Raw genomic sequence first — 72,089 nt, 5'->3', positions numbered from 1 at the left:
ACCACACCCAACACCAGGGACATATCTCATACCTAACACCAGGGACATATGTCATACAAAACACAATGGACTTATACCTAACACCAGGAACATATCTCATACCTAACAATAAGAACTCTCATAATCTCACATTATCAAATATTTGCATATCGCAAACCTAACACCAGGGACATTTTTCAAACCTAACACCAGGGTTATATACTAAAAAATTGCAGGGACATATATCAAACCTAACACCAAATTTTGCAAACCTATGTTTGCAGGAACATATCTCAAACCCAACACTGTGAATGTAAACATCCAACACCAGTGAACTGTTTTTTCTTCAACACAAGGGACATATATCATACCCAACACCAAGAACATATATATACCCAACACCAGGTTCACATATATATACCTTAAAACACGCAATAAAACAACATTTTTCTTTTTGATATTTACTATTGTTCAACACAAGCATAATATACCATAAACACATTTAGCATCTTTGAACACAATGTTGTTAGAATTATATTAATACTAAAAAGTTCACTGTTGTTAAAGTTTGTTGTGTGAATCAGTCTATTTTCTTACAATCTCTTTTAAATGTTTAAATGCCTTGTTTGTGTATGCTGACCTTGCTGTTGTTAAATCGCTATTAATTATCATCCTTCAAGGTTTGTGTAACAAAATCACTTTCAATCACACGTGGACGACGGTGGAAAGGCTGAGTCCAGGGTTGGTGATGTTGATATTTATACAATTTTGTAAATACGACCCTGCAAACAACGACTCCAATCGACTATGCGTGTTTGTGGATGAAGCGGTTGACGAGGACATATGTTTTTTGCGAGGGAAAAAACTATGAATTACACCCGCGCGCGAGGCTTTATTACACAGGCGCCTGTGTAATAAACGTCTATCATGACCATGTTTATTACCCTGGACAGGCCTATCTGACACAGGTGGAAATGAGAGAAATATGGCTGTGGCGTACGTGACAGATTATAATACGTTATAATACTTTGTTGCTAATATTAGAAAGGGGGATTCCCGCTCCACGTCATTGTAGGTCATAAATAGGTCACAGACGATGAAAATTCCCACTGCGATCTGCACCTTAGATACATATGTTCTGCACGCTAAGAGCGATGATCCTGTAACATCTTCTTTCAGAACAGAACACAAATCGACTGTTCAGGTAATTCCTTTATGCATTCGGAGACGTATCTAAGTCATTTATATATGGACAATGTCTAAAATATAGCTATAAATAGAACTGCTGTAGTGCTGAACTAAACTACTTTTCCTGACATATATTTGAAAATATTGATTTGTAGAATTCTTGATAGACTTCAAAATTAATTGCATGTACATTATACCTGTCAATAGTCTGACAGTAGCAGTGTAGTGTTGTTTTGAATGCATGCATTATGTAAATTAGCATAATACAACGGCCCGTGTACAGTACAACACTGCTACAGTAGACCAGAAACGTTTACTGTTCTGTCGAACATCATGAGTCATCTCATTTACGCAGTTTATATATCTAAGGTGTAATGAAATGTTGTTAATCAATGCAGAGGCTTATATATCACATGTGTTATATATGTCTCTGATCAATGTTTATCTAAACTGTTGCTCTCTGCTTGTATCTAAAGATCCAAACATACAATATGGTTAATATTTTACCATATTATGACTGCGTATGATCCCACAGTAAATTGATTTTCTGGAGTTTAAACAACGAATGATGATTTAGATTAACATCTAAATAAGGAATTATATACAGGGGTTTGTAAAAAATATTTTAAACCACTAGGCACAGGACTGGTGCCAGTGGTTGGATGAAAAATTTACTCGTCCTTATTGGAAATTTACTCGTACAAATTCAGCCATGAAATGGCGACTTAATCAGCGAGGATGTGACATGTGACTTTTTTCTATTTTTATTTGAAGTTTTAGTGGAAAAAAAAACAATGCAGTGATGGCTGCTTTGCGTCAGACATTGTGCTCGACTTTGGTCTAGCCGTAGTGTTTGTTTACATCCGGCTGCTAAGGTGCTGTATTGAACGAGAGCACCTGACATCAGACAGCGGGAAAATGACTAAGGTATTCCGAATGCTATATTCGACGTCATGGGAGTTCTGGTGTAATCGAAAGTTGGAAAGCAGACTGGAATATTTTGTTTTCAAAGTACCGTAAACACGTTTCTTTGTTTGAAATTTCTTTACATTTTTATTGAAATTTCAGTTGTAACATCAATATCATTCGAAAAAAGTACTCGTATTATACGTCCCTGGACTGACAAAGATAAATCTGGTTGTTCGAGACAATTTTCACTCGTCCGTGACGACGGGACGAGTCTTTTCCGGACCCCTGATATAGCCTTGTGAACGACAAAAATAGTTATACAATGTACATCTTAATTAACCAAGGTGTGTTACATGTGGTAATTACCTACTTGTATTATTGCTATGTTGTGTTAATCTTCTTTTAAATCACAAATTTAGATATATCCAGGGACATATATTATATTATACGTCCCTGATATATCTCAAGTCTGTGAGTAAATTTAGCGATACATTTTCTCAATCAAACATGATTCAGACAAAGAAAGTTATGTATCTGATTTGAAATGATAAACATGCATTTTGCTCATGAAAGTATTCTATAGTTGTAGTGGAGGCTTCTCTGGTCTTAGCTAATTTTCCTTCAGCCATGAAGTCATCATATGCAGTATATATATATAGTTACTATGAACTGGCTGGCTGGCTGACCAGAGCCATTTTTTCCACTTTTAGGAACAGAAATTGTAGTGAGAATCATAAAAATGAATTGCAATAGTCAAACTAAACATTGTTAAAGAGTTCAAGTGGCACAGATTTAGCGGTTACTTTCTTCAATATAGGGTGAGAGAGTTGTTAATATAGCGCCAACATATGTTTTGTTTTAAAATTGTTTTTCTACTTAGCTTATAAGAGAGTTACATCAGCTGAATACCTATAAGGGCAAAGACACTCACACCTACTTGTATCATCTTACACACTTCATCAGTAATTATAATACTGTCTTCGTTAAGAATTGTGTAATAGAATGTACATATTATTAACTTTAAAGATATGTTTTGTATACACAATGCTGTAAATTATTTGTTTCTTGATTCTGTTGTCTATTGGGCCGTTAAGGCCAAAACAAAGTAATATTATGTAAAGAAATATTCTGAATTGACAAGTGATCTATATTTGTGCTATAGAGAGAGAGATAGAGAGAGAGAGAGAGAGCCTGTAAGGGTTATCTCCCTTCCACCATGAGAACCTGAAAGGGTATCTCCCTTCCACCATGAGAACCTGTAAGGGGTATCTCCCTTCCACCACGAGAACCTGTAAGGGGTATCTCCATTCCACCATGAGAACCTGTAAGGGTTATCTCCCTTCCACCATGAGAACCTATAAGGGGTATCTCCCTTCCACCATTAGAACCTGTAAGGGTTATCTCCCTTCCACCATGAGAACCTGTAAGGGGTCTCTCCCTTCCACCATTAGGGGAATTCAATGTGATGTAATATTTGGTTTTTGAGTGGACTTTGATTGTTGAGGGGTAGCAGTAAGGTATTGAGTGTAGTTTTCAAGGGTTTTGGTGGTATTTGTGTAAGTCATTCTGCCGGTTAAAACTATATTATGGCCATAGTAACACATACCACAGGAGAAATTTTCAATAAGAATATAAATAAGTGTAAACGTTACTATATACATATTCATATAGTAACATGCTTCTGCTATCTGTGGACACTCTTCTTTTATGGTATTAAGTATTGAATGTTCAATCCAAATAAAGAAACAAACTAGATTTGTGTAAAATAGATAGAAAGCATTTGATCCTTGACAAATCTATTCTTTGACAAAATACATTTGTTTTTATACTGGGTATGCTTATAGCAAAACACATTAAAAGAATTAACTCTGAAATGACAATTTTATGGGAAAAGTGATTATTTCTTGAAGCTGTATAAAAGAATGTCTGAATTATGCTAATATCTATGCATAAATGCTAACATATATGTATGATATCATAGTCACAATCTATCTTCCTTTTAAACATGTAAACACCTCAGTAAGTCCCCACAATATCATCTGTTTTTGAATGCAATGTGTTATCTTTAGCCAAATTGCCTTGCATCAATGATTCATGGTCAGTTGATCTGTCCATTAAAAAAAATTTATTATCACTATGTATCTGAGAATCACTGGATGGATCTTTTTAAAGTTTCATATGTGGGTTTCTCTTAGTCCGAACTTGTACATTGTCCCATTTTCAGACTGATTCGGAAAAAACAACATGGCCGACAGGTGGCCATCTTGAATTTTGATGGTGAAAGTTTGTTATTGCTATTTCTGAAGAAGTGCTTGTTGGATCTTTTTCAAATTTCAAATGTAGGTTTCTCTTGATCCATAGTTTTGCAGAATATTGTAGCTTTTCAGACTGATCTGAAAATCAACATAGCGGACAGGTGGCCTTCTTGGATTTTGACAGTATATAATTGCTATTTTAGGAGAAGTACGAAATGGATCTTTTTCAAATTTGATACATAGGTTCCCATAGGTCTAGTTGTGCATTGTTCCATTTGCAGACTGATTTAGAAAACAACATGGCCAATATGTGGTCATAGTTGATTTTGATAACAATAGTTTGGCATTACTATTACTGGAGAAATACTTGATGAATCATTCTCAAATTTCTTATGTTGGTTTCCCCCAGTCTCTAGTTGTATATTGTTCCATTCCTGAGCTGATCTGAAGAAGAATATTGCCAACAGCTAGCCATCTTAATTTTTGACAATAATAGTTTTTTGTCACTATTTCTTGAGAAGTACTGGATGGACATTTTCAAGTTGCATATGTGGGGACAATAGGATCCCTAGTTGTGCATTGTAACATTTTTGGACTTGATTCGAAATACAAAATGGCTGACGGGTGCCATCTTGAATTTTGACTGTAGTAATTTCTTTTCACTATTTCTGTAGAATGTTCAACGAATCATTCTTAAACTTTATATTTAGGTTTATCTTGGTCCATAGTAATGTGCGTTGGGATTGATAAAAAAACCAAAATGGTCGACAGGTGCCATATTTCATTTGACTGTTGAAGATTATTGTTGCTTTTTCTTGATAGGAATTCTCAAATTTCATATAATTAAGAGCAAATAACAGGAAAGGAGAGAAAAGAAGGGTAAAGATTTAACATTTAAAGAACAAATGAACAAACAATGGTGGGCACCAAGACACCAAGACCTCCCTAAGACATTGTTTAAAAACACTCTAGGATATAAGACCTGTGAATGTTATGACTTATGCTATAGTGTATGAAAAATAGAATTAAATTAGAACAGTTGTAGTTAATTTCAGTCATTTTGCTGGCAGAAAATTACCTAAAATTTTGGTTCAATTTTGCATGTTAACTGAAAGGAATGAAAATTCACTGAGCAACGTGTACAGTTTTGTTAAAATATTACCAAATTAGTCACATTGTTGGTAGTAACTGTGATTTAACTCTGACGGAAGTTTTTTAATGTGTTGATTTTGAATAACAGTATAATACAACAACACAATTTTTAATAGAGGCATTGTGCACAAACATTTGTATTTTTTAATGAAATCATACATTTTCTTTTATCAGGGTCTTAAATATGACTGAAGATGAAGATAATGACAGTCACAGTGGTACAGGTGAGTGCACTATCATATCTGAATTCTATTTGCTTATTTATTTTCAGCCCTACATCTGCGGTCTGTTGTCCGTTGTTTGTTTTTGCTATTTTTTTTTAGAATCACTGGATAGATCTCTCTCAAGTTTCATATGTAGGTTCCCCTTGGCCCTAGTTGTGCCCGTTTGATTTTGAGACTGAACAGAAAATCAAAATGGCTGACAGGCAGCCATATTGGATATTTTCCACTAGGATTGTTATTACTATTGTTTGAAAATTTGAAAAGTACTCTATGGATCTCTCTCAAATTTGAGTTGTGCCCATCCAATTTTGAAACTGATCAGAGAAACCAAATGGCCATCTTAGATTTTGACTTCGCAAATTTGTTATTGCTATTTCTTCAGGAGTACTAGATGCATTAAGAGCAAAAACAGAAAAGAGAAGAAAAATGAAAGGAAAAGAACAAATAAAGATCAAACAATGGTGAGCACCAAGGTCCCTCTTGGATCTGTTGTTTATTATAAAAATTCACTCAAGTTTAACAGTACAAAGTCTGATCCACATTTGCTGTACATTGGTCAGATAAATAATGAAAGAAATATATTTTTTAGTTCATCTTGGGACAATTCCATTAGACAACTAATGAAAAAAATCACTTCAGATTTCCTTTTATTGCAATTCACTGCTACATGATTCTGTAATGAAATATAGAAAAACTCTGTGCTCTTAAATTTTGTAAGGTACGATATCACGGAAATTATACATTACTTTGACTGTATTTCTTGCCTCTTTACACTTCTTACCATTGCTACACAACTGATTATACATGTAGTTAATAACTTCCACTACTATGTAATTTTAAACTGTGACATGTGGTAAGACAAACAAAATGCAAACAAACAAACATCTGTGTTTCTGGTTTAAAAAATGTCAGAGTCTAAAGGTAAGGATTATTTTGGATTTAATATTTAATCTTTTTTTTGTTCTCCTCAAAAGTTTTTTGGGGAGCATTTAGCTGCCATGTGCATCTGTATGTCTTTTCGTGTCTGGAGCATAACTCTGCCCACAGTTTAAACAAGGATCTTGAAACTTGGTGTATATATTGGTCTTACGAAGGGCTGTACATTTTACCAAATTCTGCTCCCTTGACCTCTACATTACAGAGTTACTGCATAACATTGCTTGCATTTAAGCTAGGATAATAAAACTTGATGTATGCGCTAATCATACAAAGACAATATGCAGTCTACCATTGTTAATTATGTGTTACATTTATAACAATGAAAAAAAAAACAGAGCCATTGTAGGCACCATTATGTTCTGTACTATATGGAGTCAGCATGAAAAGAATATTCAATTACTGAATCTATTCAAATTTTTAACAAATTGGCATCCCTAGTTTTTACGTCAACCATAAACAAACAAAACTGAACAAATGTCCTTAACGACCCCAATATTCCAAGGAGGATGTTGAGAGAATATCGATGCTGGTCTGTATCAATACATGCCAAGCATCAAAGTGAATTTACTTCAGGGTACTGTTACTTGTAGGAATTGCTAGCAAACAAAACATGAGCAAATTTATTAAAGAGATTTAATTGAGAGCGTTTCTTTTGCCAAAACATTGAGAAATGATTAGGATCAGTAGGAAACGTTAAAGACAAACATATTTTTTTGGCCTCATCCATGTTTGATGAGGGATGTTTTATTAAATGTTATGAATTCGTTGAAATGTGTGATCTTTTGCAGGAGAGACACACATGCAGAACAGCCCTGGCAATGAGAGTGACGTGTCATCATGGTCGGGTCGTCCTGGGAAACCATCACCAGGGATATCGGACTCTAGCTTGAGTGTTGGGGGCACAGCCTTTAAACCTGAGGTATGTCATCAGGATGTCCAGGAGTTCGCTAGACTTGAATTTGAGAAAACAATATTTGACAACATTTCCGAAACTTCTGTACCAGTGTTCAAGTCTTCAGATTGTTTTCAGAACTCTGAAATAACCAGGGCTAAAGAGAGCCAACAAAGTTCTGAGGAACCATGTGTGACTTGTGGAATTTCCGAAAATTCTTTTGATGAGGAAAAATCTTTGACCACCATTACAGACAGCTCATCCTATGATGACGAGAGTAGTTTGGCATCAAGTCAATTGAACGGGATGTCAGGAGAATCAGATGTATGTGAGAATCCACACACAGGGTCACAGCTTGCTCATTACCCTAGTAGTCCTAGCCAATATCCTATGTACAAGTTTTCCATGTTCCCTATAGTTGCTGACACAAAGGGTTATCCTGTTGCAGATGCCCCAACATCATCACCAGAACCAAAGCCCAGTGCCACACTTGAATCAAAAACAGATGTAAAGTCCTGTGAGAGTGAAAGTTTTCTTCACAGTCCTGAGTCATCCTTTCCTGAAATGGTGGACCAAAATCATGAGCAACATTTGGAAAATATTGCTCTAGTGGATCATGTGAACCCTCAAGTGCAGGCTCCTGTTATTCATCTTGGCAGACCTAAAGCTCCACTTGCTTTTCAGACCCATGCAAGTTACACAGGGAGACCAAATGATGATCTAATATCAGGAATTCAAGCACCTCTGTTATCATATGCTCTAAAGTATGTGGTATCACCAAAGCAGATCAAAATATTCAACATAAAATATCATGAAAAGAGGTTACCCCAGTTGGTTAGACATTTTGTTGAACTAATAGGACAAAGCGCTAATGGTCTGACATGTCTCATTAATGACGTCGAAACTTGTACCACTTGTCAGGCCTGTTGCCTGTTACAGAGCAATCATCAACCGCTTAGTCTTATCATCAGGCATCCAAGTTGTATTGTTTACAACGAGCCAAACCATGATATGACTTTTCAAGATGCTATTCTGATGGTTATTTCGGCGGATGCTGGACTTGTTCGATTGAGGCCAAATTGTCCTGCGATGTGGGAACATTGGACACACTTTACTATGGAAAATGGTGATCTTCATTCTTGTTTTATCAAAGCTTTTACTCAGAAAAATGAAATAGAAGATCCTGCATGTGTATTCACAGATATTCAACAAGGTATCACTTGTCAGCAATGGCCAACAGAGATCAAAAAGAAATTCATAGAAAGGAAGAGAAAAAGTAATTGGCTTGATCAAAGCAAACTGGAAGAGATCACCAATTGTGAATGCCTTGTTTTGCCATACAAAAATGGATCAAGGTGTGGTATTGATTGGGAAGTGGTATTTCCTAAATCCGAAAAATGTTTAGCTGACATGTTAACCAATGAACAGCAGCATTGGTTTTTCATCTTTCAGCTTGCCATGCAGCACCAACTTTTAAACATTCCAAATGCTGGGGTAAACATTGAGGCTGAATTACAGGTATTAAGGCACCTTGACCATGTTCTGTTCCATGCTTGCGATGAGATTAAAGACTACATGTGGAATGCATCTCCAGGTTATTGTTTTCTGGTACTTTTGAAGAAATTGAACCATTTCCTGGCTGTAAAACATTTGCCTCATTATATTGTGAGGAACAGAAATCTACTGTGCCAGCTGTCTGACAACGGTTTTATTAGTTTAGGAACAGCAATCCAAGAAATACTGAAAAATCCATTACAGGTATTTCAAACACTGGCTGAAAAGCATAGATTTACGCATGCATGGGTTTCAAATGAACTGAGTCTTTGTAACCGATTTACTGGAGGATATGTTTCAAACATGAACGCTGAGCGGGTTTTATTCCCCCTGGTCCTGAGAATGTCAAAAGAATTTATGCGAAAAGCATGTCCACAGATGGCTTTTGAATGTCTAGAAGATGTTATGAAAGAGGTAGATACCCTCAGAATTGAGGGTAACAACCTATATACCACTGATGTTAGTGGATTCTTTTCAATGATAGCCAGATCAGAAAAGGGTTATAGATTCCTTTGTAGGCTTTTTGTTTACCTGAAACTGTCCCAGCATATTGATTTATCAAGTGAGTTGCCAGACATTTTCACGAACCTTCAGAATGCAGTTGGTATGTCCTATCCACTTCCCAAGGAAATCCAGGATTTACCATTTCCAACATTTACAGAGGAAAATGTTAATGAAAAAATACTTTTGCTTGAACAGCTTGCCTTTCAAATTGCCTGTCAGTCACAAAACCCACAAGCCGGCATTGAACTTTTAAAGTGTATCAATGATATTGCAGCCCGTGCAATTGAGAGTCTGAAAGCAAATGAGATGCTAGAACATTCCACTGAATGTGGCCATCAAATCGCTTCTTATGCTGTTGTACAACGTTCATGTGGTCTAGTCACCAATGAGGCAGATATAATATATGAAAGAAATGTGGCAAGTATGAACATGCATCCTCCTGGCATAGTAACTGGTGATGCTTTGTCCGTCAACCAAAATGACACACGTCCTGTAATGAATGGAGAAACCTGCAAAGTTGTGAGGTCACTCAAGGAGAGTCAATTCAGATGCCTTTGGAACTTGTTCAGGTGTTATGAAATGTTACAGTGCCCTATGGCGTTCAGAATACACCTTGATGAACTTGAACGTGTTTGTGAACAACTTGGTGATCCCACTTTGTTCAAGGCTTGTGGCAAAATTTTACGCTGCCTTGGTTACAATGACCGAGGGCGACAGGCCGACACCAAAGCAGAAATTAGAGCCAATGTGAAATTTGGTGTATGGCGAGAAGGTTGGATGTCCAAGCCTGAAGATGACGATTCTAACTAAGGTATTTGATATTGAGGAAAATGAAGCAGACCAACTAAGCGTCCATGTTATCACTCAGAGTGACTTTCTGGTACGTCACACAGAAGATTCTGCTTGTAGTCAATGTACATAGCTTTAAGGAGCCATATTATTACCCAGAGTGACTTTCTGGTACGTCGCACAGAAGATGCTGCCTTGTAGTCAATGTACATAGCTTTAAGGAGCCATATTATTACCCAGAGTGACTTTCTAGTACATCGCACAGAAGATACTGCCTTGTAGTCAATGTACATAGCTTTAAGGAGCCATATTATTACCCAGAGTGACTTTCTGGTACGTCGCACAGAAGATGCTGTCTTGTAGTCAATGTACATAGCTTTAAGGAGCCATATTATTACCCAGAGTGACTTTCTGGTACATCGCACAGAAGATGCTGCCTTGTAGTCAATGTATATAGCTTTAAGGAGCCATATTATTACCCAGAGTGACTTTCTGGTACGTCACACAGAAGATACTGCCTTGTAGTCAATGTACATAGCTTTAAGGAGCCATATCATCATCTACTAGTGACAAACTGGTATGTCGCACAGAAGATGCTGCCTTGTAGTCAATGTATATAGCTTTAAGGAGCCATATTATTACCCAGAGTGACTTTCTGGTACGTCGCACAGAAGATACTGCCTTGTAGTCAATGTACATAGCTTTAAGGAGCCATATTATCATCTACTAGTGACTTTCTGGTATGTCGCACAGAAGATGCTGCCTTGTAGTCAATGTACATAGCTTTAAGGAGCGATATTATCAGTCAGAGTGACTTTCTGGTGCGTCGCACAGAAGATACTGCCTTGTAGTCAATGTACATAGCTTTAAGGAGCCATATTATTACCCAGAGTGACTTTCTGGTACATCACACAGAAGATACTGCCTTGTAGTCAATGTACATAGCTTTAAGGAGCCATATTATCATCTACTAGTGACTTTCTGGTATGTCGCACAGAAGATGCTGCCTTGTAGTCAATGTATATAGCTTTAAGGAGCCATATTATTACCCAGAGTGACTTTCTGGTACGTCGCACAGAAGATACTGCCTTGTAGTCAATGTATATAGCTTTAAGGAGCCATATTACCCAGAGTGACTTTCTGGTACGTCGCACAGAAGATACTGCCTTGTAGTCAATGTACATAGCTTTAAGGAGCCATATTATTACCCAGAGTGACTTTCTGGTACGTCGCACAGAAGATACTGCCTTGTAGTCAATGTACATAGCTTTAAGGAGCCATATTATCATCTACTAGTGACTTTCTGGTATGTCGCACAGAAGATGCTGCCTTGTAGTCAATGTACATAGCTTTAAGGAGCGATATTATCAGTCAGAGTGACTTTCTGGTGCGTCGCACAGAAGATACTGCCTTGTAGTCAATGTACATAGCTTTAAGGAGCCATATTATTACCCAGAGTGACTTTCTGGTACGTCACACAGAAGATGCTGTCTTGTAGTCAATGTACATAGCTTTAAGGAGCCATATTATTACCCAGAGTGACTTTCTGGTACGTCGCACAGAAGATACTGTCTTGTAGTCAATGTACATAGCTTTAAGGAGCCATATTATTACCCAGAGTGACTTTCTGGTACATCGCACAGAAGATGCTGCCTTGTAGTCAATGTATATAGCTTTAAGGAGCCATATTATTACCCATAGTGACTTTCTGGTACGTCACACAGAAGATACTGCCTTGTAGTCAATGTACATAGCTTTAAGGAGCCATATTATTACCCAGAGTGACTTTCTGGTACGTCACACAGAAGATACTGCCTTGTAGTCAATGTACATAGCTTTAAGGAGCCATATTATTACCCAGAGTGACTTTTTGGTACGTCGCACAGAAAATACTGCCTTGTAGTCAATGTACATAGCTTTAAGGAGCCATATTATCATCTACTAGTGACTTTCTGGTATGTCGCACAGAAGATGCTGCCTTGTAGTCAATGTACATAGCTTTAAGGAGCCATATTATTACCCAGAGTGACTTTCTGTTACATCGCACAGAAGATGCTGCCTTGTAGTCAATGTATATAGCGTTAAGGAGCCATATTATTACCCAGAGTGACTTTCTGGTGCGTCACACAGAAGATTCTGCTTGTAGTCAATGTACATAGCTTTAAGGAGCCATATTATTACCCAGAGTGGCTTTCTGGTACGTCACACAGAAGATACTGCCTTGTAGTCAATGTACATAGCTTTAAGGAGCCATATTATTACCCAGAGTGACTTTCTGGTACGTCACACAGAAGATGCTGCCTTGTAGTCAATGTACATAGCTTTAACAAGCTACTAATACTCATTTTCTATTTTCCTACTGTAATTAAGTTGTGTGTATGTATGATGTGTGGAACTCTCTTAATGCAAACTGCTGATAGAAGGAGCACTCCTATATGTATAACATTCAATTCCCATCATACTCATAGCAAGTTTTACAACATATCACAGTAATAATAACCCACTTAAATGCTTATCCTCGTTCTTACTTCATTTTCTTTGTAAGTCACAGCAGTGTTCAATCAGCAAGCATGCTAATCACAAAAGTTTTTCAGTATTTTCAATTATAGACTTAATGTTACTTGTTTGTATTCTGAGAATGTTTACTTCATATCATTTGAGATTTATTGTTACATAAAAAATGATATGAACAACGACCTTCATTTGTATTTGCGAAGTGACTTTTCTTCCAAAAGAAACTTATATTTGAAATGTGTACATTTGTGCATCAATTTCTTCTAGTAACTAGGGAATGTAGAGCATTTTCATAGGTATAGGTATCATATATGCAGACAAATACTTTTGTGACATAAACTCGAGAGCAGTAGGCAGGACATTTTAGTAAATGTGATTTTGTATTTTATTCTGAAAGTTACGTAACTTTAATGTTTGAAAATATATCGAATCTTTTAGTGAATTATTACACAAAACCTGAGTATTGTCACTTCTTTACTAGCCAGTACAAGAAGTCGCAAATCATTTAAAAGATGCTCTGTGAATTTCAAAACTGCCATGCCTTATAATTAGGTTGTAAGCAGATATCTGATTATCGAGTTGTTCATAATTTTAATTGGTAGTGAAATATACAAGTTATCAAATATGTGTTTGATGGTTAATACTGTGTTATCACGGTAATTACATTAACAGAAGTGTTTGATGGTTAATACTGTGTTATCACGGTAATTACATTAACAGAAGTGTTTGATGGTTAATACTGTGTTATCACGGTAATTACGTTATTACGGTAATTACGTTCACAGAAGTTTTTGATGGTTAATATTGTGTTATTACAGTAATTCCATTAACAGAAGTGTTTGATGGTTAATATCGTGTTATTACGGTAATTACGTTCACAGAAGTTTTTGATGGTTAATATTGTGTTATTACAGTAATTCCATTAACAGAAGTGTTTGATGGTTAATACTGTGTTATCACGGTAATTACGTTAACAGAAGTGTTTGATGGTTAATATCATGTTATTACGGTAATTACGTTCACAGAAGTTTTTGATGGTTAATATTGTGTTATTACAGTAATTCCATTAACAGAAGTGTTTGATGGTTAATACTGTGTTATTACAGTAATTACGTTCACAGAAGTTTTTGATGGTTGATATTGTGTTAATACAGTAATTACGTTAACAGAAATGTTTGACGGTTAATACTGTGTTATTAAGTAATTATGTTAACGGTTGATTATCAGTTTCATTTTTCCTTTACTAATCATAGGTAAAACTCCATTAATATATCTTAGTTAATGACTATTTATGTGAACATTATATAAGTTAGACTTTAATGACCAATAAGAGTAACGTTGGTTGAGCTTCAATTTTGAATTGATTACACGGAAGCATTTTAAACAAATTAAAAATAGATCAGTGCAACACATGAACTTTGATAAATTTGACAGTTGTAAAGGAAGTACTGAGATAGATAAAGGTTTTGTACTTGATAAATTTGACAGTTGTAAAGTAAATACTGAGATAGATAAAGGTTTTGTACTTGATAAATTTGACAGTTGTAAAGGAAGTACTGAGATAGATAAAGGTTTTGTACTTGATAAATTTGACAGTTGTAAAGTAAATACTGAGATAGATAAAGGTTTTGTACTTGATAAATTTGACAGTTGTAAAGTAAATACTGAGATAGATAAAGGTTTTGTACTTGATAAATTTGACAGTTGTAAAGTAAATACTGAGATAGATAAAGGTTTTGTACTTGATAAATTTGACAGTTGTAAAGTAAATACTGAGATAGATAAAGGTTTTATACTTGATAAATTTGACAGTTGTAAAGTAAATACTGAGATAGATAAAGGTTTTTTACTTGATAAATTTGACAGTTGTAAAGGAAGTACTGAGATAGATAAAGGTTTTGTACTTGATAAATTTGACAGTTGTAAAGGAAGTACTGAGATAGATAAAGGTTTTATACTTGATAAATTTGACAGTTGTAAAGTAAGTACTGAGATAGATAAAGGTTTTATACTTGATAAATTTGACAGTTGTAAAGTAAGTACTGAGATAGATAAAGGTTTTATACTTGATAAATTTGACAGTTGTAAAGTAAATACTGAGATAGATAAAGGTTTTGTACTTGATAAATTTGACAGTTGTAAAGTAAATACTGAGATAGATAAAGGTTTTGTACTTGATAAATTTGACAGTTGTAAAGTAGGTACTGAGATAGATAAAGGTTTTATACTTGATAAATTTGACAGTTGTAAAGTAAGTACTGAGATAGATAAAGGTTTTATACTTGATAAATTTGACAGTTGTAAAGTAAGTACTGAGATAGATAAAGGTTTTATACTTGATAAATTTGACAGTTGTAAAGTAAATACTGAGATAGATAAAGGTTTTGTACTTGATAAATTTGACAGTTGTAAAGTAAATACTGAGATAGATAAAGGTTTTATACTTGATAAATTTGACAGTTGTAAAGGAAGTACTGAGATAGATAAAGGTTTTATACTTGATAAATTTGACAGTTGTAAAGGAAGTACTGAGATAGATAAAGGTTTTGTACTTGATAAATTTGACAGTTGTAAAGTAAATACTGAGATAGATAAAGGTTTTGTACATTTATTTTTCATTTACTGAGAAAATATACTTTACATGAAATTTCAAAACAATTAAATGCAACATTTTTTTATATACTACACTTCCTGGTCAAGTATTAGGATGATTTTTGACAAGATAGATAAATACATCTTTTTAATTTTCTTATAATCAATATTGGAGATTCTAGACTAAATAGCTTCCTCTGTTGTTCAGTTGATATACATCTTGTATGTTAAAGATATAGTTTTACATTACCTACCTCATAAAAAAAATGCTTAATGCCACGTTGTTATTTACAAAACGATGACCAGTATCATAATCCAGTAAAATGCTCGTATAAATGTTATAACGAAATTATTACACAGTTACAGTGACGTGCTGTAAGTCTTTCACGTTTTTTTATCTAATCATATATTCTGTGTCTTTCCAGATTTTTCTATTGATTAATTTATGCTTTATTTAGGGATGGATTCTGAGAATATATGGCCATTTTGTTAAATAATGTCCTTAGTTTCTTCTCATAATATTCTTTTAATTTTCAGTTGTGTATTTCAGGTGTAATATCAAATTATCTATTCTGCTTATTGCAATGCTATGCCAATTTCCTTTATATGGTTACCAAAATGATTTCAAAATGGCATCCAGAAAATGAAAGAGAGTCAGGAAAATTCAATGAAAAAGGTTAGAAATACAAAGACTATACATTACAATAAGAAAACGTGAAAGACTTATGGCACCTCACTGTACCTGTACATAAATGTTATTTTCAAGCCTTTTTTATATACAGGTAACACTGTCGTGATCGTGCGAAGGATAGGACTTTTTAAGATGGCGGACCATTGTAACACCGAAAGGAAAGCTCTGCTTTCAAACTGCAATATTCATAATTTATATACTCACTATGATCATGACAAATGTTGTATCTGATTCGCAAATAGTGCTAATATTGTTGTACGTATCTATCTGGATGATGATAGACTTAAAACGTAGTGCAATCTGCATGTAAACCTCATCAATATGCCGACCTACCTTCCGGTGTTAAGTTGGTCTGCCATCTTGAAAAGTCCTATCCATGGCATGATCATGACAGTGGGTAATATTGATAAATATCTTGTACAGTTATAATGAAAATTGACACATATTCTTTATTTCTCTACAAGTAATTGAAATGGCCATTGATTAAGAAAGCTTTATTTTTACAAATGTCAATTAAATCATGAAATATGAGTTATTAAATTTCAAGAAAACAATGTATGACATATCTTCAATTCAGAAGAATTTCCAGAAGGACCAAGTCTTTCTAAAGCCATATTTTTGAACCCTGGTTAAAGTGTTCAGGTTTTGATATCTTAATTCAAGTGTAAAATAGTTACACAAATACTTTACAAGTACTGAAAGCGTAATACTTATGATAGTAAAGCAGAGTTTCATGCAATATAGATGTGTTAATTATCCAATATCGCTGTTTGTGGTGCCATATTATACAGAACATTAGTTCCCAGCAGTGTGTGAAGTGTATTTGGTTTTCATATCTAATTAATATTTGATATGTGAATATTTTTATGAATTTAGATTAAAATCATGATTTTGATGAAGTTTTATTAAAAATAAGTTAAGATAATGTAATTTGCACTCTGTGGTATCATCTGTAGTGTTGGATATGTCTGTCTTGTCAGTGTATGTGGCTTATTATTGAAGGCAATATGTTATTGTATGTGACCTTTGACCCTTAAGATGGCATTGTTTGGGTCTGTTGAGTTTTGTCATTGTTATGTGTGCACTTTATTTTTTTGTTATTCATTTCAGAGATACAAATGTGTTCATTCCATTGCTCCCCAATTCTTATTGTTTTTTTGTTTGTTTTTTTGTTTGTTTTTTATTTCAGTTTTAATCTGGAAAAAAAATTGAATTCACTTTAACTTTAAAGAATCTCGTGAAATAACATAATGGAAATTGTGCAGTAATTATTTATCTTTGAATGTTTTCTTCCATTAATGTATCAATGTTATATACCTATACTGTGGTATTGATGTGCTTCCCTTACGTTTATTATAATCTCATATAAGAACTTTTTCACTATGGAATAGTGCATCTCAGATGGAGTCTGTGGCTTAGTGAAAAGTATTTGACAAAATTGTTGATGTGAGAAAGTTGAACTATTGTAAAATTATTTTTGCTTTTTTATATTTGTTATAATGTTTGTTACAGCACTATATACATTGCACTGCTTATACATGCTTATATTTTAATGAATCAATTTTGAAATTCATGGATCAGAAATCCAAAATTTCCTATATTCATCAATGCTTAATGCTGATTTATATTGTATTGCTGATATTTACTCTATTTGGATAAGAAATCCAGTATTTGCTGTATTTATAAATGTGCCTGTTTGTGTATATTTTTATTGATGAAAGCATGTGAATTTATGCATAATAAGTCTAATATTTACAGCATTCATAAAGTTATATATGGATTATATATATTTTTGCTGTTGATATTGGGTACATTTGTGGATAAGAAGTCCAAAGTCCCATTATTGATTAATTTTTTATTGTTGTTTGATATCTTTACACCTAATCTCAGGTAAATTCGTGGATAAGAAGTCCAAATTTCCTGTACTGATTGTTCGTAGAAAAGATCTTAGTTTTGTGGTATTCATTATATCATGTATTGCTAATTCATGTGTGTTTTTAGTAATTTCTGAATATCCACGGAGTTAATTTAGGCCTACATCATCAAAATAACATTGGTCCGTCTTTCTTCTTCAAACAATTCTTGTTTTCCCTTCTTCTTCGGAAGTCTTAAATGTCAAGAGTTCCAGTTACCCTCATTAGTGCTCGTTCAATTCTAAGAATAATCAGATAACAAAATATTGATGAAGTCGTCTTCAATTTTGACAAATTCATTATTGCCATTTGAGGATTAACGTTGATCTGTCTCATATCCCTCTGTAAGTTGAGATCCTTTTACCTAAGTCACAATTTTAAAATATACTACTCTGGTTTTTTTTATTAATGCTCAATTTATTTACAGTAAATTAAATCATCATAGAAAAGTAATAGATTGATTGGTATTTAAGTCCATGTTCTTGTCCTCAAATCGCTGATAGTTGTTTGTGCCATTAAAATAAACATGTCTTGGTGATAGTACTATGCTCTCAAAATGTGTCGTTGAAGGTATTGGAATCTAGTCAAAAAGATTGTCAAGAGAAATGGGTTTGTTGTTTAGAAGACACAAAATAGGTTTTCCTGTTCTTGATGGGTATTGATTTTTGAAGACCGACGTATTGCCAAATATTGATATAATCAAATTCTGCTTCGCCTTACTGATGACTAATATGTATTTCAATCATAAGAAACGTCCACGACAATGATTTAGCCTGACTACAGAATGAGGCTTTAGTGAATAGAAATTGTGTGCGAGAAATTTACCTTTACATCATTTGATTGAAATACAAAATGTATGTTAATATATTTTCTTTTTTTTTTGTCTCAGGAAAGTGTGGAAACATTTTTAATTGTTTATGTTTGCCAACAGGTCTAGTTTGAATCTGCGCTGGTTGTAGCCTAGTATTTCACCACCATGTCCACCTCCTTGTTTAATACCACAATACCAAATATGGTTGCAGCTAGTAGACCACTTTATATACTTATGTACTTTTGTACCACATCTCTATTTGTGTTTGATACAATTACAATTCTTTTTGAAAATGATTGATTAATAAGTATAATGTTATCAGACAACCCTATGACTTTTACTTAGAGTTGTCTCCCTTAGACTAGACAAAGCAGCTACCATGACAAAGATACTACAAAATGGTTGTCATTCTGTCCTCTCGTTAAGCATGTTTCAAGTCTTTAAAGTGGTCATTCATCTTGTGTGTTCTTTGTATGAATATTGGACAAAAGGTGCACAAGTGAATGACACCTCTTTATAAATATTCAGAATTAGCACAGCAACGTTCAGTTTCGTCCTTCTAGGACTCATTAATGATGCTTAGGGTCTACTTTTGAAGCCTAGGAGGAAATAATTGAAAGAGAAAAAATAAAGATAAAAAAGAAATGTAAAAATTTAGATGGGAAGGAGAACTTACCCATATTTAACAATTTTTTTTTCAGAAAAATGTCAATTGCATATTCTGATCCGTTGCCCCTATTCAAATGAATAAAAACACGGTATGCATATATTACGGCAAACCTTGGCAACTAAAAAGTTCACTAACAGTGTCTACCACCTGCTGTCTTGTTCACAAGACACACGAGTGAATTGTAGAACTACTCTCCGATGCCATTAAAACGTTGCGTCAAAGAGTATCTACCTTAAGGAATTATCCTTCTATGCTGAAAAGTTAGAACTCAAAAATAAGAACAAGAGAATGGTTTATGGCAAATCTCTTTAAAAACTATCCCGTTATCATCTCATTTATTTACCAATATTGAAGTAGTTATTTCTATATCCAGCTAATTTATTGTTGATTCATGAATACATAATCACAAATTCAATCAAATTTCAACATAATATGTTATAACGGTTACAATTATTGGTACAATAGCATTTAAATGTAATATTTGCCATTTTCAATCATCAGAAATATTTAAAGTCGTTATCAGTTTGATTGGAAGTCATCAACTCTCGACATCGCCCATAGTTCTGCGATTCAAACAGATGATTTATTGAATGAAATAGACATTGAAATATTAGTATGAATTTGAAAAATTTCACATCATTCCTGTCCATATGAAATTTTTTTTATTGAAGGTAAATGTTATTCTGATCGATATGAGAAATATCCAAACTTATATAATACTCATGAAAATTTTCAATTGAGATTTTATTCAAAATAATTTTGAAACACATTTTGATGCATTGTATTTAGAACACATGTATTTCTCGGCTTTATTACCTAACTGTATTTAGGTATTGTAAGTTGTCTTTATCGTTCATAATTGGGGGCACTCGCTCGTAAGCTTATTTACTCGCTCGTTTTGACTTTTAAATTCCTAAGGAATTTTATCTCTCAATTTGAAAATCTCCTTTTAGCTTGTTTTATACATATCATTCATAAATTTTACTATATTGGATGTGCGTAAATGGGGTCAAGCTTCTTGACAGGGTCCTTTCATGAGTCAAGTCACTGCTCTGTAACGTTTTAGAGTCCAGAGTCTTCTCATTGGTTACCCTGGAGTCAAGTTTGTCCTTGTATTATGCCAGCTGCCCTGTGAGTCAGTGTCAGAGTCAAGCCACTTCTCTAGAACCTTCTGAGTCTCTTAGAGTCAACTACTTCTCTATACTCTTACAGAGTCTAGCCCTGTCATTCCTGGCTTCTCTGGCATCAGTGAGTCTAGTTGCTTCTCTGTTCATCAAAGTCAAGTGATTTCTCATGTTCCGGAGTCAAGCACAGTTCACTTTTACTTTGCTTCTCTGATGTCACAGAGTCAAGCTTGTCACAATCAAATGTTCAATAGTTTGCTTATGAGTGAGCAGCCCCTGTAGCCCCAAAGAGATCGTTACGCCCAAGAGATTATCTTTTTGTTGCAATAAACAGCTTAACTAGTAGTCAAGTCTTGGGTTTTTTTTTTTTTTTTTTTGGTTATAAAATCATTCATAAATGTTGAAATTACCCTGATGTCGTGATTTAAATCACTGACACAAGTTTATTTAGAACATGATTGTGTGTTTAGACACCAATTTATAAACAAAGAACTCTAAGCAATATGTTCATCAATATATCAATAAAGGTCAATGATAAAGAATTGTTGTTTGTCTTATTCTGTTCTCTCAATAGGTAATCATTATGACTTTGGTTTACGGAAAGTTACAAAGATATCTTGCATTAATAATATTAATGAAGAGCAAAATACAAGATGTGTGAACAAAGTGCATCAGAACGCGATAGTCTCGCTCAGTCTTGCCAATTTCTGTATCAACTTGGTATATTTTGGGTTTGTCAGAGTTTGCAATCAATGATAATGAGTTTGTATGGATGTCAGTTTTTCAGCTGGAGACCTTTGTCAGATATTGCTATTAATTGCTATGAAAAAGTCGAAGAATTACTTGGTCCGTGCTAGTTACAAAATTTCCCACAATGAAGGGTAATGCCAGGTTTTATCCCACCTGCCCAAAGGGCCAGGGGAGTTATAGGGATATCGTGGTGTTCGTCTGTCATCCATCGTTTGTCCAACTTTTTCTACAAAGCAGGTGAAATTCCCATCCGATAACCATATATGACACTGTTGAACATAGAGAAACAATTGTGGTTTAAAACATGGCCTTGGGTCTGGCCCCAACCAAAGAGAATTAGTTTCAGTGTTATATTGGTGGAACAATTGAGGTCCATACCCCTAAACCTTACATAACAATGATGTACATCAAGAGATAAACACATACATGATGCAAGAACTGGCTCCTGGTTGTGGCTCCATCCGTCTGGACTTAAGTCTGGGTTATATCTTCGGAATGGTTGAGATCACCACCCCATAACCATATATAACATTGCTAGGCAATAAGAGATAAGCTTAATCATGATGTCAAAACTGACTGGGTTATATCTTTGACAGAGTGGAGATCCCAGCCCTTAAAAAATATATCTTTTAGGACATACATGATGTAAGAACTGACCCTCAGGTATGTTCCCACCACTCTGGACTTTTCGGTTGTATTTCTGAAACAATTGAAATGCCCACCCTATTACAATACTGTATATAGAATTATTTGACATCAAAAGATGAACACATTCATGATATGAGAATTGACCATAGGGTGTAGAATACCTCGTGGAGCTTTATTTTCTGGGTCATATTTTGATACAGTTGAGATCCCAACCTGATAACAATGAAACCGGTAATGTTCATCAAAAGAGAAAGACAGTCTTGATATAAGAATTTACCCATTGGTCTTGCCTTACCAAAGAGGTTAAGTGACTGAGCTGTAATTTGGAAACATTTGAAATACCCAACCTATAGGTATATGCACCAGTGCTGGGCTTCAAGATCCAGGTGAATGATACAATCTCTTTGAGCCTCTTGCTATTTTAATGTGTTTATTGTCAAACCTTCAACAAGGGATTAGACTAAGGACATATTTCAGCTTGATGTTGCATTTTCATACAAACAGATACATAATAAAAAAAGAAAAAGGACTATATTTTTAAATCACATGTCGTTTATATAACAATGAAACCAAAACTTTTATGTCAAAACCGTTTTAAAAAGTATACACGTTTTAAAACATCTCTTCATTAACTAAAATGGTAATCAGAGAATACACCCTTTCCATCAACAAATTGTCGAATTCTACGATTATACAAATGATGGACATTCTTGCACTGATGTATATAATTTATATACCTACACTGATGTTTATAATTTATATACCTACACTGATGTCTATAATTTATATACCTACACTGATGTTGATGAAGAAATATGGTATAGAGAACTCCATGAGCTATCTACTGCATTCGAGTGATTGCAGTGGATGGTATTAATGGAGTGAGCCTAATCGTCTGATAACATTACTTCCCTACACTCTCAATCTCCTTATTTTTAATACATACCTATCAAACGTCTTTTTTATTGGACCAATTAGAGCTCGGATATACAAGCCTAATTATTGACAGGTAATCAGTTACAGTTTGATGTCATTACTAAACTAAAAATAGATACATGTGCAGAATATCTGCATTACTTAAATACAGAATATCATGAACAACAGTCAATCAATATTCGTTGGAATCTATATCGTCTTAACGGATTTTACAGTTTAAGCCATTTTCATTGTACGATAAACTGTTTATCGAATCGGCGTGCCCGGCCCGGACGTCCTGGAGCGTTTGTTTAAATCAGTTTCTGTATCTGATCATTTCTGTCATGAAATCTGTTCAGTCCTATTGTCTTACGGTCAGTTGGAACATCATTAAAGCTAATACTCTGTGCATGTAATCAATATCTTTATCAAAACCTACTTCAGCGGCAGTAGTCTAATGTGTCCTCCATACAGCTAAACATTTCTTTTTAATTTCTTTTCCTCCATGCTACAGTTTTAATGATAAAGAGTATTCCTCTTTGTAATAAATCACCTTGCTGGTACAGCATTTGAATTCCATATCGCCTCATACAGACACACTTTACAATCTAGATTAAAAATGATCGACTATGTTTTGGCAAGTATCTGAATTACTTCACCCAGAAACACTTGTCTTTTAAATGTTTAAATGTCCTTTTGAAATGAAGAAGATGAGATTAAAAAAATAAAAATCTTCTAAATAATTCACATCTCCACAAAGTATGACATACTGTCAATCCTGAAATACGTCGTTTTAATACGAATGATAAAATCGATAAGCGCGAAACATTGTAGCCGCAGTTATACAATTCGATGACGTATGACCAGAACGTTTTTGATCGGAATACTGTCACGTGAATTTGATATTGAATGATAATTGATCCGATTTCTCCACATCAACATATTGATTTTACTCATGACATCCATGACTACATAGTGATACTGATAAGAGTATGGGATAAAGTTCAGATTTAGATAAAACGAGGCCTTTTGTCAATTCATATCCAGTTGTTATCTACTTTTTCCAATAACCAGCTTCCTCGCATGTTGATGTATCGTTCGTGTGCTCATATTGTCCAATCAAATACTCCCTTATATATAGATATCGTAATTATTGTCCAATCAAATACTCCCTTATATAGATATCGTAAACTGTATTACGCAGTTCTGATAATCTCGCGTGTCATCGCACCCATATCCCTTATCTGATCTAATCATTGCGTAGTCCGTGTCCATTATCAGGTTGTCCTGGGCTGACATCATATACATAGCATTGTTGTTTTCTTCATCCAGCCACTGACCTGCAGTTGTATGGTCACTTGATCCATGCCATGCATATCGCAGACCCTGCAAGATAAATCCATCATAACGCTTAAGATTACATTAATAATTGGTAACATATGTTGATGACTTATCTTATTAGCACTTATTCACTGTTTAATGTTTTTCAGAGATTGAAGGTTGAGAGTTACCTTTCTTTGTCACACATGTAAAGTATTAGGAAGATAATAGATCAGGTATTGTCCAATGAATATTTGAAGTTGTACTGCGTCAATTGTGATTTGTGAATCGGATAAGAAAAGCCGTAATATTTTTTTGTTTAACTATTTAACTGACATCGAAAAATTAGATTTTCAAATCTCAAACATGTGTTCAGCTTTCTATGACCAAATAGATTTAGTTTGCAAGAAAGAAATTTCATCACAAACACAAAACTAATACCAGTATTGTTGACTAACTCTAAATGTCATTAAATTGATTACGCTGACTGGTTTGTTTCATCGTTCCGTCATTCTAAACCATTAATAATTCTCAACCTTTTGTCCTTTCACCATTTAAAGATATTAGCCATTTGACAAGTATCGATCAGTATGGAATGGTGCCTGGGAATCTCATAAAGCGCAGTATCTACGCTTATCGACTACCTTTGCCTGATTGTTATAATGGAAACTTTATACTGGAAACGTTTAACAAACCGAACATGATCAATTCTCCACTACCAGACATATTATAATTGATTGTTTTGGCTCACACAGACCGTTGAACTTTTATCTAATGTGCCATTTTAAAAAACGTGTATCTGATACCAATCCTGTATAACATATTCACAATGTGTTTTACATCCAGCTACTTTGGTATGGTGATGTAAGTGTTGTGAGTGCTTTTTCGTTAGTATTGCTTGGCAGCCCTTAATGACACGAATGACGAAAAGGATATATCTTTAAAAGTCCAAATTTGAACTACTTATGAACAAAGAAATCAAACGAACACTTTTAAAGTCTTGATACTTCTTGCAAGGAATGCGTCCTGACCCATTTTCAAGACAATATGCCTATTTATGCGTGTTTTCTAAAAACCAATGTAAAGGCTTTAATTTTTTCTAAAATTTGAAAATCGAAGTTCTGATCACTGGAAATGTAAATATCTGGTTACCAAGCAACGGAACTTAATGGTTTAACAATACCAGAACGAGACTTAAGAAGCATTAGATCTCGTCCATTTGTGGCCAAAAGACGAAAATTAAGAAGTTTGAAATCTTGTCCATTCTTGGCAAAAAGACGCGAATTGAGAATGTTTTAAATTTGTATGCGTTCGGGAAGAAAATACGATAGTAAAGAAGTTTTTAAAATATGAATCTTGTACGTTCGGGGCAAATATACAATTTTGCAGGTTTGTGATTATACACAGTTACTTTCCCGAACACCTTACAAACTATTTTCAGTGATATCACCCTGTCGCCACAGACATCATGGTTACTACCGAAAAGTATTGAATGTGTCTCTGTGATTGGATTACATCTTTTGATACTATGAGTTTGAATTACCTTGTTTCTTCATATGTTGTTCAGTCTCTAGTTGTTTTGCGGACCTATCAATGGAGAGAATCCGAGAACTGTTTTAAGCGCATGCGTCATTGACATTATTCCAGTTGTAAGGAGCGTTATACAACTTCCGGTTAATGCTTCACAATTGTAACCATTAACTATACCGTTACTGGGAAATAAACAACATATTCCAATAATCAGTGTTGTAATTTTCAGGGTGAAATAAGTAACATGCATCAAAAGAATTCAAAAGTCTGCGAACATTTCCCTGTAATTTCGAAAACTTTGTGGATTCAGATCATTAGATTGGCTGATATAGAAATGCCAGAAGCTCTGATTTTGTATCTACCTTGAAAATGAGTTGAATTTGGTCTCCAGTAAGCATCGGAAATGTCAAAGGAGAGTGTTGTTGGGTGAACAGGTGTCATTGGTGTCGTCATATATGTTAGACAAACACCACCCTTACATCTGAACAACGAAGCCTTCAATCGGAGACTGATTTTATTACTTCCATTGATGTCACCGTGTTCTGGGGAAACCGTTTTTCCAGTTTTATCATTGCAGCGTTCTTTTCAAGAAGAAGTATTTGCCAAGCCTAGCACTTGTAATAACGGTGCTGTAAAATTTACACAAAAAGCAATCTTACAAACGTAGTTTCAAGGAAATAGATTCAATACTTAATCAGATAGGCAAACTGGTCTTTATGTTGTTCTATTTTCAAGTGTTCCCTCAGCAAAGTATAAGGATGAGTATTGTTCAAAATAGCACATTAGTAAAACGACAATAAGACATAAGTAAAAAAAAAACTATTACAGAAAGAAAGAAAGCAATACAAATTACTTTCACAAAGAGAGAGAGATATCATTGGAGAAAAACGCAAGAAAATAACGACCCAGAGTCATAACCCTAACTCAAATTCAATCAATTTCGGCAAAAGATAAAGAAGGTTTATTTACAATTCCTGAAAAGATATTTTTTGTTATAATATCGATGCTTAAGAACTAATGAGTGTAAACGAACAATTATTTTTTAAAGCTCGCATTTTAACATGTACCAGAACTTTTCTCATCGTAAGGTCCCTTGTTTCTCAGTTTCATATATACAGTAACCAAAGAGGTAGGAACTTGTATAACGTTTTAACAAGTATTACACTATATAATCAGGATTAACCTACCATCTACCAGCATCAGGAAGAATACCATCGATAACATTTTCGATAATCTTCAAAGAACACACGCCTTGCTTTAAAAACGCTACAATGAATACAGTACGCCGTGATTTTATAGACCTGATAATCCAGAAAGATTAATTATTTAAGGTATACCGACGGTCCGGACTGATCATCCTAACAGAATGAAAACATGACGTGCAAAGATATTTTCAACTGTATGTGTTGTCTATTCAATCGATATCTAGTGGTGATTCTGGAGTTATCAAGGTAGCAATTGACGACACTTATGTTGATCATTCAAGAGTGATCACAAAAAGGTTGTTTACTGAGGATTTAAGGTAATATGAACATATTGGCATGTCAGTGTAGTTATTGAGGATATTTTCGCCATCTTAAAAAGCCAGTTAAACTCACCCTCTGTTGTATTTGCAGTAAATGACGTGATAATTATAGCGCCATGTTATGTCCAGGAGTTAGACATCTTATCAAACAGAGCTCATACAACAGTTTGAAAAGGCGTGGATCCTTTGTTTTAAATCAAAATTAGACAATTATAATAAAAGACTATCGTTGTACCGATGAAAAGACATTCTAACTCACTTAGCGAAGTGTGTTAACGAAATTTCGAAGACCATATATCTTTAATATTCAAATGTGTTCATAGCTATCTCGCCTGTATTTATCTACCAACACAAATTAACTTCCCAGTCTCTTCTCTTTGAGAGATCCAGCAGCTCGAAAGTATGCTATCCGTGTACTAGCCGTATAGGTGTGGAAAATACAACGATATCAAAAAGTGCGAACGGATTTTTCCGAATTAATGTCAGGAATCTGCTAGTGTAGATATATACAACCTCACCATAAACCCTGTGATGTTTTAAGTCATACGATAAGCAATGGATGAAGAATTTTACCTACAAAAGTACAATTTAGCGGTCACAAGAGTAGGTCTTCTTACATAACAGGAATCGTTGACGGTGAAGCTCTAATCACCACAAATTAAGATGAACACACATAAAATTTATAAATAACCTTGCATCTAGTGTTGGTAATATACGACGCAACTGCTACTAAATTCAAATACGTGAGAATAAAGTATGATATTACCTAAAAGCGTTATAAATGATTGTTTTGACTTGGTGTTAATGTTTTCTTTTTTTCCCTTCATTTTTGCAATAGTCTAGAGTGTGAGTAATTCTATTTCAGAAGGAAGTCTGTACAATGCTCAAGGGAAATACATTGAGGACGAAATAATGTGAATGTTTCTTTTCCGGTCTTATCGTGCATGAGGATTGTGATAAGATATCTCATCAGGCGACTTGTATACCTCTTCTGCAATACCTAATTATCTAGATCTTCATAAAGTTTGTACGACAAGCATTGTGATTTCCATTTCCTTATTCGAATATGGTAAATTTCCCATTTCTAGATAGTTCCTACTTCATCGACATAAGGTGTTCAGACCGCTAATGTTTTCAAGGGATATCATAATTTACATGTAAGATATCGATATATCATGGCTTTGGAAAGATGTAGGTTGATGAAGACTATTGACAAATGTTGTGCTCGCATTTCATTGGGAAATTTCTCTGTGCGGTATGGAAGATGCTAATAAGCATGTCTGTTGATTACAACATAAACCCGGTTCTCATTTTGAAAGCCTGACATTGCTTGCTTGGACTGGCCTAGTTTTACCTGGCGGGAAGATTGAAATGTTATTCGGCGTATCAATTATCCAACGATGGTCATGTAGATCGTTCCAATAATTTTTTTACCTCGATTCCTAGGATCCTTGATTCAAATTACGCTTTACTGCAGATGTCAGTATTCTTCTGTATTATCCGCTTCTCAGACATGATGTGGTTTTCCCTTTTGAAATACACTTTTGCATGACAATTTATCTACATTACCTACATTTATCAGGATTAACCGTTCTGATCAATTCTCAGTTAAAGATTGATATACCAATGTACTATGTGTAAATATAATTCAGAACAATGTTGCGTGGCTGGGGATATTTTGTACTAACACCCATGTTTGATAGATAACAATGTAGAGCTTTAAAAGGCGTTTGAAAATTGTAGTTTTTGACCATTAACATAACACCAGTGTTCCTGACACACGGCTTGTATACGAGAAGCACTTAAGACATTATCATGCATTTCTCGTTGCTACCGAACTTACAATGCAATTTTAAAAAAATATTTGTTTTATGAATTCTTGATCGTGTCATATCTTTTATAATTTTTCATTTGTAGTCTTTAAAGATTGCAATAGATACAACCTCCATGCTTTCATAAAATCGTCCATTATTGAAAATCACGAAATTAATTGATTTACGCGGTGCGTCCACCTCTAAATCTATATTTACATTTTAGCATTTATTTTGGATTTAACCAATGTTGATTTTCAAATGCCATCTCTTAGATTTCAACACACTTGTGGCCCCTACTATTTCTGACGAAAAGTCTTCACACATTATTTTCTGGCACTGTTGCCAATTCTATACAAATAAAGATGCTGCGCATCTCTGTTATTTGTATAATTCATTCATTGCTACTGTCGCGTGTCTCTTAAATCAAATTTCTCGTTATTGATCCAAAATCGTTGAAATTCACACACATTAATTTCTCTTTGCTTTAATCTACTTTCAAATTGACTTCCCGATGAACCTTATTCAATTTCTCATCATTATTTTGCAAGTTGCCTTGCACTCAGCTATTCAAGAAATATTAATTACACACGAGCTTCTGTATGCAAGAGAGACAACCCCAACAACTCTAAGATGCAGTGGATTTTGTGTATATATGGTGATGTTTTCGTGGTCTTTAATGAACTCTCGTGTTAACATTCCCGAGAAATGACTTTCTCTCTGTTGTAATTGTATATTATCTTCATATCAAGACAACACACCATGTATTTAAAATGACAACCCTCTGCCTAACCTGATTAGCATTAGAAGTATTTGGCTGTTCCAGTTTTTCATAACCCTTTTTAAAACGTGTATCAAGATATATTTTGATTAATGTTTGTAAATCCATCTATGAAGAAACAAATACACCCATTATCTGTATATAAAGAGCTTCTTTTAATAGTACAACATACACATAATAATCATTATACATTTAAAACAGTTTTACTAAGAAATCAACAGTCTTCAGACGTATTAAAAATAAGCTGAGCATTAGCAATACAGACAAACATGCATACATAACTTACATTCACTTGTCTTCCTTTGGTTTCAATATGGTGTTGAACTTTGAATTTCTTCGACCGATCGCCAATTATTGCAGCACTTAAGCATCTCTTTGGCACTGATATTTAAACAAAGACACATACACACTTAAATATATCCTGTCATGCATGCAAAATAAACACACATACACAAATCCAGATAAAAAAAATCGATAAAGGTGAGATATTACTTAATATATTCTTAACTCCATTTCAATTACATCTTTGATGAATGTTGCATTTCTCATATTCGTTACACCTCTTACAACACTTCCACACCTCATCATCGTTACACCTCTTACAACACTTTTAAACCTCTTACAATCCCTCACAGAGGATACTACCACGATGTAGCTAATACCTTCAAACGCTTTAACCTTTAACTTAACATATATCACACACGCTAAATATACAACTGACGTGAGCACCAATTACATGTTCTGTCTGGTATTCATGAGAAATCGGTATTTGAACAGTTGAGTTACATATATCTGGCACATTTTATATAGAACTGTGGCAATTCATGGTGTGTATGTGTGTTCAGGTGTAATGCTAGTTCGTTCATCTTCATTGTGAGTTTACCTACATAGACGTTATTAATAGATATATTGTAGCCTGAGGGAAATGCACCTTATGTCACTGTAATACAAAATGATCCTACAGCAATGCACATGTGTAACCTCAAAGGCAATTAACGCATCTACAACTGATTGATAAATAAAGACTTGTATTATTTCGTGACTGACTGGCCAGTTCAGTCGGTCCAACAGTGTAATTCATTACTTTTCATCTCCATCTTTGACCGACGGAATGACGTTGTCTACGTTTAATAAACCAATCCATTTATACAGCCTTGTGTTTCCAGAGATATATCTACGCTGTGAATGAAAATCAATATGTCTGTGAACAGTGGGGCATTGGTTGTGATTTTAGAACGAAATAAACCATATCCAAAGGGGCACTGTGTATCGTGCTAGTTCTATTTCACACAGGTGTTGACAGACGGAATGTAAGCTCTTACGGAAGTGACAACTAAAAATGAGGCCATGAGGCTCTCCTACCGGTGGCTGATGTATTTTTTTCTTAAATAAAACTAGTCATGCTACGCGTTATGGAAATAACATTTTTTTGCAAAGATAATATATATATATATAAACCATTCTTTTAAAATAGGATATCATATATGTAAACCATTCTTTTAAAATAGGATATCGTATAAGTTTCATTTCATACCTATGAAACGAGTTCTACCAATGTTTCATTTAAGCGAACCCGTGAAAAATGTAACGAGTTTCATAAAATCCGTATGAAATCCAAACTGGTTCCTTTTTATCACATGACATTTCCTCCAAACTTTTCAGAAAACATTTTCCTCATGTCCATCAAAAATCTGTTTGACCTCAGATCAATCGTATCTATTGAAATGTCATGTAAATGACGTCATTTCCTTACTATTTTATGACATTTAATTCAATAAACTCACGTACAGAGATAAAACGTTGAAATCTGACAGTGGAGGTTTTGTTGATTTCCACAACAATCACATGATACAATGGAATCATTATAATGGTTACACGGAGTATACAAAATAAAGGTGGTGTAAATCTGTCACAGCTGATATTTGCTTTCCCTATAGCGATGTAGAAACTGATTATGTTTACGTCGGTGAAAACGTTTCCAGCAGGTACAAGTGTTACCAAACAGGAAAGGCAAGAACATCACATGTGATTCCGGTAAAAAGTATCAGTCCTCATAACATGTTTATTCTTTTTGTATATAATTTAGGGACATATAAACATGTAAAAGCCACATCATACCAATGATGTTTTGTTTTGTAAACTGTGTTACAGCTATCATAAAAACGTTTCGTTCTGTGGACGTGAATTGGCATTGTACGTTGGTGGTGGTATGGCATGCCCTGTATAGTCATCGTCATCGTCATCATCGTCGTCGTCTCGGTAACGGCGACGTGGACGACGACAACAGCATGTATTTCTCCCGAACACACACAAACTTAAAAATGATCCAACAAAAGAAGCTGCAGCAATCACCAAAAACACCAAAGTCGTGATTCCAATTAAAGTGGGTAAGAATTCACTTGTTGTCTGCTCTATGATCTTTTGAGCAGCGAATATGATATCGTCTGTGTTCAGTGAGATCCTCACGACCGCGTCATTAGACATCACGTGGTTTCTGCAGGAAAGATAAGAAAAACATATTAGGAAATAACATCTATTTAAGTTTACAATTTCAAACACTTCACAATCATATTTTTCTTAAGAATGTATAAGTCTCTCCGGGGAAAGGTCCAGCTAATCCATGCCTTGAAAATGTAAGGACCTGTCATTGTTTCAAATAGTGGAATCAAAATGAATCGTCATCTGTCGATGATGATCGCGCTAGATATTTGGTACACCATCTTAATACATAGTATACTCGAAAAGGCGAAGGGAATATTCACAAACTCATTTGATAAGTAAACACAAAAATTTAACCAGTCAGATTCAGCAACGTTTTTCAAAATCCCAGCTTTCTCAGTCATCAATTCTAGTGGCGAATTAACATTATTTCATTACGTGACTATAGTCAGCATGTCGCAATATGTTATTCACCTTGTGTTGATAGAAAAGCTCCTCTGTTGGATGTTAGTAGAAGTTAATGATATATAAAACGTCAAATGTGATCATTAGCTCTGTGTCGATTTGCCAATTCTGAAAAGCGATATTCGTGTTTTCCATTTATTGACCCACTTTGACGTTATGGAATTCTAGTAGGCTTTGTCGTGACATTTCTATGTCCGTCCCGTAGCTGCAAATTATTCTTTTGATGTTTTCATCAACATTGACTTCCTCCTGTGACAACTGTAATTAATGATACATTATTACAGCTTATTTTTTTATTCAAACAATTTTACTTTTAAACGTATCATACAAAACTGGTCACAAAAAACATTAAGATATTTACAAATATAAATAATCATTATTTCGATATAACTTGACACACTCCACTGTTAATGTCTCTTCTAGGCTGACTACTGCCAGCGTTGTCACAGATAATTGTGGTATTATGCCCGCGTCTGGGTATAATTATGTTTTTGTTTCCATGGCTACACCGGAATCGCCCATCCTCGTGGATGCCTTGAGACTATAAACGGTAGGGATTCTCTTCCTAAAACTATACACACGTATGTGTGTGTGACAACGCTACTAAATATAGCTAGAACATTGAATAAAATTCTCTCCTGGTCTTGGGCTGAACCACTAAATATGGGTAACAATATACTGAAATTTAATATTCTCGATTCCAAAACGTTTATTAACGAAATTATCCACGTGGACAATCCATAGTAATACTTTGTTGCTTTTGTACAATCATTCATAGATATAAATCAACATATCATGGCTTAAAATAGATAAAGATTTCATAATACAGCTTTATACCTGTGCTAGATCCTTTAGCATAAATTATGAGAAGGAAAACTAGAAAAGCATAATCGTAGCAAACTGAAGTTAGGAATCAGGCAATACAATAATAACCAGGTCACAGATAAAGAGGGGATATTGACAACGTAGTCGCTTTGTTATGTCTTATAACTTTGATTAACAACATGTTTCCAATGGTGATCTATTTGAACTGATGTAATCACGCAGTCCAATTACGTTTCGAGTTACTTTAAAAACTGAAATGTCTTGCCACTCACGTATTTTCTGTATTTTTGGAATCCTTGGTTTGTAACGAGTCAGGTTCATCTGTGTGAACGATGACAGAAGGCCATCATTACATAGATAAGTTTACCTATGTTACAACACAGAACGACACCTCTAGTCTCGTCAATATCCCCGACGTGTAATACATGTTTGTAATGTGTATGAATAACTTCGTGCTTCAATGAAAGAATGTTTACTCTAACTACATATTTGTTAAATCCAGAGGTAGGTAGAGCTAACATTCGGAAAGTAAATATTAATCAAAAACCTTTAGATTTGACTTACACGGAAGCTTGTGTCATACATGGAGGTCACGACGTCGCCATTTTAAAACACTGATTATTTTAAAGTCGGATACGCCTACTTTGACTTGAAGATAAATCAGTGGGTGGCAAAAACCACGTACATATACAGCTAAGTGATGTTAAAAGATATGTCGAGCTTATTTACATCACAAGATACACTTTGTTGGGGGAGAGGGTTTCTTATTTAGTGTGTAAGGATTATAAGACAACACCTTCACTCTCAACAGTTTGGTTATGATTCATATATATTTATGAATAATCCCAAAAAACAAAATCACCATTTGCGTTCAACGTAGAACTTATTTCTCAAAGATCAACTGATAAAAATCAAATAACGCAATCGGAAAAATATTAGATGACGACATTTTTGTCATCTGTACGGTTTAACAACACTATTGAAAGGTGTCTTACGTCTTATTCCTAGTAGATAAATAAACACAGTCCAGTTTTATCAGGACAAGAAATTTTACAGTGGATATATTATCAGGAACAAATTACGATAACGGTAGTCGTGTTTTATCTATTTTCCTAAATCCACGTCCATCCCAGTATGCTAAATATGTGTTTATTATCTCGTGTCGAATTAAATGTGTCAAAAATGCCAAGTAAGTTTGGTTAATATCACAATTTTAATCTTAAAAACAAAGCACGTGTTAGTATTAGGGTACTCCGTTCGGAATAGCATCCCACGGCTGGATCTCATGGAGATCATGACTAGATTTGTCAAAAGAAATACCTGGATACACTATCGGACTGAGCAATCTGGGCATCAACATTCACACCACCCAATCACAAATGATATTGAATTTTGGAGACGCCTGACCATATGGGATTGGATTACAAGTAACATGAACTTCTTAAGGATGTACCAGGGTTTATCACGAGTAGTTCAGTTAATTGTTACTCACAGGTAGGAATGGCTACAGGAAGTGTGAACATGTATACCTATACAGACACGGTGTTGAAATGAGTAATCATCTACAAGGAAAATGACGTCAGAGACAACAATAACAGACCCAAAGCCATTACAAGTTACCACCTTAGTAAGCAAACACTTCAACAAAGTGATATCATATAGTTTTATAATAAATGTATGGTTCCCGAATACCACCCTGAATGATGTGTCATTGAATGCCTTTGTTTACTTTCAACATATTTATTATCATCCAACGGCGACAGTGAATGATGACAAAATTTAACAACTTAATAACTTTCTCTCCGCAATATATAATTTTGCATAACACATAACGTCCCGACAGCAAAGAATATGAGAGATAAACTGGCATCTACAAAATTCTTATTTAAGGTCACTTACACCTGTAATACTGCTTACGTGCTTACCATGTTAAAGACTGATTCAATTGGGTCTAAGCTCACAGCACTAGGACATTTTAGAAATAGGACCGGGTCCTTTCTACTAACGAGTGAAGATCCTCTGTCGTCTTCACAGCCATGCCCTTTAGAGTAGGAGGCAAACTAGGGAGAGTTGCCAGGCAGATATCGTTGTGGACAGATATTTCGGAAGTTCAGTTATGTGGTAGGGAGGCATAAGTCAAAGTAACGTTACGTCTCGGATTTACTGCGATTAAATCCGTGATGGTTAAATAAGACCCTGGATTGGAGATATCGGCCCTGACATCATTTCAGAGCAAAAGTAACTCAGCAGTATCTAAAGCAAGTGACATTTCAAGGAACAGATAGGTATCAGAAATGTTCATACGACACAACATACACTTAAATGACCAAGTAGAACGCTTTCCCGCAAAGCCGGAAACACATGCTCAGCCCGAGAATGCGCAGTTGTTGAGGTGGAGAAATTTCAGTGTGATGACACTATTAAACTGACATAGCTTTCTTCTTATCAATTTTAAACCAGAACTCAGAACAATTATAACAATATACTAGAATTGCAATTGCGTGCAATCGCGGAAATAGTCCAAACCCGCCAGCTTGGCAGTCCCAAAAACCCTTGAAAATACGTAAGGTGCTCTCGTGCCGAATGTATGATATGTGTGCAAAGTTAAGTGAGAATCCAGAGGGTAGTTTCTGAGGTTAGTCGCGTATAAAAATGGCGGAATAAAAGCAAGAATTAAAAGTAAGAAAGACAACGATGACAATAAGTCCCCAAGAATCCGTTCGTGTGACTTAATAACCAAACAAAGCCGGGTCCAATATCTGTGAACTATATAGGTCATTAAATATATGCTGCATAGAAGTTCAAAACATTGAACATGGGGAATCATGTATGAATTATTAAAACTAAATTATTAATTTATTATAACAACAAATTATAAATTATTATAACAACGAAGGTCTCTTAGGCATATCCGTGATTTTCTGATAAAAATAGTATAAAGTTAATCATGAGGTATAATCATAAATTGGCGAACAAATTCAAACATGAAAACTGAAGACAAATTCAGAAGTTGCCATTGAAATAACGAAAGAGCTTTTCCTAAACAGCTTAACCAATACATGAACTAAAACAATGCAGCAATGCTTGCTCTACTAAACAATAGGTAAACGACAGCTGATATCAGATCAAAAATGATGTAGCCGAACAAATGGTGGGACTTTTATCCAATCTGATGTTACTTAGTTATGAAAACATTTTTACCTTGTGTTCATGTCCAAAAGTTGACAATCGTAACTTAAAGGATAACAGTATAGATGGACTTAGACCATATGCAATGCAATGGTTATCAGTAATTTAAAGGCAAATGTATTAGTAGAAATTCCTGTTTTCCTTTAGCAAAAAAAAATATTTTGAACATTTCTTTTCCACATCTCACTCTCATTAATCCAACCAACTTAACGAGTGTATGGTTCTGCTAACTTCACAAATATATATCACATGAATGGTTCTGCAGACTTTTAACCAAAGCATCTTCCGTTAAAAAAAACTATGTAATCCAAGATACGATTTGTTGTCAATCCTACGAAAAGCCGACATTTATAGGATTATCTGTATCTGCTTCAATTTGATACTTTGTATTCTCATCAGAAGAAGGAGAAAGATGAAGGAATTTATTTGGTATATTGTAACTTTTTGAAATAACAGCAGATGTTAGAAAAGGAAGTCTTTCATCTATCACTATAGCAATAGACAACACGTGTTAACAAAACCTTACAACTTAATGTGACACAGCCAGAACAACAAAGATTCTGACAATCTGAGCTAACAAATACACTGTAGGTGATTCACTTATTCTGATCGAGAGACACACACGCTCTACAGGTGAATTCTTCACCAAGATTGAAAAAGAACACCAGAGTACACTATGTAAGATTAACAGGGATACTATTACAAAAACATCATTAAGAGGCCTGCATGTTTCAGACGCCTTAAAATTTTACGTCGATTGAGCATCCCAATGGTGACAATTAAACCACAAGGCGGAACAATTTACATGAGAAAACACGTCGATATCAGCTACTAGCAGTTGTGTCCGAACGATATCACGAAAGCGACAACAATGTACTCAGGAATGTAGAAAGTTTTGATAGGTAACCACACAGACATGACGTTCACGAATGGATATCAGTACTGTTACATATATCAGTATTCATAACAAACCATTGGTTCAAAGAACGTTTATTCTTACAAAATGGAGTAGCCAATTAAGTATTTATATAGAGTTGAAATGGTCGATAAGTATGTTAGGACATAATGGCAATCTCCCTCATCACTATCAGCTGGAGACACACATACACACAGGTGTTTTGGTAAACATGGCCTATCCTTTACACATACAGCTGACTCCATTAGAAACATCACTGACAAGATGTAATACATGGAGGTAGCAAACACACTCCACATGGTGTTATATACACATATACAATTTACTTTACACTGAAGTGGAGTATTCATATCAGATTCTGCCTCTGGCACTAGTTCTGTAAGTATTGAATGCCATGGCTTTTAAAAACAATACTTTCCCTGATGGCAAAAATCATTTTACACAACATTTTTTCCTCAAATAGGCACCTTACTTCATATAAAAACTCGTTAATTAAATTGACACTGAAATGATAGATCACACAATACACGTATGATTCTGTTATGATAGTATCTTAATCGTTCATACTTTAACACAGATATCTACGTCCCTGTTTAATATAATGTAATATGGGCCAACAGAGGCAGAGGATAACGCTCACATGTACTGAAAAGCCATTGTTATACATATTACGATATCCCTACAAATTCACAATTTACTTATAATCTTATAACAGAGTTTGATACACAGTTCAATACTCACATGGCCCAGTGGTAGCGTGGCAGTCTCCAACATGAAGAAATAGACACCTTTTGTGCTCGCTAGTGTAGACAGGTATACAATGCTATATATAACTTTTATCTACATGTGTGAATAATAACGACAGCGAGTATGAAGTATGAAATGACATGAAGGCAAGAGACTATCCGTATCTTCATGAATCCACATGTCCCTTAACGTTAGTTGATGTTAAAATCCTGGTATAGAAGTTATCTATATTGATTTAAACATATCAAGAGACGTGTCATACATTCAATATGTGATATACAGCACGAGAGTAACAATCCCCTGTATGGGGCCCCTCGCCTCAAATATTATTTTTACGGCTAGTGACGACGACAATCAGTGCATATTAGTGGGTTTACCTATCAGTGTATTTTATTAGGGGGTTTATATTTGATGTGATACATACTTATATTCCAATTGATCGAATCCATTTAAATCGCCCAACCCAAGCTATTCGGATGAACGAACCACACATATGGTATGATTTTGTGAATGTCACGCGACGCATAACCAGTGTGACTTCACTACACTTTTATCGACGCGGAAAATCTCTGTGTATTAGTAACGCTAAACTCGTGTACGGAGTGACTAGCTCGTTTAGAGGTGTTTAAAAATCCATTGTTTTTAATCACAAAGAGTTATCTGTTCCTTATTGCATTGATGATGGCGCGGTAGTCTTCTGGATAAATTAGTACGAGAGAACTAATGCAATTTACGGGTCTGAGTTTAGGTGAATGTACTAAAACCTCGCAAAACTATCCAACCCGTATCGAAAGCAAATACTTTGTTTAGCGAGTAACCAGCCTTAGTTGTGCCATTCAAGACCACAAAACAGTTACGATATCAGTTGTCCATAAGTAAATAAAAATACGATATCGAATATATATATATATATTTATCATAACAGCACAAGAAAATACATCAGTTTAACATTAAAATCCAACTGAAATTGTATAAACATAAAGATAACGGCTCTATCAACCCTATCTATCGTATATCAGTTTACTTTACAGACATTAAACAACATATTACTTTAATATTTCGACAAATTTAACAAAGAACAAAAGTTATTCAGCTCAGCTTTTAGACATTATATACAATTAAAAATAATCATCTGTGCTGTTCTTGAATAATGAGTCGACATCAAAATCCAAACATAACAATCGCACCTGTGATTTTTGACATGTTTAACGTGTATTATACAAATTTAGGTAATGCTACAGTTACTGGTAATTTCTCCACTTAAATAACACTTTGAGCTGTAATGTTTATCGCAATTAGCTTTAGAAATGTATCAACATTTCAATAATTTAAATCCTATCAATTAAAATCCTGGTGAAATCATGTCAGGGCGTGTGAGGATTGTTGTAGGATTGCAACAGATTTATATCTATTTTTTATGTCGAGATTTCTCACGGACTGCATTCTCAGAATACCATACAATATTTTTTCTACGATTTTTTTTTTACAAAAGTCGAAAACCATTTAATATAAGTATGAGGAATATGTGTTGAAGAAGTCCGGTCTTTTTTTCGTAATTTCCATTTTTCCCACAGTATGTTGCAGTATTGAGTGCAATAATACACACCCATAATCATCAGCGTGACCCTCGTCAACAAGGATGTGTAATCATACAAAATAAAGACGAAAGCATATTTTTCATTCGTGACTTAGTTTTCATCACGACACGGTTTACCAATGTATAAATTTCACTTAATAACATGATTAAAATTAAATAAATCAAAATCAAATGAGAATAAAAACACGGTTTAGTTCCCACTTTAGAAAAAGTTATGAAGTGAATTTCGTTATTTCCCTCCTTGTTTAAATCACATTTCAAACGGATTGGAAATCACCTCTCAGCTCTAGTTACTCCTGATATGTAACTTGAGACTATTTAAAAATAACATTTCATTATCATTTAATCTTTTGTCAATGTACAAGTAAATAAATCAAATCATATATATGGAATACAAAATAAATCCTGTTACATTAAGAACCATTTGATTTTGGTCCAATTTGTTTCTTCTCGCCCTCCTCAACACATTGAGGTATCCATGTTATCACTACGTAGTTCTCTATCTTGGAGGACGACTGCATTCATGCTACATGACGGAATTAAAGTGTACACACGTTTCAAGTGTATATGTATACACAAGACAGGTTAAGTCCTGCGGTGGTGAGTTCGGGGTACAGACCACTGCTCTCAGTGGCTTCGTTGTTTGTCTACTGGTGGTTATAAGGGTTAATATGAAGTGAAGAGTACACGCCAAAGCGCTCAGCGTGATTTACAAGACTTACCTGTCTCTGTTTTTCTTCAACCTTTTAACTTCTGGATGTCCTTCTAGAGTGTGTATTCTTCTCGTTACATTGTACAACAGTCCGTATGAATAACAGCACGGAGACTAAAGCTCCGATTGAGAGCGATAGGTGTACACAGGTGATTACAACAGGTAGTACGGATTATCCGGTGATAAAGGTTACCGCAGAAAAGGTTCAGGGCAGCCAAGTAAATTAACGCCATGTGAAAGTGAGTGAAAATGTCACACGGATAATATGACATTATTTCAATTGCATTAAACTGTTAAAAACTAGCAAATGTTAACTGGTTGGTGAATCTTACAATATTTAATTAACAGACACTATAATGAATTATGTCAAACAAGGAGTCATGGGTCAAGGTATATTTATATTTACCATATAGTTAATGTTTATGCGTCTCTAATCGTTGATGTTTCTTTTGAGAAAAGTTGTATAAGGTGCTGTCCGAAGTGATAAAGTTTGTTCTATTTTTGACCGTTTTTCTATGGTAACGGAGACAATGACAAAAATGTCAGTTTAATATGTAAACAGTCTATTTTGTATTTCTTAGTGCCTAGTGCCTAGTATAGGGACGGAACCCAATTCAGTCTCAACACATTGTGATAGACTAACACTATGACAGATTCCTTATCATTGAATACTTTTTTGTATAATATTAAACAGAAAGACATGACGTAAAAAATAATAGTGTTATGTTTGGGAATTAGATTTATAACCAATCAATAGGTAGCAGTAAACAGTTAATTTGCATTTTTCCTGAAATTATTTGTCATGTTTGAGATATACAGGTATAGCAGATTGGTTATGAAAAATACATCATTACATGTATATATATTTATAAACTGTAAATTACATTAACAGTAGAGAGATGAAATTTGTGTAAAAAAAAAAATTCCTCTGATTTCTGACATTTGATTGTCATGGTTACCTACTGAAAAAATGCTAAAAATGCAAAAATACTGCTAATTCCAATCCAACACTACAACTTTCTAGGAGAAATTTAATTCTAATCACCTATCTTACAATCAACAACACTGTCATGGTAACAAAGTACTTACATTTCAGCAAATTCCAACTCGGAAATTCTTCATAACATGACCACATGTAAACACTATGAAAATTTCACTTCCTGTAAAGCTAGTTTTTGGTGCGTAGACACAGATTCGAGACTGCCCAAATAGTAATCTCCAACACAAAGCTAAAATATTATCCTGAAAAAAATGAAACCCCACATTGTCCACTTTAACATGACAGGACCAATTTTAGCAAGGATTTTTTTTTTCATTTTTAATTAAAACCTTTATAATGGGGTAATCTAATGAGCAAAAAAATCACCCATGGCCACACCGAGAAACTGTGTACTGCACAATTAGTTTTTTTAATTTCATTAAAATCCCTCTGAGTGTCTAGAAAATGATCACACGAACAAAACAATATATCGCTTTACTGTGTATCTTGAATAGCTATCGAGTAATATGGATTTTCCCGCATGGTGTGTTTTGACCAATTCTGCTCTCAAATTAGGAAGAAAGGGAGGTAATTTGAAAAATTAAAACCTCAATAAGTCTTAAATTTACTTGAATAAAGTTGCAATTGAAACTGAATCAAGTAGTTTGTGCTTCTGTGAATTTAGATAACTGAAAAGCAGATTGATACTACATATATAAAGTCTTATGTTATGACGTCATGGTAACAGCTGATGTCATCAGTACTATGACGTCATCAATTGCTAATGATGGCTTCACCAATGCACTGTGATGTCATAGTGAAGGCTAGAAATCCAACAAAAACTTCAAATTAGCATCTGACACATTTCTCGAAAGTAATTAACAGTGATATGACATAAGATATTCTTAAATGTCATGTGTATGACATCACAAACACCTATGCTTACTGCCCCCCACCCTTCTTCAAGTGTAATATTAGAAACCCTATTACATTGCAATATTGTTCGAAAAATAGTCTTTTTTACAGCAGTAACTATGGAAATGTAATTTTATGACAATATTAACATGATTGTATGCCCAATCTATGAGAAATACACACACATTATTGAGTAAAAATCATCAAAACAGAGAATTTATCCAAAATTCAAAAACTCATACTTTCCTTCTTAGTTACCATGGATACCACACCTTAAACTATTGGAATTGCCCTATAATGCAGTCTAAATACATTCTAAGGTTGTTACTGACTTATTTCATACCTGTTACCTACTGTAGAACAGTTTTCAAACTGATACCAAGCCTTTTGAAAACAGCTGAAATTCTCACCCACAAGAGCACCCAAATTACCTCCCTTTATGCACCCCTGATGAAATTAAAATAAAATCATTATGAACAAGTTTCAGTGTGTTTTTTTATGTATTTATAGCAATTATGGAAAGGATTAAACTTAATTAAACATAGTAAAGCACATTTTAAATAGATTAATTTTTTTTAATGTGCTATAAGGTAGCAGTAAACAGTTAATTTGCATTTTTCCTGAAATTATTTGTCATGTTTGAGATATACAGGTATAGCAGATTGGTTATGAAAAATACATCATTACATGTATATATATTTATAAACTGTATAACAATTACATTAACAGTAGAGAGATGAAATTTGTGTAAAAAAAAAAATTCCTCTGATTTCTGACATTTGATTGTCATGGTTACCTACTGAAAAAATGCTAAAAATGCAAAAATACTGCTAATTCCAATCCAACACTACAACTTTCTAGGAGAAATTTAATTCTAATCACCTATCTTACAATCAACAACACTGTCGTGGTAACAAAGTACTTACATTTCAGCAAATTCCAACTCGGAAATTCTTCATAACATGACCACATGTAAACACTATGAAAAATTCACTTCCTGTAAAGCTAGTTTTTGGTGCGTAGACACAGATTCGAGACTGCCCAAATAGTAATCTCCAACACAAAGCTAAAATATTATCCTGAAAAAAATGAAACCCCACATTGTCCACTTTAACATGACAGGACCAATTTTAGCAAGGATTTTTTTTTTCATTTTTAATTAAAACCTTTATAATGGGGTAATCTAATGAGCAAAAAAATCACCCATGGCCACACCGAGAAACTGTGTACTGCTACCTTATACATCACAATTAGTTTTTTTAATTTCATTAAAATCCCTCTGAGTGTCTAGAAAATGATCACACGAACAAAACAATATATCGCTTTACTGTGTATCTTGAATAGCTATCGAGTAATATGGATTTTCCCGCATGGTGTGTTTTGACCAATTCTGCTCTCAAATTAGGAAGAAAGGGAGGTAATTTGAAAAATTAAAACCTCAATAAGTCTTAAATTTACTTGAATAAAGTTGCAATTGAAACTGAATCAAGTAGTTTGTGCTTCTGTGAATTTAGATAACTGAAAAGCAGATTGATACTACATATATAAAGTCTTATGTTATGACGTCATGGTAACAGCTGATGTCATCAGTACTATGACGTCATCAATTGCTAATGATGGCTTCACCAATGCACTGTGATGTCATAGTGAAGGCTAGAAATCCAACAAAAACTTCAAATTAGCATCTGACACATTTCTCGAAAGTAATTAACAGTGATATGACATAAGATATTCTTAAATGTCATGTGTATGACATCACAAACACCTATGCTTACTGCCCCCCACCCTTCTTCAAGTGTAATATTAGAAACCCTATTACATTGCAATATTGTTCGAAAAATAGTCTTTTTTACAGCAGTAACTATGGAAATGTAATTTTATGACAATATTAACATGATTGTATGCCCAATCTATGAGAAATACACACACATTATTGAGTAAAAATCATCAAAACAGAGAATTTATCCAAAATTCAAAAACTCATACTTTCCTTCTTAGTTACCATGGATACCACACCTTAAACTATTGGAATTGCCCTATAATGCAGTCTAAATACATTCTAAGGTTGTTACTGACTTATTTCATACCTGTTACCTACTGTAGAACAGTTTTCAAACTGATACCAAGCCTTTTGAAAACAGCTGAAATTCTCACCCACAAGAGCACCCAAATTACCTCCCTTTATGCACCCCTGATGAAATTAAAATAAAATCATTATGAACAAGTTTCAGTGTGTTTTTTTATGTATTTATAGCAATTATGGAAAGGATTAAACTTAATTAAACATAGTAAAGCACATTTTAAATAGATTAATTTTTTTTAATGTGCTATAAGGTAGCAGTAAACAGTTAATTTGCATTTTTCCTGAAATTATTTGTCATGTTTGAGATATACAGGTATAGCAGATTGGTTATGAAAAATACATCATTACATGTATATATATTTATAAACTGTATAACAATTACATTAACAGTAGAGAGATGAAATTTGTGTAAAAAAAAAATTCCTCTGATTTCTGACATTTGATTGTCATGGTTACCTACTGAAAAAATGCTAAAAATGCAAAAATACTGCTAATTCCAATCCAACACTACAACTTTCTAGGAGAAATTTAATTCTAATCACCTATCTTACAATCAACAACACTGTCGTGGTAACAAAGTACTTACATTTCAGCAAATTCCAACTCGGAAATTCTTCATAACATGACCACATGTAAACACTATGAAAATTTCACTTCCTGTAAAGCTAGTTTTTGGTGCGTAGACACAGATTCGAGACTGCCCAAATAGTAATCTCCAACACAAAGCTAAAATATTATCCTGAAAAAAATGAAACCCCACATTGTCCACTTTAACATGACAGGACCAATTTTAGCAAGGATTTTTTTTTTCATTTTTAATTAAAACCTTTATAATGGGGTAATCTAATGAGCAAAAAAATCACCCATGGCCACACCGAGAAACTGTGTACTGCTACCTTATACATCACAATTAGTTTTTTTAATTTCATTAAAATCCCTCTGAGTGTCTAGAAAATGATCACACGAACAAAACAATATATCGCTTTACTGTGTATCTTGAATAGCTATCGAGTAATATGGATTTTCCCGCATGGTGTGTTTTGACCAATTCTGCTCTCAAATTAGGAAGAAAGGGAGGTAATTTGAAAAATTAAAACCTCAATAAGTCTTAAATTTACTTGAATAAAGTTGCAATTGAAACTGAATCAAGTAGTTTGTGCTTCTGTGAATTTAGATAACTGAAAAGCAGATTGATACTACATATATAAAGTCTTATGTTATGACGTCATGGTAACAGCTGATGTCATCAGTACTATGACGTCATCAATTGCTAATGATGGCTTCACCAATGCACTGTGATGTCATAGTGAAGGCTAGAAATCCAACAAAAACTTCAAATTAGCATCTGACACATTTCTCGAAAGTAATTAACAGTGATATGACATAAGATATTCTTAAATGTCATGTGTATGACATCACAAACACCTATGCTTACTGCCCCCCACCCTTCTTCAAGTGTAATATTAGAAACCCTATTACATTGCAATATTGTTCGAAAAATAGTCTTTTTTACAGCAGTAACTATGGAAATGTAATTTTATGACAATATTAACATGATTGTATGCCCAATCTATGAGAAATACACACACATTATTGAGTAAAAATCATCAAAACAGAGAATTTATCCAAAATTCAAAAACTCATACTTTCCTTCTTAGTTACCATGGATACCACACCTTAAACTATTGGAATTGCCCTATAATGCAGTCTAAATACATTCTAAGGTTGTTACTGACTTATTTCATACCTGTTACCTACTGTAGAACAGTTTTCAAACTGATACCAAGCCTTTTGAAAACAGCTGAAATTCTCACCCACAAGAGCACCCAAATTACCTCCCTTTATGCACCCCTGATGAAATTAAAATAAAATCATTATGAACAAGTTTCAGTGTGTTTTTTTATGTATTTATAGCAATTATGGAAAGGATTAAACTTAATTAAACATAGTAAAGCACATTTTAAATAGATTAATTTTTTTTAATGTGCTATAAGGTAGCAGTAAACAGTTAATTTGCATTTTTCCTGAAATTATTTGTCATGTTTGAGATATACAGGTATAGCAGATTGGTTATGAAAAATACATCATTACATGTATATATATTTATAAACTGTATAACAATTACATTAACAGTAGAGAGATGAAATTTGTGTAAAAAAAAAAATTCCTCTGATTTCTGACATTTGATTGTCATGGTTACCTACTGAAAAAATGCTAAAAATGCAAAAATACTGCTAATTCCAATCCAACACTACAACTTTCTAGGAGAAATTTAATTCTAATCACCTATCTTACAATCAACAACACTGTCGTGGTAACAAAGTACTTACATTTCAGCAAATTCCAACTCGGAAATTCTTCATAACATGACCACATGTAAACACTATGAAAATTTCACTTCCTAAGCTAGTTTTTGGTGCGTAGACACAGATTCGAGACTGCCCAAATAGTAATCTCCAACACAAAGCTAAAATATTATCCTGAAAAAAATGAAACCCCACATTGTCCACTTTAACATGACAGGACCAATTTTAGCAAGGATTTTTTTTTTCATTTTTAATTAAAACCTTTATAATGGGGTAATCTAATGAGCAAAAAAATCACCCATGGCCACACCGAGAAACTGTGTACTGCTACCTTATACATCACAATTAGTTTTTTTAATTTCATTAAAATCCCTCTGAGTGTCTAGAAAATGATCACACGAACAAAACAATATATCGCTTTACTGTGTATCTTGAATAGCTATCGAGTAATATGGATTTTCCCGCATGGTGTGTTTTGACCAATTCTGCTCTCAAATTAGGAAGAAAGGGAGGTAATTTGAAAAATTAAAACCTCAATAAGTCTTAAATTTACTTGAATAAAGTTGCAATTGAAACTGAATCAAGTAGTTTGTGCTTCTGTGAATTTAGATAACTGAAAAGCAGATTGATACTACATATATAAAGTCTTATGTTATGACGTCATGGTAACAGCTGATGTCATCAGTACTATGACGTCATCAATTGCTAATGATGGCTTCACCAATGCACTGTGATGTCATAGTGAAGGCTAGAAATCCAACAAAAACTTCAAATTAGCATCTGACACATTTCTCGAAAGTAATTAACAGTGATATGACATAAGATATTCTTAAATGTCATGTGTATGACATCACAAACACCTATGCTTACTGCCCCCCACCCTTCTTCAAGTGTAATATTAGAAACCCTATTACATTGCAATATTGTTCGAAAAATAGTCTTTTTTACAGCAGTAACTATGGAAATGTAATTTTATGACAATAAACTATTGGAATTGCCCTATAATGCAGTCTAAATACATTCTAAGGTTGTTAAATTTCATACCCACAGAAAAGTTTTCAAACTGATACCAAGCCTTTAAAACATGACAGGTGTGTTTTTTTATGTATTTATAGCCAATTTTAGCAAGGATTTTTTTTTATATATTTATAAACATTTTTAATTAAAACAAAAATACTGTACAACTTATATGGTATTACATTTCAGCAAATTCCAACTCGGAAATTCTTCATAACTGACCACATTAAACACTATGAAAATTTCACTTCCTGTAAAGCTAATATTATCCTGAAAAAAATTGACAGGACCAATTTTAGCAAGGATTTTTTTTTTCATTTTTAATTAAAACCTTTATAATGGGGTAATCTAATGAGCAAAAAAATCACCCATGGCCACACCGAGAAACTGTGTACTGCTACCATAGTATACTCTCAGATACATATATATTCACTTTATACGCATGTCTGAGCGCAGATGACTAGACAAAATCTCTCCAAATATTAAAATATTTTCAAGTATTTGTTTTTTAGTATGATGATTTGCTTTCAATTTCATTTTCTCGTTTATAGAAAAATAAAAATTCTGACATCTCCACCCCACTGATCTGTTGACTCGGCTCGGTATATAAATTAATCATTACTTACCCCACACTGTTTTCCGACAGGCGCACTTACATTTGACGACCTAAGACAATGTCACTTTTCATTTACAATAAGTACACTTGAATGATCCATAATTCTGTTGATATTTGCATTGCTATGTTTGAGTTAAAAAGGAATATTTACCTTGTGGCCATCAGGGAGTTGATATAGAACGGTAATCAGTTATCGGTAATATGGATTTCTATGGCGCAGTACGAAGTTTACCGATATGACGATAGCAGGTTTTACATATGAATTAGGCAATACATACGGTATATGCCGAACATACTTACATAACGATATTCAATAGAGACAACAATGCACATTTTTTTACAAACCATGAAATCAATGGTGAAGCCCCTGGACGATATGGAACACAGGAATGGTGTATTGTGTTCATTTAATACGTATATTGATCGATGTTGTCAACTATCAATAAGTAATATCAATTATTTAATTAGATTGTATTTAATCGATAAAAGTATAATAGACCTAGGCGATGATAGATATATTATCAAATATGTAGTACATTTGTTCATGTGATACGTTGCTTTCATTATGTACATGTTTCTGAAAAAAGGATTCGTTTTAATCTGGTAAGAAGGCATTGATATTATCGATTGAAAATCTACACCCGAATGTCCCTTCTGTGTGGCTTGTTAATAATTAATTAACATTAGAGAAACCAAAATTGTCTGTCGTTCATATGTATTTATTGTTTACTACGAGGCCTCCCAACAAGTTCTCATATAACATCTATTATAAGTAAGTACCTTTAACAGTAACCTCATCAGTCGTAGATATATAAAACAATAGGTCACCATAGCAATATTGACATAGTAACACACTGAATAATTAGTTAATGAATAACAAGTATCCCTGTGGTAGATAGGAGCTGTATCTGCTGTTCTACACGAATTGTGATATCCTATCTGTTGCAAGTATAATGTGAACAAGAGGAGTACCATTCTGCCGTGTCCAGGTTTATGACAGTTCAGTGTGACGACACTATAAAAAACATCTGGGATGCGGCCCCTTAATCTGTTAAAGCTGTCCTCGAAAGGTCTCAGCTGTTGCGAGGACATAAAACTCCCCAAAATAATAAGCGACACAAATATATCAAACATTGTACAAAGAAAACAAACGGATAACACATTCCAATACAAGTTTAGAATTACATACAGTATAGGCAAGTTGCGAATTAATCTACACTAAACATCTATCATAGGCTGTCGTCCATATGAAATAACACTGTGCCGTTTGAGCTATATACAGACGGAAGTTGTCATTTGAAATCATCGAAAAGGACGTGAAAATGAACTTATGAAAACGTAAATTTTCAAATCGTTAATCAATAGTTACTAGTATTATGGTTCATGGTCAGTGATATATTTTGTGACGTTTCAGTGCACCTTGCACTTTGTGATTTCCATCAGTAAATTATCAGTTAAAGATATGTACAGTCAGATTTTAAGATATAGATGATCTGTTGATGTATACATTTTTGTAGCAGGGAATAAAATAGCAAACCGCTTGACTGTGCCTATATACTGTCTGTTATTTGACATTTGTCTGATGAAGATAACATTATACATGTCTTCGTCGTGAAAATGTCACGCATAAATTTTACTGGCAGTGCCTTATGAGCTCGCATACATAATACTGACGGGAACATACTAGCGTGTTGTGTGAGAACAAAGTGTACCATATCAGGTATGATATACATTGTTTTCCCTACTACAATAGAAGCTTTACTATCAGTTGACAATACATCGCCTCTCCCTCGTCCCACGTTAAGTATCTGCATGTGACAGGTTGACAAACGGCTGGTGTGATGAGTCAGTTACACTGCCACGATTACCTTATCAACAAGTGGAAACAAGCCTGCGTTATCCCTGTTGCCACAAATATATCACCAATACAAAATATACCAGAATTTCAAATATGTGTTTACATTTTTACAGCAAGTAAACTAGATACAATAGACTGTGCACTTGAACACTGGCATAAAGATTTATCTAAAGACTATGGCGTTACGTGCGATGCGGGTATTTCTCAGCTAAAGCAATTACTGCTTGACAGTATTCCCGACCCGCATCAAGGCATAGACCTAACTCGTATCACGTGGCTTTACTATGGTAAATTTCGCAGTGTGACGTATAATTTGAGATCTTATCATTTCTCACAACACAAGCATAAACTACTCTCATCTACATCAATGCATTGTCTTGTCAGGCTATGAACAGCGATCGTTGAACTGAGAGCTGACTTTCATTTCCTTAGCGAAATCAGTGCACCAATCAAAATGGTCCTTGTTACTCAAAAAAAAAAAAAAAAAAACTTAATTTTGCAGAAAAAAATTGTGCTTATTTTCGAAGTAGTATTTTTCTTTAAAAGGTAGATTATACAATTGTGAAGAAACGTGCTGGTTTAGATAAGTGCCCCTCCTCGAAAACAAATTACAAATGTAATTGGACATTGTTCTTGCTGTTCATCACTCGTCTAACACTAGAGATTAGAGATGGCCACCACTGGTTCTGATAGACTAGAACAAGAAAAGATTGCAATGGGCAATATCGACCAATTTTTCATATATGAAATGATATGATAATACATTTTACCAGCTCTACAGATGTACACTTAAAGAATTTTCTTACTGTCGTGATTGTTAACAGACGTTTACGGTAAAATTAGATCAAACTCACCGTTTCTCTACTCTCCCAAATTTCCATGGCACACTCTTCGTTTCGTTGATGTAGCCTCGCTTTTGATACAAGTCGTCATTCTTCTAAATGAAAAGATTGAGGTCGCGCTATTTTTGGGAAAATAAGCTCCTAGTCAAGCTGGACACGCGCGATCAAATACGGTTAAGAAAACAGGAATAATCAATTATGTGAGAAAATTGGATGTACACCTATATCGTATTAGCTTTACGGTGTCTGATACGTAGAGATGTACATCTATCATAAGTTAGATTGTCACTTACTGACCCTCTCTAGAGCCATAGAGGGTCAGTAAATTTTATAGGGGGCGAGGGCGGAAGGAAGGAGAACTGATGGGGTCATTACAAAACTACTAGTCTGGAGGCATTAAGCCATGGAATTAATAGGTATTTAAAGATTCGCCCATGTAACAAAAACTTATAATCAAAGATAGTGCATTTAGAATGTCAAATTCGAGTTTTAAGGCTGTCATATCGGAGGAAAAACAGTTAGGGAAAGGCAGCGTCGCGATACAGGGATTGTTAATGTGTATGAAAAGGGTCCTCGATGCGATAAATTCGTTAGATAGTTACTTACTGACCCTCTATAGAGCCATAGAGGACCAGTAAGTGACTATTTAACTTAAAATAGTGGGTCACCATGTGACGTCTCTCGACCAATGATTTTAGGACATTCTAGTCCGAGGTAAGATAAATCGTATTAGCTTTCCGGGGTCTGATACAGAGAGATGTACACGTGTACTAGTTTCTGGTTACCCTTTTGAAAAAATTTGGTTTGCAATACATACATCAGAGAGATTTTGGAACACCTACGAGGGCGGATCCCTTTGATATCAAATAAATATGTAATGAATTAACAAACCTTTTATGCACATGTCAAGATTATTGTCATCGTAACTAGATGAGGTATAAGTAGAAACTTTCTTCCACCTGTACATATATAATGATAAATTTAGCTAATATCAGTAATATCAAATATTGTTTGAAATTGTAGAATTGTTTGATAAGTGACCTTTGATTACTTATATATTGACCTTCAACGTAACTGAGTAATACCGATAGCTTATTTGACCTGTGACCTTTGGTGACATATATACCTGTATTGACCTTTCCTCGGGGCACGTCTGGCTATGCCTGTGAGCTGGGGGCTACTTGTTGTGATAACGAGTATGAAACGACATCGGGTGCCATATCAGTCAGACCAACAAAAAAAAATCCAGCGTATTTGATTGTGGAAGAAACTCCTTGTAACATATAGTGGTTATGTCATTGAACAACATACTGGAGGTCCATCGCACGTGATCTAAATCAGTAATGTTTAAACAATGACATAATCTTTATAGAAAAATGTGACTTTTAGACACACACACCATACACACGCTCTCTCATACCCCCCTACACACCCCTACACACCTGTTCATTTGAATCCCTATGACATTTCCGTTATATATTACAGAGAAGTTCGAGCATGCTTGCATATGAAATCTCCACATAGGAAATCATGCTAATGTTGTAGTTTATATGAAACACATGAGGCTTGCTATTTCTATTCCCAATAAGAGTATTGTGTATTTGAGAAAAGGTTTAAAATCATGTAATATATAAATAGGATGGTTTCTGTCACAAGGCTATGACAGAGGAAAGCAACTTCTAAGATATAATATGAAGAATGGGTGCGTTTTAAGAATGTTTATAATTATAGGATATACGCTAAAAGAGGAACAAAATAAACAATTGAAGTCAATATTGTGCTGTTCATATTTCTCGATAAAGGTTGTGATGATGCTGTGGAATATAATTGTTTCCTGGTAGAAACATGCATACCTAAGTTTTCCATAGTCGTCTTCTAGTCTTACCTACTGCTGTGATAGTGTTATCCATGTGACGTCATTTCCATACCTATTCGCGCTCATTTTCAGTCCAAAAACAACACAGCTGAATACGAGAAGAACAGATATTCGAAAACTTTCTCAAATCTAAGTTTAATAAATCGTACTTAGTGTCCGGAATGTCATAAGGTCGTAACAGGTAAATAAAATAGACTTGGATGTATATATTACATAGTGCGACACATTGCGGGAAGGGAGACAACTCGTACAAAATAAACTACATTGTAACGTGTGTATGACTCTTTGAGGAGCCTATTGCTTTTATAAATTCACCGCAGTCATTATACATGTCCGCGCTTCATAAAAATATCAACTTCTGAATTTGGCCGGAATGTACCGTCCTTTCAAGAAGGCTTAGTTCAAATTTACCAAATACTTCCATCTTGACCTTATGTCCTTTTCACTTGCGAAGGATAATGACCCAGTATAAGGGAGAAAATATTGGGTTGTAACCCTACGAAAGAGAAAATGGGCCTTGTACTTGACTTCCAAAAGATGATAAAGTTTGACATATAACGAAAAAACACCAAAACGTGAATCTGAAGCGATATACGTTATTGTTTTACATTCCTTACTTTAATATTATTTGTAAGTAAACTTCAGTATTACTATCTTCGTGTATTAACTACATGTAGAGTCAATAATTATATAGTCCTAAACACTTAAGCATTGACGTCATTTTTTTTAGTTTCATAGGGGTATGAAAAAAATTGTTTACAAACTGTATGAAAAAAAAGAAAAATCAATTATTGTCAAATAAAGTTTGACGTTATCTTGTATACAGGCTGCAACAAACAAAATATGAGATGGCTTAATATAAGATTTATAATCTTGTTGCCATTTTCAATTTTATAATTTGTGTATGTGTATGTTGTAAATGAAAATCTGAAAATAAAATATTGTTTAAACCAATAAAAAAAATAATGTTCAATGTCTTCACAATCATTTCCACAGACACGTAATGGATCATTTTTAATATTAGCTCTGTAAAAATCGTATGTCAAACAACTACATGAATAACATAACTTTGAATTTTAAAATATTGAATATTCTTTTTCCAGCTAAATAGAAGTTGAGTAAAGAATCGGTATTTTGTTGAAAAAAAAACCGCAAAACTATCGACGAAAGGTTGCTCTCTGACATTATTTGCTTAATCGTTCAACAACTTTGTAGTAGATGGAAAAAAAGTTAGGAAGGAACTTGATAATCGGAATTTAGGAACAGTGTGGTTTTCAGCGTTTTTCACGTTGTAAATAGTTCGTTCAACTATTTTGGGAGGAAGAATATCAGTAAGGTTCAGTTATTGTGAAGTTTATACAAAAGAATAAGATTTTTAGTCTTTCTTCTTTCAGTAAGCGGTTCAAGTTCGAATCCTTTATACAAGATTTGTTACTAGGAAAAGAAGGCATGACAGTAATAGTTCTAGCTGCTTCCCACTGAACTTGTTCTAGTCTGTTAGTATCTGACAGAGAACAGCCATCCCACACTTCGCATGCATGCTCCACTACAGGCAATACAAACGCTTTATATACAAAGTTTTCCAAAGTAGCAAAAATTTTAGCTTACGTCAGATTGAATCAATTACGATTTTTAATTTCTGAAATATGTATCGACCACTTTGCATCTGCGCTAAACGTTACACCTAAGTGGCTGTGACTTTCAACACATCTCTAAATTTCTTCACCAAACGAGAGCAGTAAGGGTGGAATATATCAAGAATTCATTGTTAATAGCACATCTGTCTCTTGAGGATTAAATTTGGTAAGCCAGTCATTAAACCATTGATTTAATATATCTAAATCTCTATTGAGGTGCATTTCAATATCATCAGAAGAAGACGAAGAGTACATGCAAGAAGTATCATTAGGGACTAGACGAGAAATGCTATTCAAGTTGTCAACAACATCGTTTATGTATATTAAAAACAAAAATGGTCCAAATACACTTCCTTGTGGAACGTCAGCACTTGTATACCCTATATGTGAAAATTATTTTTTTTTAAATAACCTGTTGTTGCCAATCGGATATGTAAATATTCATTTTAACAATAACCTGTTGTTGCCTACTGGATATGTAAATATTCATTTTAACAATAACCTGTTGTTGCCTACTGGATACTAAGTGTAAACATTCATTTTTAACAATAACCTGTTGTTGCCTACTGGATATGTAAATATTCATTTTAACAATAACCTGTTGTTGCCTACTGGATATGTAAATATTCATTTTAACAATGACCTGTTGTTGCCTAATGGATATGTAGTTTTCTATCTAGTTTAATAAAACACAATTCATAACATATGCATTCATTTCTATTAATAGATCCCTGTGCAAAATCTGTCACATGCCTTCGATATATCACAAAATATAAGGCAAGCATGTTTTCTTTCTTCAAGGGACTAGCATATATTATGGTAAATTTCTATCAATTGGTAGACAATGGAATGCTGCATCATAAAACCAGACAGTTTTTCATAAAATTTCGAATTACCACAGGAAAAATGTATAAATGTACTTAAACACAACTCTTTCAACAAATTTAGATATATCATATAACTAAGTAATTGGTCTATAATTAGATCTTACACGTCCATCCCCTTTTTTAAATAACGGTACATCTAAACCTCCGGAAACGTGGACAGGCTCAACGACACAGTCAATAGACAATGACTTAGATACAGAACTTGTAGGAAATTTTATCATGTAGTGACTTAGGTTGTGGTGACCAGATGCTTTTCCTAATTTTTGTTTAATATCACATAATTCTTCACTAGTTATAACGATGGAATTAAGCACAGAATCTGTTCGAAAATTAAAAATGAGTGAAATCTTGTCACTGCCATTCCATGTATATATGGAGCAAAGGTAATTATTTAAAATATTAGCTCTACAAAAATCACTTAAATCTACATTTCCTTTAACATGATCAACTAAAGCTGAAATAATTCACGGCATGAGTGGCCCCAAACGAAAATGTGTTCTAGTATAAAACAGTCTATTTCCTTCCCCTCCCTCCAAAATCAAAAGACCTGCCACAAGGTGGCGTGTTGCCATCGACTTCTCCAATCATTATCAAGTGGGCGGAGCTAGCCTATTGGATGGGGTTTTCTTTTCATCGAGAAATGGACAGAAAAAAATCGACGAATCAGAAAGCTAAGTGTTGGTTACGTGTATATATAAACAGATTATTTCCGAATATCACGATGCATGATATATATCCACCAACTCAACTCTCTCAGGAACACGATAAATTTTCTAAAACTATTCATTGCGTACACTTAACATGAGAAAGACGAGAATGAATAAGTGTGAAAAATGCTAAAACTTTGTCCTTAACTTACATTAAATCTGGGCCCGTATTCATGAAACCATTCTCATGCTGAAGAATAGATTTTGTGCTCAAGCAAACCGTTTTTTATAATTCACCTAAATCATATAAAATAATACAAATGTCAAATTTAAACCTTGAATATAGCTTTGACTTGAAGTCCTTTCAAAATGGTTCTTAAATCGTCGGCAAAATCAGCCTTATTTATTACTTTTTAACTCAAGACATAAGGCTTGAGCACAAAATTCATGGTTGAGCATGAGAACGGTTTCATGAATACGGGCCCAGGTCTCGAAAATGTATTACAAAGCATGTGGTTTTCATGTACAATTTGGTCTTATTCCATTGGGTGATTCCATTGAATACGTCAATGTTATACTATTCACATGTCCTAGTACTAACTTTGTATCCGAAACATTTGCAATGAGCTTCACGGACACAGAGCAATCCCCACTGACCAAGGTGAAGGTCGCCGATTACAAGAAACCTAGTATCGTCATCATCCACTTCACCCGTCACAGCTTTCCAACAGACGTTGGAATAAAGGACCGTTTTACATCCAAAATAAAAAAAAGATGAAATAGCAGTGGTGTGAGTACGAAATGTTCAATTACGTGAGAAATACGTTCGATTGATTTCAGTATTGGAAGGCTGACTCGCATTCACAATAAGAAATGACGATATTAATTGATGTTACAAAAGTATATTCAAGAGCCGGATAGCTTATTTAGAGGAATTCATAAAAGTAAAACCAAAATCTGTAAGTGTAATTTGTATCTATATTCTAAAACGGGGGCCAATTTTTAGGAGCAGCGTTAATAACGGAAACGTATTTGAATAAGGCTGAAGGATGGTCGTAACTGCAGTAGATCTCTCTCTCTCTCTCTCTCTCTCTCTCTCCCCCCTCTCTCTCTCTCGCTCTCTCTCTCTCTCTCTCTCTCTCTCTCTCTCTCTCTCTCTCTCTCTCTCTCTCTCTCTCTCTCTCTCTCTCTCTCTCTCTCTCTCTCTCTCTCTCTCTCTCTCTCTCTCTCTCTCTCAGGTCCCTATAGATCTTGAATATCGAGTTTTTGTTTTGCCATTTCTCACAAGTGCTGATGTGGATGTTTCACAGGCCAAGACACTCTACACCAATTGCTCTGAATGGAATGCGATGAGCCGCCTCCCGTATGTTGCTCAGTGAGGTAGCCACTAGCTTCCACAAGGAAATCCTTTAAATGACCTCGAATAGTCGTGGGGTGATTAAACATCCAACGAACATATTTCAAAAGTAGTCCAAACATTCACCTACAATCACTATTAAAGTGTATAACTTGATTGTGTGATGTTTAAGACTTTGTTATACCAAAAACTGTCCTGGGGTTCATGAGATGTCCCGTTCAGAAGATTGTATACGCACAAACAACGTCAAACACATAACATATATTAAAGATAATATTTATTGATATATATATACACACACATACATACATAGATTACATCTTATTTGAATAAGCATGCGAGAATGAGTAGAAGTAAAGTCTGATTATGTCCATGGTAATCTATCACCACTGGTATTGTTTCCGGACAATAGAAGGACAGTCTCTTCAGACGGAAGACAGCATATCTCACAATGGACATCCGTTCATTTCCGTTGGAATCAAATCTTACATCTTCGTCGGTTTTTTCAATTGACCATCTGTCGATGTTGATGTCCGTGTATTTCACATATATACATTAAGATGACGAAGTTTTCGTCAATTATACCATCCAACGTTCCCATGTTATATTGTACAAGTAAATGAGTAAAATGTCTAGAAAGTGGAGTACGTGACTGCTTATTTTGAGGAACCGGGTTCAGCAGGCGAAGGAAGAGGTGGCAACTTCGGGTTGGCTTTAACTGGAATTGGACTCGGAGGTGGCGGTGGTGGACATGGATAAATTGGGTCATTGTCCCTGATCCAACAAGTTCCTCTCACGTCTCTAGTGCAGATGGGGAAGGTGTATAAGCTCTTTAGTCCACGTGGAGGTGGAGCAAGTTTCAGTCGGTAATACTTCTTCCCATAAGGTACTTGTGGTGGTATGCCTTCCATTTCTTCTTCGGTCATATATGGATGGATTTTTGGTTTCCTACGACGTTTCAGACATTTCAAGAATGCGAAACAGCCCATTATTGAAGTCTTTATGAAATCGTGCGTGTGTTTGTTGATGTTCAGAATATCAATTATGACGTCATACATAGATACATCATCTATTGTGACGTCACAGGCTCCGTTTTGTTCTCGTCTTGATGTGGTTTGAGATATCGACCGGTAAAAATTACAGATCCTTTTTTTTTTAAATGAAAATTTTCTTTGAGTCACAAAAGGTTTTAAGGTATATAACAAGTTTAATGTGTACCCTGATCCCTAAAAATAAAAAGGAATATATTTTTATTTCGTATCATCCAACTGAATCAACAAGGTTGAAAACCGCATCAAAATCGGCCGGCTCAATACCGAGATATTGACCTGTCTTTCTCCCTACGTGACATCGGCTCTCGTCCACTGAAAGGCCGAATAGAAGGCGTATATCCCGTTAAAGTGTAACTTTAGTGTAATTTTTTTGTAAGTAGAACAGAACCTGTGTCTGAATGATCATTTTATCGAAAATTGCTTGTAAATCGGCCATGCGGTTAGTAGCCACCGCATGGAAGGAAGAGACTGATCCCTGTCCTTAAAATTTCCAATTAATAGAAACAAAGCTCTGATATCTGAAATCACGGACTAAGAATAGGTTCCATCCATCATAAATCCGTGATGAAATAGCTTTGATTTAAAGTTTTTTCAGGAACCTAGTTACCAAGTAACCACTAATCTGGTGATGTTACTACCCAGTAACCAGTAATCTGATAGGGTTACTATCTAGTCACCACTAATCTGATGATGTTACTACCCAGTCACCACTAATCTGGTGGTGTTATTACCCAGTCAGCACTAATCTAGTGATGTTACTACCTAGTAACCAGTAACCTGGTGGTGTTACTACCTAGTAACCAGTAATCTGATAGGGTTACTATCTAGTCAACACTAATCTGATGATGTTACTACCCAGTCACCACTAATCTGGTGGTGTTATTACCCAGTCACCACTAATCTGGTGATGTTACTACCCAGTCACCACTAATCTGGTGGTGTCACTATCTAGTCACCACTAATCTGGTGGTGTTACTATCAAGTCACCACTAATCTGATGGTGTTACTATCCAGTCACCACTAATCTGGTGGTGTTACTATCCAGTCACCACTAATCTGGTGGTGTTACTATCCAGTCACCACTAATCTGGTGGTGTTACTATCAAGTCACCACTAATCTGGTGGTGTTACTATCCAGTCACCACTAATCTGGTGGTGTTACTATCCAGTCACCACTAATCTGGTGGTGTTACTATCCAGTCACCACTAATCTGGTGGTGTTACTATCCAGTCACCACTAATCTGGTGGTGTTACTATCCAGTCACCACTAATCTGGTGGTGTTACTATCCAGTCACCACTACTCTGGTGGTGCTAATGTCACATTACCACTAATTTGTTTGTATTCATATCCATGGTTTGAGTTGGTTCTATATTGTTTAGAGTTCTAAAACAGGTCAGGATTGTCTCCCTTTGTATTTGAGATATGTTTGTTAAAGCTTGTAATAGAACATAACTGAAGCTGACTTTAAAGTGCTTCAACACTGAAGTACTGCAAGCTTCTTCATTTTACTAGTTTGTAAAAGTGACCCTTACGGCTGAAAAGTAGATTTCTTGATATTTGAATTGAACTACTATAAATGCCAGCGTTCCATTATCTCTTTTCACAATATTTATCTCAAACTAAACTTGGTTTCAGCTACATAGTATCATACCTCTCCTGCAGCAAAATCACTCGAAAAATTTTTTAAAAAAATAACAAGACAATTATAATGCTCTTATACAATTTTTTATTTTAATTGATTAACAGTATAGTTAGGAAATTAAAGAGTTATATCACAGGAAAAAAACAATCACAGACCTTTAACATAGCGTAGACATGGAAACGCATCACAACTCTTAGACTAGCAATAAATTACTAGCAGGGTGCCATCTTCAGTCAACTCAGCGTGCACTCTTAAGTTTGATGACTTTTAAGTAGAAGTTAATTTAAAAGATACAGGAACTAAAAGAAACCGCAACATTTATCATAAGAATAAATATAGAATTAAAGAATGTAAAGAGTAATGTTTAATGCTCAGTGCTTCTCTTCATCATAAAATCAACATTAAAATAGAGAGTGTAAATAATTACAAATATTGATCAGTGCTTTAGATTTGGCAGAATGTAAGTGAAAAATCCTGTAACAATCTATTTATAGTAATAACATTAACAACATAATTTAATAAGGATTCAAAAAGATATTTTTGACATATGGCTTCAATTTGTGACATTTATGATAGAATACGTTTAATATGTACTGCCATATACTGATTTAAGATTAGAAAGTTTATCATTTGGATTGCCTCCCCTTGTGATCAAGTTTACACAAGTGCTTAGAGATATTAATCCTGAAAGTCTTCACATTACATATAACTCCCTATTAAACAGTCTTGTTGTATCAAAACATCAAATTTCAGTCAGATTGAATGATATAGATTTCCAAAATAATTAAAGTTGTTGATCCTATCCAGTTAATATTCATCAATCATCATGAATGTTCGTGACCCAAAAAAAAGAATCACAAAAAGATGACTTTTAACTTATTAACTCTGATTCTCTACCATAACAATTTGCTTAATCTAAAGGAAAGTAATATATTAATTTGTCACTGATGTACAGAAATATGGGCACACTGTGTAAGATATATGAGATATTGAAAGACATAATAGCATATAAATGTATATTGTAACACAAAATAAAGAATATAAACATATACAGCGTACATATTCTGATGGTGAAATGTATGGAGATTTTATTCTACTTGTTAAATTTTAAAAATATGCCCCAAGATCAGTAGTTTAACAGCTTAAACACCTGACTAGTGTACAGATATAACTAGCCAGCAAATAAAACACTATCATAATCTGAGTGGCATATTCCAATAAATGAACTGTGAACTTTTTTTCTTCTTTAAAACTGAATGAGAAATTCTTCTTCTACAGTAACATTGTTTTAATGATATCTATATACAAGATGCTAGTCTAGGGATAAATGCCTCTCCAGAATTAACATACACCATCGTACTGAATTCGTCAAATGTATATAAATATCCTCACAATTTTGATGTCTTTTGATGTTCTACTTTTGATTGAATGGGTAAGATAAACTTAAAACATCCTTATCAGGTGCAGGCCTTCACCAACCTTGATAAAATTATACACAATCATATAAACTTACCTAATAAATATGAATATAATACTGAATAGTATACATTTTTAAATTCAACAATTTCCGTTAAACAGATAAAATTTTATCTTAAGATATAAAGAAATTGGTCTTTTTCTTAAAAAAAAGACAATTATGTAACAATAGATCTATATACAGTTATAAAAATAGATGATTTGGCTTACAGAAAGAGTAACAACAACTGGTAATTAAGGTTATGATAGATATAAACTGAGGTAAGGAAACCTCAAAATATTAAGACAAATCCCATCTTCCAATATTTCCTAAAAGTAGACATTCCAAATCAATTAGCTAATTTAAGCAACGGTTAGTAGATTATTAAGTTCTATTTTGTAAACTACCAAACATAAAATTGCACAACATATATTCAATACTGTTTATCTAGCAACTCTTCAGTTTCTAGTCTTTAAAAATACTCTAAATAATTCATAGTTGAAAAATATATTTAAGATAAAAAATTGCGAAATATTTTCTGCTGTAGAGCAGCAGCTCTTAATGATAGAAAAACAGAATAATTTATCTGCTATTTCAATATTTGAATCATCAGCTTACTACACATTTTCTGTGTATTTTAGTAAATTGCTCAACTTGTAAAATTTGTATCTGATAACAGTTATATTGGAGAAAATATTATTTACCAAAGGATATCAAAGAAACCAGAATGAAATGATTTTTTCATGATAAGCAAAAACATGCTATCATAATATATAAATAATATGTAAGTTATTTTAGCCAGTTATAAATACAACATATATTGTACTTGTACTCAGCTGTTCTCATTAGATACATATCTGTATAGATGATGTTGAAAATTACAATCACAACACTTAGCTTTCTTAATTAACTTCTGATATTATCATGTACAAACCCTAATTGTTTCTAAAATCTTATATTTGTGATGAAATAAAGATGATGACACAAAGAAACAGATTCTACATATTATATAAAATTAGAAAACAACTTTTGTTTTAAAAGATAAGCACATCTCACCAGCAGATTTCAGTCACTTTATACCAGCTATTACACATTTACAATATTACAGGATATGGGATGATGAAATCTTATGCTGAAAGTGTTATGAATATTTCTTAAAATAAAGCATTATTCACATTCATATACTGTATGAAAATACAGACATTGAACAATGCCAGTAACACTGAATATTTCAATACAAAAACAGCTGATCAAAACTGTGTAATTATGCTGGCATTTCTTTCCACATCTGAAGTCCTATTCTGATAGAATGTACAACAGAACAATTATGAAGTACAACGTAAGGAAAATTATTTCCGTAAAGTAATTATAACACTAAAACGTTTTCACCTATTCCAGTAATATGTCAATATTTCCTTATTATCATCTCCTGTCATTTTCGCTTCTTCCAAGCAAAGAATGAAACAAACATAAAAAAAATTTTTGTTTGTTTGTTAAATACAATTATTTGGCCAGTTGGTTATCAATTCCAGGCAGCTGATTTTAGGAATTTAAGCCTGGTCTTGAAAAGAAAAGGTTAAAAAATTATCTGTAATGGGTTCTTTAATCAATCATAGTAACGAAACACTGTGTGAAATATACCTTATCATTTTTTACATTGAAGGACTGATACAACAACTTGTTGTTCACTAAGCCATTAATGTGAGGCGATTGCCTTCGCCCGCTGTTGTCTCAGTATTTCCTGCTTAGCCAGGAAGATCTGAGCGCGGCATGGTTTAACAACAGGTTTCTGGAATGTGTCTCTGTACACAGTGTCAAAGTCAATTTCGCCCTCCCTATTGATGGCCTTGTGTTCAGGACGGAAGTCCTTGGTTTCCACTGTGCCCTTTGGAACGAAAGAATCCTTGGTTACACTGATCCCACCAAATTTGGCGATCGGCTGGACATTGAGATTCTCATGGAAGTCTCCGTACCTGACCCGTTTTTGTGGTCCCCAGTTTTTCATCAATTCCTTGTTTGTGGTCTGCCCATCAAACTTATGGCTACTCTGGACGTAGTTTGTACTGGGGGCAGACGCTCGCCGCATGAAGTTCATGGGGATGTCGATAGGTACAAAATCTTTCTGTAAGAGAAAATTTATCATTGGCATATCAACTGAAACAATATCTCTCAGTGTATTTAATCATCGCTTTCTCTCACTCTCTCAGTGTCAATATGACAATGTTCCTTTCACCCTTTTTATAACTGTGTCTTAATAAATGTTCACTTAAAATGAAGTGAAATGTGGCTTATATAATAACACATTTGAGTTCTCCAACAATCTCCACAAAATGATTTCAAAGACATACCAGAATACAACTTAATTTTATAATGCATACTTCAAGTTTACTACATCAAGCCTCCAGTCTTTTGTGATATCCAATCTTCTCTACTCTTTGAATGTATATTTGAACTTGCGTGTAATCTGAGTATAAGTATTCCAAAATTCTTTCTGATCTGATTACTGAGTATTCTGTTATCTTGTCTAATCTACATCCTTCAGGATTCTCACATCCTGTCTTTATCATTGGCTCTGAGTATTCTAATATCCTGTCTAATTTACAGACCTGTGAGTATTCTGACTTCCTTTCTCATTTGACCCTGGAGTATTTTGATATCCTGTCTAATCTGATTCGAGTAGTTTGAGTTCTTGTCTTAAACCTGACCTGGTCAGACCTGTCTTAAACCTGACCTTGAAGTATTATGACATCCTGAATCTAAACCGATCCCTGACTATTCTGGTCAGCCCTGTCTTAAACCTGACCTGGACAGACCTGTCCTAAACCTGACCTGGTCAGACCTGTCTTAAACCTGACCTGTAAGTATTATGATATCCTAGATCTAAACCGATCCCTGACTATTCTGGTCAAACCTGTCTTAAACCTGACCTGGAAGTATTATGATATCCTAAATCTAAACCGATCCCTGACTATTCTGGTCAGACCTGTCTTAAACCTGACCTGGTCAAACCTGTCTTAAACCTGACCTGGAAGTATTATGATATCCTAGATCTAAACCAATCCCTGACCATTCTGGTCAGACCTGTATTAAACCTGACCTGGTCCGACCTGTCGAAATCTGACGTCTGAGTATGACTGCATTCTGTCTAAACTGATCCCCGAGATATACTAGGTCCATTTCTTAAAACTATGCTAATGTTTTGATATACTGATTTTTTTTTTCAGGACTTACTTGTTTAATCATTATGGATATGCTTTCATTGTTTACTACCTAAGATAAGAAATGAGCTTTGGTTTAGCAGATAGACAAGCTGTAACACAATCCTTACCTTGTGTGACGTTTCGGTAGAAAATTTCTCAGTTGGGGGACTGTATTCATCAGATTCAAACTTGCATGGTTTAACCATTGGGTTCTGGATCACATCATGGCCTTTGTAGATGGCACGCTGTTCTGTATCAAACGCTCTCCTGAACACATATTAATTGTTCCAAAATAACAACAAATCCAATTCTTATAAGCAATCGATAAAAGAAATATTCCAAACATGATAACTCAGGATTTGTATGTGCAGTCACTTTGAAAAAGATCTATGGTTTTATAAGGAGTCAGTAAAATTCAGAATCAATACTAGGAATTTACTGTGATGTATTAATATGAATGGTACTTGTGATCCCTTCATTTTACAGTCAATGTATAAACATCCTCCTACAATTAATATATTTACACTTCATGTCTCTCACTACTTCAGTTTTAATCTGGACTGCATTCATTTAAATACATTCTCTATCACAAGACAATCATATAATATCATTCTGACACCATGTTGAACTATGTTTTACTTTCCATGTTGACTCGGATATATTTCAAATCGAACCGATACAGTCTGTCTGAAAACTCACTTGTTATCAAACCTGAGATCTATAGTCGAAGGTGGAGGACATGCAGGACGCATACGTGTGGGCATTCCATTCGTGTAGCCAGGAAAATCTCTCATGGACTGAGTTTGTTTTTGAAAAGCCCCTAACTTTTTCGCTAAATCAATTTTCGGCTTTTGAAAGTAAGCATCAGCCCTATGGTGGCCCTCGATCTTCTTGTACGTATCATTGTGTGTGGTATCCATAAAGAGTTCACCTAAAATGGCATAGAAATGAACCTTTTCTTTACTGAAAATGTCATTTTTTATTTTGTGACAATTTAAACCACTTAAGGCAATTTCAGATTTGCTTTAAAATTATCTGCACACTATATATAGTCAGTGTGTGCTGTATATTTTTGTATTTTAGCAATTGTACTCATATGAACATTTTTGAAAAGGGCAGTAAATATGGGCAAAATCAAACGAAGTATTATTTTGCAAAATGAAAATCATGATTCATGGAAAAGCTCATTTTTTCATTACTAGATCTCCAAATGTACATAGCCATTATCATACTGAAGAATTTTGATGGTTACTGACAAAAAGACTCTTCACTCATATGATACTCAAGCCAGATCCAGCTGGGTAGTTATAAAATATAATACATATGAATGATAAGTTCTAAATAAAAACAAGGTGATCCTAACAAATGTGCATATTTATTATTTTTCTATTTTTTTTTTTTTTTTTTGTCTTTAAGTTGATCTTTTTAATTTATTCTGATCAATTTCAATTTATTTCAGTCTGATACCATGACACTACATACTAGTAAAATATCTTCAGTGATATTGGGTCTCATAGGAAGCAGTGTTTGTTTTGTGTAAGCTAAAACATGCTCAGACAACGATACAGTAAACACAAAGACAGCCGTACATTAAAGTGTATCTTAATCATGGAGAAATTCAAACATGCAATTATGAATAGCAGATAGCACTGAGTTTCCATCATCTAAATAAAGGTAGATAAAGAACATGAAAATTATGAGAAATATAAATCCTGTTTACATGTGTGATATACCTATCAACAACAACATTTCTAGAATCAACAAAAGCAATGTGATAAATCAGTGGTGCAGATCATTTATCCAAAAGTTTCTAATCTAAATTTTTCTGATAAAAAATGACAATAGAATATAGACTATATATGTAGAATTTGAACTATCTGACCTCCTACAAATGGATTCTTCACTTAAGTTTTCAATTTTACTCAAAATTAGTCAGTCTGGCAGATTTTGTCAAAATTTAACAACATGCTGGTGCTCAACTATTATACTCACTGTAGATCTTAGAAAACTGTTTTCCCCTAAAATTCACATATAAAATAACACTCTACAGTGTCATTATTATAATTACAGGTAAATGAGCTTGACTATACACAACAGATCAGTCAGGACAGTTCTAATTTCTGATTTTCTAAAAAAATGTTCCTATATACAGCACTACATACTTCTGTAATATCAAAATCATCCCTGAAAGCTGTCAATAGTAAACATTATGATAAATAATTAATATACATAAAACAATTTTATCTGTGAAAAATTTATGAAAGTTAGTTATCAGATGTCTTTATATCAAATAAAAGTTAGAAAGATAAATGAATGTGAAATTACTAAAAATAATTGATTTACTTAATAATGATATCACCAAAAATGGATTAATTGGAGGGACTGGCTCAGTTGGTTACTGGATTTTTCTTGGAGGGAAATCTTTGAAATATTTTATATTAATTAGTTTACCTTCCATTTTAATGTTAGCCTCATCCAGTCGGACAGCGTCCGGCCTCCTCTGAAATGCTCCTTTAAATTCCTCTCGTGTCTCACTCTTGTTCTGGTTTCGCTGTTTGTTTTTATTGTTTGGGAACAATATAGATCCTGGAACCGAAATATTGTCACTAAGTTGATACAAATCACAGGCGACAACATAAGATTCAGGAACATCTTTGAATAATTAAACTCTATTATGTAAGTAACTAATTGATATTGAAATCAACTGTGATATAATGGAGTTAAGATTGATTTAAGATACAAGACAACAAAACCTACCTGTGAAGCTTGGTAGTTCTCCGAATGTTATTGTTGGTTGTCGGACCCATTTCTTAAAGTGATCCTTATTAGTCGTGTTGTCATCAAACCTCGCAGATGAACTGACATAATTACTAGCTGGTTCCATCCCTCGGAATTCCTTGGGAAGTGGTTTTTTGATGAATTCGGCTGAATAGGAGGTTTGCCCTTCCATAGGGACATCCAACGCCTCATAGTTTACGTCCTTCAACAGTGTATAATATATTGACTTAGAATTTCAGAACTTTTATATTCAAATGAAATTAAGAGTTAATCATAAAAACCCAACATTTACTGAATTCAAATTACTAAGATCTGTTGCAATTTCATTACCATTTCACAAATATATGTCCATAAATAACATCCAATGATTTGGAGTCTACACTGCCTATCTACCAACGGTCAGTTAGAATTTACAGTGTGTTTAACATCCCCTTCATCCCTGTCTTAACTCTAATTCAAGGATTCATTGAAAGTTCAGACTTCAAACAACATCTTTTAAAAACAAGACTATAGGAACTAATCAGACTTAATTGATACATTTCGCAAAATTCTGTTCTATAATGACAAGTATCACATGCATGATCTAACAGTGTTTTTATCCTGTAAGTATTGAATAATTATGATGTTGATTTAAAACGGACAGACAACAGATGGACAGATGGACCACAGACATGCAATGATTCGAATGACCTGTAACCATTTGATAATGGTGGGTTAAAAATGATAAAAAAAGATAAAGGAAACTAAGATTTAGGTAAAGAAAATAACAAGGGGATGTTACTCTTCAAAAAACAGGCAAATCTTAAAGATGTCCAGGAAAACACAACTGAAGTTGTGTATGTTGATAAAGTTTTCCAAGATCGTAAGAAGATTTGTTTAAAAACTACTGGAGATCTCCATAAGTTTACAAATAATTTTCCCACATGTACTATGCTAATGTTTTATAAAAACATTAAAAATTACAAGAATTTGATAAAAAAGTGGCATAAATTGACATACATCTTTAGGGTATATTGGATCTAAGTTTAAGTAAATTAACAATTTTAGATAAGAAATGTGCAGTTATTAGCAAGGAAAGTGTATTTAGAATATTAAGGAAATAAACATTTCCCCCAAATTTCTTTTTACAGTAGTAAAATCACTTACCGGAACGATTGCCATTGTACGTTCTTTGACTTGTGGATCCTTAAAGTCGTCTCGCTGATTTGTGTCAAACACCATTCTGATTGGCTTGTTTAGTACTTCATTTACACCACCTGGGGATGCTGGTGGTCTCTTTGAAGAACGTGGGCGGGGCTGTTTGGCAGCCTTGAAAGTTGACTGGTAATCGGTTTCAGGAAATTGAACTCTCTTGATTCTTCCTGGCATAGGATTTCTTGGATGTCGTCTCTTATGATGCCTGAAATAAAGCATAGAAAATTTTCATTAATTGCTCTGTTCACCAAAGCTGGACTAGTGTGGGTTATAATAGACTTATAAAATAATGCATGAGTGTAGTTCTAATCTGTTCTATTTCAGCAATACAATAGAAAAAATGAACATCGGAAAATACTGAATCATTTTTCTTGGAAGTTAAATTGAAAAAAGTGCAAGTCAAATGAATTCCAAAGCCACGGTCCATTGGTTAAGTGGTGGCACAAAAATGTATAGTTGTGTAGATAATGGTTTATATTCATAAACCATACAAACACAGTAAATGTTTGATCTACAGTAAATACCAGGTAAGAAATGTAACCATAAATGATATTTCAGAGTGATGGCACTACAAAAGCACTGTAAATCATTCCTATCATCCCTGGGACCTTTTATATCAAACCTTTTATGGTTGTAAGGACCAAAAATCTCTTAATTAACAAAACTGATTAATGATACTGTAAGATGTCAAATTTGTAGAGACCTGTGTGTAATACCCCAACATTAATTTGTTAATAACAAAGACTTTTATGATATAGGTATTAGCTCTTGTTGGCTTTATGTGTAAATGACCTCAAATATGTTTTAAAACTAAAAAAAAAAGATACAAAAGATCATTTGAGCATCTCTGGAATATTAAAATTCAATATGTTCCTATCGATATCATGTATACGGTAATGGCTTAAATCAGTTTGAAAGTCAACAATGTCCTGAAACGGTCAGGCAGGCATGGTGTGACATGTTTGCATAAACAAGTATTTTACCAATATAAAATAGGAAATAGATTGATGTCATAGCGAAGGTTCTTAGCCAAATGTTTGTCACGCTTTTATCATGACTGAATAAAGCAATTAAGAGCCCATCAGAAACCAACGGCCTGTGAATTTTTAATTCAAATTACTAGTGTGTAAATTCATAGCAAACTATATAGATATGAATTATAATTGAAGTGAGTTCTATCTGAACTCTGTGGAACCTTTCATTAGCATTTTCAAAAGGAGATTTAAATTTAAAGCGTTCTTTGCTCTTTCTGAAATTGTTCAAACATTTCAAGTGATTCCCTGTTTGTTGTAGCTCTAACAGATTTATTGTTAAAAAATCAATTATACTGTAAGTTAAACTCCACAAGGAAATGTAGCTGATATTCAGTGATTGATAGTACACATTTACAGTGATGTAGTAAGAATTTGGTCTTACTGCTTCAAATTAAGTTTGGTATGAAGATGTAATGTGTCAAGTCTGATAACAAAAGGGTGGTCTGGAGGGCTGCAGGTGTCAGGGACAGATATAGTAAAGGAGGGACATACAGACAGGAAATGTGGTCTGGAGGGCTGCAGGTGTCAGGGACAGATATAGTAAAGGAGGGATAGAGACAGGGTATGTGGAATGGAGGACTATAGGTGTCAGGGACAGATATAGTAAAGGAGGGACATAGAGACAGTGTATGTGGACTGGAGGACTGTAAGTGTCAGGGACAGATATAGTAAAGGAGGGACATACAGACAGGGTATGTGGAATGAAGGGCTGTAGGTGTCAGGGACAGATATAGTAAAGGAGGGACATACAGACAGGGTATGTGGACTGGAGGGCTGTAGGTGTCAGGGACAGATATAGTAAAGGAGGGACATACAGACAGGGTATGTGGACTGGAGGGCTGTAGGTGTCAGGGACAGATATAGTAAAGGAGGGACATAGAGACAGTGTATGTGGACTGGAGGGCTGTAGGTGTCAGGGACAGATATAGTAAAGGAGGGACATAGAGACAGTGTATGTGGACTGGAGGGCTGTAGGTGTCAGGGACAGATATAGTAAAGGAGGGACATACAGACAGGGTATGTGGACTGGAGGGCTGTATGTGTCAGGGACAGATATAGTAAAGGAGGGACATAGAGACAGTGTATGTGGACTGGAGGGCTGTAGGTGTCAGGGACAGATATAGTAAAGGAGGGATAGAGACAGTGTATGTGGACTGGAGGGCTGTAGGTGTCAGGGACAGGTATAAAGGAGGACACCAATATGTAATCAGAAGGTGAAAGAGAAGGTAAACCTGCTAATTGATGACATGCAGATAAGATGAAGAGAATCATCTAGTCTATGTCATCTCTCAAACGTTTTCAGAAGCAGTTTCCCTTTTTAGAATAAAAACATGCGTACATGTACAACCCTACACGATGTGACTCAGTCACTACTATGATGCACATTCACAACTTTTTAAACTGACGAGGGTCACAGTCAACTGTTCATTGGGGTACATATTACAAAGGGGTATCATAGTTTGCCCTCCATTCCCCAACCACCAACCACACATTCACGGCATACACAGGTAATATTGTTTCTTCATTTTCATAACAATAAATCCATATGTCAGGACACTATTGTGAGGTAGATTGCTGTTTTACTTACCCACAATCGCAGAGGTCAGTGACGGAGACATCATCAGGAAAATGCTCAGCTAATATCTGCTGCACATCCATGGTTGCTCAAATAAAATCTAAATTGGCGCGTGCTAATTAGTCACTAAATGTCAGCTAATCTACGATGCTATTCCGGTGATGATATAAAAAAGCACTACATACTTTCCATGCATCAGTTTAAAAATCTTGCCCTCGTCTTATCGGTAAACAATCGTCCGACATATGTACATAATACGGATAT

At 34.4% G+C, this 72,089-nt stretch overlaps 1 protein-coding gene and 1 pseudogene across 1 annotated transcript; both read right to left on the bottom strand.

The window, feature by feature from the left end:
* Positions 1–20,830: 20,830 nt before the first annotated feature.
* Positions 20,831–26,435, bottom strand: LOC132557727 (uncharacterized; annotated as a pseudogene).
* Positions 26,436–63,739: 37,304 nt separating this feature from the next.
* Positions 63,740–71,908, bottom strand: LOC132557749 (uncharacterized). Its single transcript, XM_060222278.1, has 7 exons — positions 71,838–71,908; positions 69,168–69,420; positions 68,001–68,223; positions 67,695–67,829; positions 65,943–66,174; positions 65,372–65,510; positions 63,740–64,165 (listed from the first exon to the last, which is right to left on the bottom strand). The coding sequence occupies exons 1-7, from the start codon at positions 71,906–71,908 to the stop codon at positions 63,740–63,742; spliced, it is 1,479 nt and encodes a 492-aa protein (XP_060078261.1).
* Positions 71,909–72,089: the final 181 nt, after the last annotated feature.

This window comes from Ylistrum balloti, unplaced genomic scaffold (assembly GCF_031769215.1).
Source record: "Ylistrum balloti isolate Yb309-2 unplaced genomic scaffold, AGI_CSIRO_Ybal_v1 Utg370714, whole genome shotgun sequence".
Lineage (NCBI taxonomy): Eukaryota > Metazoa > Mollusca > Bivalvia > Pectinida > Pectinidae > Ylistrum > Ylistrum balloti.
The sequence above is the reverse complement of the archived record's forward strand: the minus strand, read 5'-3'. Positions and strand labels throughout refer to the sequence as shown.

Bases quoted from the DNA above. Each gene is read 5' to 3' on its own strand.
- LOC132557749 (XM_060222278.1), bottom strand. From the start codon at position 71,908: ATGGATGTGCAGCAGATATTAGCTGAGCATTTTCCTGATGATGTCTCC. The intron at 68,224-69,167 runs GTAAGTGATTTT...ACACTGTTGAAG, and splicing joins GTACAATGGCAATCGTTCCG to GACGTAAACTATGAGGCGTT. The intron at 66,175-67,694 runs GTAAACTAATTA...ATGCCATTTTAG, and splicing joins GGCTAACATTAAAATGGAAG to GTGAACTCTTTATGGATACC.